This window comes from Lampetra planeri, unplaced genomic scaffold (assembly GCF_965212315.1).
Source record: "Lampetra planeri unplaced genomic scaffold, kcLamPlan1.2.h2 scaffold_320, whole genome shotgun sequence".
NCBI lineage: Eukaryota > Metazoa > Chordata > Hyperoartia > Petromyzontiformes > Petromyzontidae > Lampetra > Lampetra planeri.
The window spans coordinates 1-72,089 of NW_027615143.1; the positions used below are offsets into that span (position 1 = coordinate 1).

Sequence of the window (72,089 nt, forward strand, 5' to 3'; positions counted from 1 at the left end):
TCACTTTCAGTGTGTGAAGACCGGGAAGAGAGACAGGGTCACTGTTTAGCGGTGAGGATACTTGGCTGAGTCTCAAGTGGGTTTGATGTATTTTTCCTTCCTTTATTTTAACAACAGTAACATTGTCATTACAATTGTAATTCTGTTTTTGTTTTTTTTTCCCCCCAGAATTTTGGTCATTTGGCCAAAACCACAGAGTCAGCAGCCTTGAATCGGTCTCTATCATGGTCAAGTTGCGTGTAAGAAGAACCGCTTTGGAGCTCCTCAAAAGGAAGTCAAGTAAGTGAATATCATGTTTGTTTGTGTGTGATGTGGGGACTGTCAACATGCTCAATCTCTTGTGTGTACACAATTATTTTATTATGAAAAACACACACCAGTACGTGTTTGGTGGCCAGTCTACGTGGACGTCCTAATGCGCCCACTGTGGTGTTTGACACAGTAAATGTCATGTCTCCAAATCAGTAAAGTAAAGGAAATTTATTTAGATATAACACAAGCCACAGATGGATTTTTTTTATGTTGTAGTTTCCCCATTAATTGTGTGTGTTGGCTGTTTCATCACAGGACTCTCGCCATCTTGGGTGCAGGTCTGATGGGAGCAGGTATCGCTCAGGTAACCGTGGACAAAGGTGTGCACACCATCCTGAAGGACACCACTGAGGCTGGACTGGCCAGGGGACAGCAGCAGGTTTACAAGGGGTAGGTTCTGTGACAGCAGCACCCCATCTTTGAGGGTAAACGTGGTGCACCCAGACTTTATCTATGTCCAGGTTATGTTTCCGTTCTGTTTCCTGTCTGCCATTGATGCTAGCTTGAGCTCCTTGAAGTTTTAGGTGAGGACACAGTCAAGTGTTGATTTTAATAGGCCTTTTTAATGCCCTATTTTTTTTTTTTTTTTGAAATAAGAACATAAAGACAACATTTTAACAGTAATGCTTCTTTTATACAAGGCTCAATGACAAGACCTAAAAAGAAGAGCATCACATCATTTGAGCGCGACAGCATACTGTCCAACCTGACCGGGCAGCTGGATTACGCCGGCTTTGACAAGGCCGACATGGTTATTGAAGCCGTGTTTGAAGACATCAACATCAAGCATGCAGTCCTGAAGGAAGTGGAGGCCGTGAGTGTCACAGACTCCAAAGTATTCACTGCTGATGCCTGTTGTGACTCGTGATCTTTCATCTAACAAGCGTTTATCTGCAGGTGGTTTCTCCTCACTGCATATTTGCCAGCAACACATCCGCTCTGCCCATCAAGGATATTGCCGCTGCCAGCAAGAGACCAGACAAGGTTTGTGTTTGAAGTGTAAACGTTTGTTGTCAAATAAAAGCGAACCAAGTTGCTGAGTGTTTTTTGTGATTTTTTTTTTTTTAGGTCATTGGAATGCACTACTTCTCTCCGGTGGACAAGATGCAGCTGCTGGAGATTATAACCACTGATAAGACGTCCAAGGACACCACAGCCCTCTGCAGTGGCGGTGGGACTGAAGCAGGGCAAAGTCATCATTGTTGTTGGGGTGAGGTTCAGCACTGTGATTTTGATAAAACGTTTACAGTACAACAGACATACCACAATAAAATGTACAATGTACACTGACTTTTCTTTTCAGGATGGACCTGGGTTCTACACGACAAGGTGTTTAGCACCGATGTTGGCTGAGGCCGTTCGAGTGTTTCAGGTTTGTGGTGTTAAAAATAATATAAGAGCAGAGACATCACAAGGGGCTTGACAGACAGACAAAAATGAGATTATATCATGCAGGTATTCATAGTATTCATCTGTTCCATTGTGTCAATGCAGGAAGGCGCCGACCCCAAAAAGTTAGATGCTCTCACAACGAGCTTCGGCTTCCCCGTGGGCGCGGCCACGCTCATCGACGAAGTGGGCATTGATGTTGCTGCTCATGTGGCTGAAGACCTTGGCAAAGCTTTTGGCTCCCGCTTCGGTGGCGGAAATGTGGAGGTTCTGAAGACCATGGTGGACATGGGAATTAAAGGTACCGCTACATCGGAGAACAGTTTATGTTAATTTACACTCATTGTGTATTTGTGTTCATGTTCTGGTGTTATATTTTCCTGCTCTCAAGGCCGCAAATCAGGGAGGGGGGTGCTATGTCTACCAGCCAGGAATGAAAAACACGAGAGGGTCAACCAAGAAATTGCAGAAATCTTGGAAAAATACAAGATGACACCGAATCCCGCTGTGTGAGTTGCTGCTTGTCACTGTTATGTGAAGCTGTGTGATTTGTTTCGACAAATTGTTGCCAGTTATTACTCAAAGAATCTTACCAATTAATCACGTTTAATCACATAAAACTTGATTTCAACATGTCAAACAACTGAAACTTACTCACTCATTTTTTTGTTTTAACATTTTTCCAGATCATCAGACTCAGATGTACAATACCGACTCATCTGCCGGTTTGTCAACGAGGCTCTGCTGTGTTTGCAAGAGGGCATTCTGAGTAGTCCTTTGGAGGGAGACATCGGCGCTGTGTTCGGGCTGGGATTCCCCCCCCTGTCTTGGAGGTCAGTTCAACCCTAGTCGTAGTCATCTGACTTCATGGTGTGCATATGTTGGTGAAGAGGATCACCTCCTCTTTCTTTCTATTATCGTCACGAAGAAAAGAGCCGCATCCTAATGATCTCTTTAACACCGAAGCTAACGGATCGCTAACTGCTTCCAGGGCCTTTCCGATTCGTTGACACCTATGGTGCCGACAAGCTGGTGGAGAAGATGAGGCGATTTGAAGCCGTCTACGGAAATCACTTCACGCCATGCCAACTCCTCCTGGATCACGCAGCAGATCCAAGCAAGAAATTTCACAAGTGACCATATTTGTCAAGCGTGCCAGTAGCACTTGGAGCTCCAGTCAGTCCACTAGAATGTGCCTAATAATAATAATAAGATCATAAGTGGGGCGAAGCTGTTTAAAACTGATTGTTGTTTTTGTATTCTCACATTGACTTGATGTAAAAAATAAACTTGCGGAAACTGATTGTTTGCAGAATGTAAACACTGTACAGGCAAAAAGATTAAAATATTCTCCAGCTGGCAGATGAATTCATCTCTGAATATCGACCGGAGTGGTTCAGCAATTTTCTTTGTCTGTTTTGTACGTTGAAGTCTTCATGGCCTGGGTTAATGTAAATCTACAACCTAAATAAAATGAAACATCTTAAAGAAGTTTGGAATTGAGTGGTGTGACTTGGACTTGAGTCCCAAATTGATACAGCAACTCATGACTTGAAACTGTGTGTCTGAAACAGCAGTGCTCAGCATATTTGATACTGTCACTTGTATTTTTTGTTTTTGAGTTTTAGAACATTATGCTTGTAAATGACGCACACACACAGACATGAACAAAAGGCGCCGCTGCCTGAGGAGCACAATCACTGCTTATGTCTGTGAAGGTTCTCAGTCATCCGGGGCCATGGTATCTTGCTGGGTTAAATCGTAGACAACTGGACTTCTAGTTTACTTGAAGACGTCTTCAAGTTAATCATAAATGAATCTTAATTTAATATTCTATTCTTTACTCATCATCAAATCATCATCAAATTTGCTGCTCAAATTTTGAAATTGTACACAGAAAAATATCCATCCAGATTTTGAATTGCTTGAGACTGGCTTTGACCTGAACCAGGATTCAGGAATAAAAACTAATAAGCCAATTTTTCATTTTTAATGTGTGGCAAACAATTCTTACTCCAAATGCTATTCTTTACATATTTAATCAAATCAAATAATATTCTATTATTATATTATGTACCGTGACAGGATGTGCTGAAATGTAATTGGCTAAGCAGGTCACATGTCTGACTCCTATTGTCCGTGGAGCAGCAGGGTGTGAACCGTCGGGGGGGGGTGGTGGTGGTCCGCCCTGACTGTTTTTTCTCTCGCAGCATCTTTTACATCCTCTGACATCGGCACATCGTGAAGGAAAAGCTGCGTCAGTCGGGAGGATGTTCACGTCTCCAAGTTGCGCTCATTTGTGCGTCTGAGCGCATTTATCCAAAGTGTCGCTGCCGCTGCCGCTGCCGCACCTGGATGGAGCCGAGCTGTGGACACCGCCCGTCTTCTTTGCCGGTCAGTGCGGGGACATCTGAGCTCTGATTCCATCGGCCCAACATGTCTAGAGCCAAACACGGAGAGGCGGTGAGGGTGGTGGCCCGCTGCCGGCCGATCAGCAGGAAAGAGGAGGTTTCTGGGTGTGAAAACATCCTGGAGATTGATGCCAAACTGGGACAGATCACAGTGAGGAACCCGAAGGCGCCACCTGATGAGCCAATGAAGGTGTCACCTTTGACTCTGTTTATGGCTGGGAGTCAGTGCAAAGCGACATCTATGATGATGCCGTGAGACCTCTGGTGGATTCTGTTCTCCAGGGCTTCAACGGGACCATATTTGCTTACGGGCAAACAGGGACAGGTAAAACTTACACTATGCTGGGGGACTCAAGGGAGCCAGACAAGAAGGGCATAATACCGAATTCATTCCAGCACATTTTCACACATATATCCAGAAGTCAGAATCAGAAATACTTGGTGAGGTCGTCATATCTCGAGATCTACCAGGAGGAAATTAGAGATCTGCTGCGTAAAGACAACAACAAGAGACTGGAACTCAAAGAGAATATGGATTATGGCGTTTATGTGAAAGACTTGTCCTCAGTGGTCACAAAGAACGCCACGGAGATCGAACACGTGATGCACATGGGCGACCAGTCCAGGTCGGTTGGCTTCACCAACATGAACGAGCGCAGCTCTCGCTCCCATGCAATTTTTGTCATCACTGTGGAGTGCAGCGAGGAAGGGCCGGATGGCGAGGACCACATCCGTGTGGGCAAGCTCAACATGGTCGACCTGGCTGGCAGTGAGCGCCAGAGCAAGACGGGTGCAAAAGGGAGGCGCCTGAGGGAAGCAGCCAAGATCAACCTGTCCCTCTCGGCACTGGGGAATGTCATCTCAGCTCTGGGTGGACGGGAAGACCACCCACGTCCCGTACAGAGACTCCAAACTGACCCGCTTGCTCCAGGACTCGCTGGGCGGGAATGCAAAGACTGTCATGATAGCGACAGTGGGGCCTTCGCACAAGAACCATGATGAGACCCTGGCCACGCTCAGGTATGCCAGCAGGGCCAAGAACATCAAGAACAAACCTCGGATTAATGAAGATCCCAAAGCTGCACTGCTGAGGGAGTTCCAGGAGGAAATTGCAAGATTGAAGGCCCAGCTAGAGGAGCGAGGGATGCTGGCAAAGGAGAGGAGGAGGAGAAGGAACAGCAAGAGATTTAGCAAATGTATGGTTGGTTTTGGACGAGGAGATCTTCCAGCAGATGGTGGTTGAGGAGGAACCGGTCGTAAAAACACTATACGAAAGAGGGTGGTGACATCACCAAGATGCTGACCTGCCAGGGAAACAGCGAGAAGTTGAAGCACCTGAGTGAAAGTGTGGAGTGGGACCAAGACGCCCTGGAGAAGATCATCAAAAAGTATAAGGTTGTTACAGGACAGCGTCCGGTCAATGACTCACTGGTGGAGCAGAAGATGGGCGATACCATAAATAATCATCAATATGTTACGTGTTCTTCACAGGCTATGGAGAGCAAGTTGTTAGTGGGAGGAAAGACGATCATCGATCACACCAATGAGCAACAGAAAAATGTTGGAGCAGAAGAGACAAGAGATTGCAGAGCAGGTAATAAACAACACAAACAAACAGTAACAACGCACCGCAGGGATGTGTGACCTCTGACCTCCGCTGACGTTAATGGAGCTATTCCGATTCTTCTTCTTATTGTTATTCTGATTTGTAGATTCGGAGGGAGAGAGAGATCCAGCAGCAGGTGAATGCTGCAGGATGAGGAGACCCTTAGAGATGAGAGATACGTTCTCCTCCTGCAGCAGGAGGTGGAACTAAAGACAAAGAAACTGAAGAGGGTGAGATGACTCACTCGCCTCATGATGTTCTATCTGGGGGGTCGATTCATCAGGCCTGAATATAACATTCACCGGCTGCGGTGACAAGTGATTATCTGGCAACAAACAGATTGTCCGTCATGTGAAAGGGGATTATGGTACCGGTCTCCTGCGTCTTGAAGTATTATATTATAGTATATAATATGTTGAGCGGGGGTCGATTCAAATGATTTGTGACGTCACAAAGGGTACTCAAAGGCCCCAACTCCTAAATCTGTTTCTCACTGAGAAAGTTTGATTTGATTATCGAATGTGACAGCGCGGTGTAACCACAGTGAAACGTTCTGAATTCCGGTCAATGCTAATTACATTTTGTTCGTCCAATTGTTTGATGAAGGGCTGAAAAGCCATGGAAATTATATCACATCACATCCCTAATAATAAAAAAAATATTTATTATCCACCGTTATTATTTGCAAGAGAGAAGCGACACTAATCAATGACATCATACCTATAATCACTATTCCCATTTTCTGCACAGCTCTATGCAAAATTGCAGCTGGTGAAGGCGGAGATGAGAGACGTCATTGATGAGCATGTTGTGACCAGACAGGAGCTTGAGGAAACACAGAATGAGCTCACCAGAGAGCTCAAGTACAAGTGAGTCCAAAACACGGCAGTTCCCTGTATATACATACTATATATGTACAATATATATTTACATATATTTGTCTTATTTTGTATGTTATGCTTATTGTTACTTATTGTTGTGCTGTAGTCAACTACTCATGTGCCTTTGAATTGGTAAATAATGATTCATTTTTGGAATAATATCATTGTACATATATCTATGCATATTGGATATAACATATTTATAACTGATCATGTAACATCCATGTATTTCAGATATCTTTTGATTGAGAACTTTATACCTCCTGAGGAAAAGAACAAGATTATGAATCGGCTGCACTTTGACAGCGAGGAGGATCAGTGGAAACTGCAGCCGGTCATCCCAGAGAGGTCAGGAAACAAGAGTAACATGTAAAAATCTACATGTAAAAGTGTGTCAAGACATGGAGACTAATGCACAACGATGAAAAACAACAATGAAATATAGCAATAATAAAAACTCAAAAACATAATAAAATATGAAAACAACAAAAATACAGTGAAAGAAATGCAGGGGAAATATAGGGAGGAAATGTAGGAAAAAATATAACAATAATTTGTGAACTCAAAGTGCACTTGGAGAAAATGGAGGCTAAACTCCAGAGTCATGAGAGAAGCAGTCCAGTCTGCAGATGGGAATCAGCTGCAGTTAGCAGTTACTATGTTCTACCCTGAGGAACAAACGGACTCAAATTCTGCCTTTTCACTCAGCGATTCGAACACTTTGATTATCTGTCTCATGAGAGACAGGAAACTGATGATTGCAGTAATCAATATTTTTTGTGGCCATATGTTTGAACTGAAAACTTAGAGTCTGAATTACAAATTACATGTAGTGTGATTGAGCAAAATGTAAATGATAACTGAATTGTATTAGGTTTTGTCCTTTTTTTGGCAAACATGTATGTTAGAAGAGTGAGCCATGAGGATGAGTACGACATTTTGTTGAACAGTTTAACACCCTCTCCCCACACTAGCCTCGGAACATTCTGCTCAAAAAATCTCCCATCATTGATAAAAAACAAGCAACAATTCTTCTTTCAGCCCTCGTAGATATGATCTGCTCCAACATGGAAACTGTAGCACCCTAAAATTACTCTGATGGCAGACATGTTTCCACGGCTGTCATCCCCATGGTCTGCTTCCACCAGAGTCTTAAATATCTTACACAGGTTTTTTTTTTTATTACTGGTCAGGTGTGATGAGTCGATCAATGGCCGATATCTCAGCTGCTATAACAGATTTTAACATCCAGCTTTTTTTCTGCATCCTCATCCCAGTGCACCCACTCAGGTCAGGAGAAGGCCTCTCTCTGCTGTGGGATACAAGAGGCCGATCAGCCAGTATGCACAGATGGCTGTTGCCACGGCAACTGGGGCCCCATCAAGATATCAGGTCAGTGCTTGGATATTTGTTTGGACAGTGAAAGTACTGTAAAGTCAGAGAGGTAAAGAGTTAAAGTTTTTACATTCATGCACCCCCTCCCTCTTCCCTGTGGAGGAGTGAGGGTGGCTGTTGCTATGGAAACTATTCACAGCGTTCCATGTTGAAACAATGTAATAAATATAAGGTTACACGCATATTTATGATATTAATCTTATCTGCTTGTACAGGCTGAGAACGTCATGCTATTGGAGTTAGACATGTCTCCACCAACCATGTTCAACTTGAACCTCAATGGAGCGCATCTGGAGAGAGCTTTCTCTCCCAGGCTGATGCAGGACCTTCTGCTAGATGTTCCTCTCAGAGAGCGATCCCACTCATCTTCACGGGTCAGGAAATCACAGTCCTGGTGAGAGATTAGGAATGCATGTCTTACATGGGTAAAGATTCTCTGCAAAGGCTCGCTCTGTAAAGAACTGTGTTGATAGTTACCAATGTTCTGAAAGGGGAAACAAGGGGTACTGTGGTGTGTGTGTGTGTGTGTGTGTGTGTGTGTGTGTGTGTGTGTGTGTGTGTGTGTACTACTGGTTGGATTTAAATTCTTACATGAGGTGATTCAGACAAATATCTGGATCCTGGAAGATTCTTTCATTTTGTTTAGTCTGTAATCTTATTGAGTAAAAGAAAAAAAACGGACACCCCCACTTTCAGCAATCAATACAATGGCCAATGGTTATTGATTTATTTTGGTCGACAATGGCCTTGATTTTCAACAATTTTTAATTTCTAATATCAATGTTTATCTCATTGGCTCAAACAATACACCAAACTTTTGTCTGTTAGTCGAAACATACGTAGAAGTATAGCGCTCCCATCTGGACAGTTTTAGTCATGTCTCATGGGAGGCAATGGTGGCATCGGTTCCAGTTTTCATGATGTGGGCCAGCAAAGAATGAATGTATTTCACTTTTAATGTTGGATTTTATTTGACTCCTACAGGTATCAGGCACCACAAGCAGCATCTGTTTCATCGTCCCTGTCATCCACCACACTGACACCGGGATCCCAGAGCTTCTCTCACAGTCAGAGACAAAGGCCGTACTCTGCCGCCTTCCTTCCACTCTGTAGTGCCAGTTGAGACAAGCCCGTGAAATGCATCCTCATGGATGCAGACGAGGGCTTAAACCCCTGACCCAGGTGGCACAAAAAAAACTCTAGATGGTCACTAGGAAGAAATCCTTCCACTTCAAACCCACATCTAAAATAAGAAAAAACTACAATGAGCATTGAAGAAGCAACCAAAACAACAAATATATTAAAGAGAAATGCTTGTTAAATGAATTCAGTGGTCAATTTAACTTAAGTGATCTTACACAGTTTGCTTTTTTGTCTGCTGTTGCTTAAACCATGTAGATTCTCAACACCTCAACAAATAGCACAGCCAAAACTTCAACTTTTGGCATTTAGTATTGACAGATTTCTTTTTCCTCTGTATGCATTTCTTTTTTTCAAAGACTGGGAAGAAATGTAATTTTTCCTTAAAGAGAATAAGCAGCATGTGTTCAGTTGTCAGAACAGTGGAGGTTGATGTTGGAAAACTAGTTCATTGCTGATGTCATTGTGAGACGTGTGAAGAAAAAGCTGGCAGTGCTTATTTTTTTCATAGTTGTAAAATCATCAAACGTTCTTTTGCTTACAAATAAAGCTGTTGAACTTGCAAAAAGTCAAGGTTGTGCACTCTGATACTGATACTATCTGTTGACAGCTGTATAAATACAGAGAAACTTAGAAATGACAGATACAGTATGATGACGTCTCCTTCGGGGTCACATGACTCTTTACAGTAAGTCCAACATGGCAGACGGAGTGGGGCCCTACGCGGTAACTAAAGCAACATCCCCACTGAAACAAGCAAATTCTGCACTACTCTGCTACAAGACGTCCACAATGAGGGAGAGGCAGAAGAAAAAAGAAGGGGAGGACGTGGGCGGAAGCTGCTAAAACGGTATTAAATGCGTCTTTTCCTGCCGTTCGTTGTGCTTGTTTTCTTGAGCGTTCCCACTTGTCCAACTGTGTTTATGAGTTCATGACCTGCTGCTGAAGACGGAGCGGTGCGCACACAGCGCCAGGCCCACGTAGACGGCGGCGCATATGGAGGAGCGTCGTTTTTAGCTGTCAGAAAACTGTCACCATCCAGCACTTAACAACAGCGAAGGGGCCGTGTCGTGTGTTTGCACCCAAGCATGTGTTCGAACTCCCTCCGTGCGCCGAACCCACACGGTGTAGGTGACATGAAGGTTTAAGTTAGTGAAATCAAAAATGAAGTCATCACGTCAGGATTTAGCGCTAACTGGGCTAGCATGCAAGCTCCTGCTTAGACAACTCAGCTCGTCGATAAGTTTACCTATTGACATTTGCCAGGACAACAGCTCGAACTACATGTGTTATGCTAATATCCTCCGTGATACTGTAGTGCTGCTTTAGCTGAACAGGCTATGTTATTGCATCCCATGTTTTGACGAAGTATCCCCGTTACTAGCATTATAGCTAGCTTAGCCTGCTAATGACAACAAGACTCTGCCAATAACGGGTTCATAACCACAGCACAAGGTTTATCGCTTGTGTTGATAACTATTACTTGCCTTCACGCAATCGCCATTCACAGTGACCAATCGGCTGACATAATCGTGCATAAACAATGTCAGAACGATAGTTTCCAAACAGTATTTAAGTTTAATTCTAATGTGATCACAGCAAAGCAGAGAAAGACATGCTTCCAGTGATGACTTCAGTTTCTTTAAGGCTTCTATCCACCAAGTCCTCTTTTCTTTCTGTAATTCTATGATAACATTTATGCATGTACTTGTACCATCTACTTTTCATTTCTAATCATAAATAATGCAAATATGGTGTACACTGGGTAGAGATGGGCATCTAAATGTAAAGCTATAAAGGAACTCCGAGGATCCGGGTTTGTTGAAACATGTTAAAATGTGTTGGGATGTGACATTTCAGGCTTTGTCTGAAAGTTTGAATAACTTACAACTTGTGTCAACATGTAATTGATTTGTTTGAATTGTAGGTTTTGGAGAAATACCCCAACACACCTATGAGCCATAAAGAAATCTTGCAGGTGATCCAAAGAGAAAGGCTGAAAGAAATCAGGTAAACATCCTCCAGTCCAGAGACGCGTTCCTGAGAGCATGACAGCCGTCTGTTTTTTCATTTCCTTTTCTTATTTCCTTGGTCACGTTGTCGTGAATATTTCACTTAATTTCTAATTGTTTCATCTCTTTTTGTTTTATTGTCACTGTTTTCATCCAGAAGGTAAGAACAAGCTAGCTCCCCACCCTTAATGTAACCAACTCACTCAGTGTTTGGTTTCATTTTCTGCACGTCATTAACAATAACATGTCCTGTGTTCAAGTGCATAAAGTCACAGTGTTTGACATATGCATATAACTTACCTGTTGTATAAACACACAAGAAAGAAATCGTGGAAGATGATGAAGCTATGAGGGAAGCTATGTGTTACTTTTGTAACCTCAAAAAATGTCGTGTATTAAAAGAAGAGCAGATGAATTTTCTAAATGAATAATAGGTGGATTTTTTTAATGGATGTTTTTTCTAATGACCTATGTATTTCTCTTCAATCAGTTCTGAGTCATTACGATGCACTCCTATTAACTTGTTTATTTTGAAAATGTTCACAGATGATTTTTATGCAGTAGTCACAAGTTTAATCTCCTGCAATGATCAGTTTTGGCTTGAACCAATCCTTGCAATGGATTGCAGTCAAATCAGCAGAAAATTGCCTGTAATTGATATTAATTCTTGATGCATGATAGCAGTTTCTCCCCAGAGGTCAGCACAGCCCATTTGCTTCTTTTCCCCGCTCGCTCTGACTTATTTGGGAACAGCTTATCATTTCTGTTTTTCTCCAATGATCTAGTGGAACCTCGCCTTTGGCATGTCTGAATGCCATGCTGCACACAAACTCTCGTGGCGAGGAGGGGAATCTTCTACAAGGTTCCAGGCAGAATGGGAGTTTACACATTAAAGGTTAGTTAATGGCTTACAAAGACCAAAACTGTTAGTCTCTGATTATTGTGAGTGAATTCGATAAGTTGGGCTGTGTGTGTATTTTGTTCCTTTCCATAATTTGTCATAAAAATAGCACACTGCACATCTTCTCTATTTTATGTAGAAGGACATCTCGGATGTAGCAAAGGAGCTGTCTGAGAGGATTCTGAGGACAGCAGTGACAATCTCTCAGACTCCCAAAGCACAGAAAACAGCAGCAGTACCAACACTCGGGGGAGCAGAGAGAATAGTGTCCACTGCACAGGAAAGCATTAACAGTTTGACGTCGCTGTGTGATTTACAGTCACTTTTATGAGTTTCGCCCAGAGGATCAGTACAAGAGATTGATTTTGAGTCTCCACTTTTCAGGAGGGTTAGCACTTTATCAGCCGTTGGTATTGGAAACCAGTGGAAGTAACAGTAGATGAGAGAAGCTGAGGGAAAGTGGCTTCACTGGGAGAATAAGTTCCACCATCCCATTCAAAACTATTCAAATATGATGATAAACAAACTTGTGTTAACTAAAAGAAATGTAAGCATGTACTCACTCTCTGCATATCATCTGTTCTTTGGTCTCTTATGAGACAAACAGATGCCCAGTGGAAACATTTTCACTGTATTTTCACTGTATATTGTGTCCATGGTGAGCTTTACATACATTGAATGAAAGACAGTTATCTGCTTATGTTACTGGAGAATCTGATTTGGTTGAGCAAATAATAGTTTGCTTCAGGCAGTAGGGTTGTGTTGGATCATTGGCAGCACAGATGGCTGCACTGAGCCAGACAACAACCTGCTCCACAACACAGCTGCCACAGACTCTGATCAACAACCCACATTAGTTTTTCCTGGCTTAGTTCTCCTTCTCTAAACCGACAAGTATGAAGGTCTTGTTCTGAATATTGTAATGCCTGTCTGTAGCCTAGGCAGCACATTAAAGGTGCTATATGTAAGGTAAGTCTGTCCTGTCTGGTAATACAGCTTTTTCCTCAGCAGATTTTATCACCTGACTGAAACTGAGTGCAGGGAGTTGTTTGTCATTCGTTTATTTGCCTGCAGTCTGTTCTTTCACTAACTATCATTATTGGTCTTTGCTACTTGAATATTTTAAGTGACTGTGAAAGAGGAAGCTGTATTTTCTCACCAAGCCCTATGACCACTTCCTCATTATGCATGCAGACAAAATGCCTGGCAAATAACCTTGGTTTGCAGCTGAGTGGGAGGACTCCAGTGTTGAACCAATGAATGCAAAAAAAACACGGAATGAAATTCAAATTAAGATTGAAATGAGAAGAGGCACTGAAAGATGACTTGTTCAAAATATATACTAAAAAAGACATTGAGCCCCAAACAATCCCCCATTGAAATGTTTCGGCCCTTTCTTTGCCTTTTCCCCTAAATATAATATTTTAACAGTGAAATCAAATCTGCTTCTTTGTGCACAGCTTTGGTTTCAGTTTCATCAAAACAAAAGAACAATGCGATTAAGTGTCTGCACCTCCCTCAGGAAGTGTATTTGGTAACATCTGTGTTTTCGTATCTCACAGTTCCCTCCAAGCTGCAGTCACAGCCGTCGTCTCCACAGCCTCGCTGCTCTTCGCCTTCTGTCCCCACCAATAAGCTCATCTCTCCCTCGCAGAAACACAGCAAGAAAGCTTTGAAACAGGTACTGGTGTGTTCTGTGTTTTCTCCTTCTATACTTTGTCAGAAAATGCTGCGTTAGTAGTTAATAGCAAAGGCATGTTGTTGTCAGATGTTTCCTGGGTTCTGGTCACACCCTCGGTCTCACAAACACCCGTACAAATCTCCCACTTAGCAATACAAGCAACTTTTTTGTCCTCAGATATGCTGTAAGTTTTAATGCAGAGTTCTGCCCTTTGTTATTGCGACCACAAAAAGCTCAGCTGAATATTCTTATTCTAAACTCCAAAAGATATTTAATATATAATCAGTCTATGCAGATTTCACTACATTTATAAAACATCTATTTCTTGCTTGTTTTCTGTAAACATCATTGGTATTTTCCCTGGCTCCCGTAGCTGTCCTTTGTGTTTTTGGTCTTTTTTTTTAATATCTTGTGCTTTTTATTCAAACACAATAAGATATTCGGGAAAGTAGCTGGTTTTACTGTATTAACACTCCAATAATCCACTCTTTCAGGCGGTGTTTGTGTTCCGTTTTAATTAGATTTCACTTGATTGTAATTCCCCTCCATCTGTGCTGGCAGAGAGTTTTCTCTAATTCCAATTTGTATTCATTTATTGGGCAAGCTATACGAGTAGTGCTACTGAGGCTGTATGGTGTGGTGTGTATTCTCCTGAAACTGCCCTCATATTTTGGTCAGTAAAAAGAAAAAGGCCTTCTGGGAACTAATCTGGTAATATAATGTTGTGAGACTCTTTGCTGCTGTTATGCAACCTATGTTGTGTTTTAGCTATTATTTAGCCAGCCAGCTGACTCTGGGGGAGTAGTTACAAGAGAACAGAAAGAGATTCACACACTCTTATTTCTCATTCTGCCTGCTGTTTGTTTATTTTGTCAATTTTCAGGCGTTGAAACAGCAGCAACAGAGAAACCAGCGCAGACAAGGGGCAATGCCAACGAGCTCCAACTCTAGACTTCTTCTGAAGACCATCAAAGATATGGCTGACATCACAACCAAGACAGGTAAGTTATATATACGTTTTTATATGCACCACAATCCTGCAACCAAAATGTAGCACGTCTGAATTTTTGGAATTTTTCAGTTTCTCATTGTCCAATTTGTTGTTTCATACTGAGTCAACCAACTAATAGACCACTGACAGTCGACTTGGAACAATGTTAGGACTGACAGACATCAGATGTGTAACAGATGTGTAACCTGCAGACCTCCTTATTCAAAAGTTGAAAGTCCTAAATCTCGGAAAACAACTACAACATGTATTAAAATTTGTCAGCCACAATTTTCAGTGTCAGTTTAGATATTGTGACTTCTTCGATAGTCCAACAACAAAAGGCTGAGTATCATCATACAACCATGACTCATTTTCTAGAGCATCAGTGTGGGAACTGAAACAGAACTTTATGTGAAGATAATCATTTTATAACTGCTTCTCTTTGTTCACCAGATTTGTGCCACCCAGTCGTACCGAGAAAGGTTTCTCAGAGGTCCAGTCGTCTTAGTGCAGGTATGTCTAATATGAAGTTGTGGAAATGTACTTTGTCGATGTCGTTATCTTCCACTTATCCGGGTGACTGGATTTGAAGATGTTTTGCCCCTCATCCAAGAAGCTTCTTCAGTTGTAAGTTCAGTTGTAAGTATGATACTGTAGGTACTGTAGTGGGGAGTTCTGCTACACATCCTCAGTTGGGTGGTTTACGCCCACAAAGGGGTGTGAGGTTTGGCTCTCCTTCCATTGCTGTTGTCAGATGAGTGGCGAAATGTCTTCAAATATCAAGGCCATTGCTTACGAATTAGTCCAGGTGCTTACTATTTCTTGGATGACTGAGAACCTTCACAGGCCTTAATTATCATTAAATACAATGTTTTGTTTTTTTTCCATTTATTGAATGAATTTAGAAATAAATGTCTCTTGCCACTTATTTTATCTTTAACTGTTTGCATCTTGGGTCTTGTTTTGTTTTGCAGGACAGCTGAAACGTACCAAGTGTAACATCGATGTGGAGACACCGGATTCGATTCTGGTAAACACCAACCTGCGGGCAATCATCAATAAGCACACCTTTTCTGTCCTGCCCCCCGACTGCCAACAGAGGCTGCTCAAACTGCTGCCTGCAGTCGACCAACAGGTAGGTTCAATTCCTTCTTTGCGTTATATTGCATAAAATGTTGAATGCAATTTTATCATAATCTTTTGTGCAATCAAATTGGTTATGTTGTGATATCGGTGGTAACTTTTTTCCCTGTTACCAAACAGCTGTAAGTAAAATCACTCATTGTAAACGTTCATATGTGACAAGGATCTGTGGAGTCCATGTGTTGCAGGAGGGATGGTCAGTGTGGTGATGTTAGTCATAACGCTGCGCCTCCTCTCCTCAGGCTTGTATGGACGGTCTTCTGAAGGTCACTAGTTCTGCCTTAAACAATGAGTTCTTCACATCAGCAGCACAGTCATGGAAGGAAAGACTGGCTGAAGGTCAGTAAGGCCTCCAGCTTACATTCACAGACAGATAACAGCACCAAGGTCCACTGCATATTTACAGGTTTCGTGTGGTTTCTCTGTTCTTCCACTCACCAAGGTCCACTGCATATTTACAGGTTTTGTGTTGTTCTCTTTTCTTCCACTTATATAACATCTGTACTTGCAGGAGAATTCACTCCAGAGTTACAGCTTCGAATGCGGCAAGAAATTGAGAAAGAAAAGAAAGTTGAGCACTGGAAGGAGGCCTTCTTTGAAAGCTATTATGGTGAAAAGTACGTTGTCATCATGTTTGATTCATCAAAAATATGGTTTTGATTTACTTTATTTGGAAAACTTTGAAGGCATATCATCTCATATTTTACAAAATCTGTCTGTGCTTCCTGAATCTAATGAAACTAAACTGGCATAATACAAACATGTATACTGGCTATATCTTTGAATATTTTCTTATATTGCGTAAGAATTACTTAAAACTTGATTTATTTCTCCTAACGTAACTTGATTTGTGTATTTGTTTCCTGCCTCTCTGTGTCTCTGTAGTTCTGGGTTCAGCTATGAGGAATCCAAAGAACTGACAAAGGCTGACCTGAGTCAGGATTCGGCCAGGTCCGAGTTCCAGCCTCATCTGAAGGGACCGGCTGTTCAAGCTTTGAATCAGATCAAGGACACACAGGACAACGGACAGACGGATGCTGTTGCACTTGCAGTCAAATACGTAAAGCCAACGCAGTCTCCATCAGTGGAGGTTTTGAAACCTGCTCTGAAAGAGTCTCTCTCCAGCACAGAGCCGATGAAAACTCGGCGCTCACAGTACGCGGAGGAGCGTAAGTTAAACGCAGCAGCTCAGCCTGGGCCAGTTCCTGTGGTAACAGAGCCAGAGGCTGACAAACAGAGGAACCTGGGAACAAAAAGCCAGCTGCCTGAAACTGAACATAAGAAGGACATGATGGAAGAGAAAACTGAGCTCCCGCAGTTGGCTGTCAAGAAAAGCCGTCCACCAAAGACTGAGTTAAAAGAGGATCAGCCGCTGTCTCTGGTTAAGCCTGCTGAGGAGAAAGAGGAGGTCAGGCCTGAGCACAGTGGCTCCTCAGAAGCACTTAAAAGAAAGTCTGCTTGTGAGATAGAGGGTGAATTAACACCAGAGAAAAGACCCCGCATGTCCTCGGTTTCCTCCGTATCTTCAGTCTCCTCAGTCTCTCCTCCAGCATCGTCCACACCTAGCCCTGCTACACCAAATCAGAGAGTTCCTCCACTCAAGGTAGGAACATGTTTTAGTCAAACTCTGTCGTTAATATAATAATCTGTGATAAATTTGATTTCTAGTGTTACATAACAGGGTATTATATTTTTTACAAGGATTATCTTTATTTTTAGTCAATAAAATCTGATCTAATGGTCATCTGCACCAATAAAAAGATAAGTCAGTAGAATATGATTTGTAGTTCAGGACATCTCTGTAACATGACCATTTCAATCTTGCAAGAGGCTGTATTGTCATCTCAATTAACAGTAAAAAGTCATTCACATCCTAAAAGTCACTCCCCATTTCAATTTGCCCTTTTTCAATCCGTTCCTGTAATGTAATCCACTTGTCCTCCTTTAATCTCAATGGTCACAGCACCAGTACGCCAAAAACGTTGCTTGTTTTAGGAGGCAAAATGTAAGAATTCCCAAAGATTAAATTTGGGTTTTGGTTCTTTTTGCAGATCCCAGTGTCAAGAATACTTCCAGTTCCTGTGTCACCAAGTCAAGTCTCCCCTCGGACACCTCACTCCACCCCACTCAGCAGCCCTGGCCGTACCGGCGCTCGCACTTTGGCCGACATCAAAGCCAAAGCTCAGCTTGCCCGAGCACAGCGAGCAGCAGCTGCAGCAGTATCATCTGCTTCAAAGGGTGCGGTTCCAGGACCGGGGCCAGGTGGCGGCAGTGTGGAGCAGCCCTCCCCAAGCCCCAGCCCAACAGCCCCACAGGCATCAGCTAAGCTACTAGTCAGTCCCAGCAGCCGCACCCATATACCACCTTCTCGCCTACTGGACTCCATTGGTCGTCTGAGTCCAAATCAATCCCAAACCTTTTACTCAAACACAAGTGAAAATAAATCTTTTACCACTAGTGCAGGGTCTGACACCGTTCACATGCATCCAGACTCATCATCACAACCCATTCCTTCTGATGCGCATTCTTTGCAGGCTCAGGAAATCCAATCCCCTGCTGGATTATCCAACAGGACCAGCTCCTGTATCCCCGCAAACAACCCGCTGGTCACGCAGCTGCTGCAGGGAAAAGAGGTTCCCTTAGAGCAGATTCTGCCAAAGCCTTTAGCAAAGGTGGAGGCAAAGAACACACCTTTGGGTAATAAAGGTAAATCACCACATTCAAACCCTGGTGGTGCTGCTGAGCACAGGACTGATAAGCAGATGCCGCCCCAGTTCAGTACAACTGGACGGATTTTGTCGGAATTCACGAAGCATCACAGGGAACTTCCTGACAAGGAAACTCAAGAGCAGATATTACAGGCACTGATGCAGAGAAATGTCCAGCACAGCCAGGTGTTTAGAGGTTTGGGGTCTCCACCACTTCACTACGAATCCCATCATATGGTGCATGCAGAAGAGCACCAAGAACGACCCCGAATTGCTGTAGGCTTTTCCGGTCGTAAGAGAAGGCCCAGGCCTGCCATGACGGGACATTATCTTCTCAACCTGTCCACATACGGCCGAGGACCAGAGAGCAAGAAACACCACCAGTCTGTCATTCCAAACGTGTCCAGTTTAAAAAGGGAAAGTGCAGACGGAGAAGAGGTCTCTGGGGTTAAAGTGGAGCAGCAAGGATTCTCTATAACTAAGTTCAATGACACGGGGAACATTGAGCAGCACTCCAAAATCAAAACAGAACCTGGACTGGAGGAGAGTGCTGCTGGTACCGGTCACAACAGCATGAATGCACCGGCCAAAGATGCCAGCCCCTTTTTACAACATAAACAACTCCAACTCTACAATCAAGGAAATTCCGAGCCATACTTAACCCAAAAGGACCCGGGTCACCAGCAGCTGTCTGCCCAGAAAACACACGATAATCAGGAATCTATGGTAACGTCATGCTACGGTGGCACGATCAGCATGTCTGTACCTCACACTCTGAACCGCAGCTCTGCACGCACCACCTCCTCAACTGCTTCATCCGAGGCTGACGGTGTCCACAGCAGCGTCATGTCTTTCTCAGTGACTGTCACCACCATACCTTCCAGTAACTCCTTAGACAACACAAACCAGAACAAGCCCTCCCCCGAACAGTCCTACTTAGAGGGTACCAATATAGAGGACGTTCAGTCCAAATGCTACTGCCGATTAAAGGCGATGATCATGTGCAAAGGCTGTGGAGCCTTTTGCCATGACGACTGCATTGGCCCTTCAAAGCTGTGCGTCTCATGCTTAGTGGTACGATGACATCAAATCAGAAATCATGTAAAAGTTCATTTTGTGCTCAGTTGAGGCACAGATTAGGTCATTTACAATCTATTACACAATCATTTCTGGGTTGAAACACATTAGCCACACACACACACACACACACACACACCACAAAGCCACCAGAATGTGGTCGCTGTTGGAAAGATTTACACTGGATGGTTTTTAAATCCACCAACATAACGTGCAATCATTTTTGTAGAAAGATCAATCCGTTTTAAATCAGATCAGTCGTCTGTCGAATGGGTATAAAATCTGACTGTTTGCACTTGGCTAGGGTTAATATGATATATTTTTTTAAATATATTTGTGTAGTTTAAAAAAATGGAGGGAAAAATGAATGTTGCTATTTTTGTAGAACATAATGACTGTTATGTTTTAGACTGACACTTTTATTATTGGGCCTATTTAGTTTTGGTTTAAAGGCGAAAAAGGGTGCTAATGATAATCGTCGGTTGTAGAGTACCTCCTATTTGGCATTTATGCACACATGGCAGGGAAGTGCTTACAACAACTTACAGTAACTATTTTATATACCACTGTACATTTACTCAACACTCAAGATTTAATATCACTCAAGATTTAAGATCATGTATAGTTTTAGAAATAAAATACAAAATGAATTTTGAATGATACTTCATAAAATTGAACTCCTGAGGATTGCACATAAGAATTTTTTGACTAACAGTCACAGGGTGAAGCACTTGAAAAGCCCCAGATGAAAGATAGTAAGTGTGTACTTAAAGCACTTAAAAATCAAAGGAATAAAGATAATCATATAGATTTTTTTAAAATCTCCTAAATGCTTAAAAAACCTGGGGGAAAACCATATATATAACAAAAGTTTTATGTTCCTTTGTTGTTGTTTTTTTGCAACAGCAGTTAAGCAAGGTCTTTTCCCACTGCAGGTTAAGATCTAGATTCACTTCCTACTGTGTGAACGTGCATTTTCTCCCCAGAAAATTGATGTTGTCACCCTTAAAATGGGTTTTTTCATGCTTGTAGGAATGTATAAGCTGAGTAGACAACATCAGCTAGCAGTGGGGAAAAAAACACTTGAGGGTAGAAAATGAAAAGAATTGTTTCACTGTACATATTTGTTCATTCATGTTATATGCCTAGATGTAGAAATTTATTTTAGTCATACAACAAAAGACAACTTGCTAATGCCTAACCAGAGGTTTATTACAAAATATTTTAGAATGTGGAAAGAAAAGAAAAAGTTAAAATGCTAGATGGTTTAGCATACAGCATGCTATTGTTGAATTCAGTTATTTGGAGGTGCAATTGAATACGCTGATGAAGACTACCGCAATACTTCATTGTGAAACGGCCTTTTTGAAGTGTCAAAAATTTCATTAAAATGTGACATTAAGTATTTAAAATACAACAATACAGGTACAATTTGGGCGATCTGCGCAAACAGTGCACACTCCAAATCAATAGGGGGCAGCATATAAACAGAACATTTTGTGTCCCTCCCTGTTTTAAGACATGCGAACTTCCTTTGCGTGAAAAACCTACCAGTCGATTTACATTCCAAGTAAAGCCTCACTTATGGAATGATCACAGATACAAAGAGGAAATACATAATGTATCTCCAAGTTCTGTGATAAATCTGTGGTATTGGCTACCATATTCAGGCTCTTACAGGTGATTTCTTTAATAATACTGTTTGTCTAATCCATCAGATAAACAAGCTCTGTTGTGAGGTACAATGATATAACTGTAGCATTATTTCATGACACTAATAAAGTATTAATGCTTACAGTGCTACATGCTAACATACAAAAAAGGCAAATGTGAAGCATTACCTCAGGAGGCTTTTTCCAGAGTTCATGGTTTTAGAAAAGTAGTTATATTTTTTTCCTCAAAATGCAAATAGGCCTGTATACAAGAGCAATTATTTCCAAGGTAACATGCCAAAGTCACCTTAAGAAAAAAAATCTGATCTTGTTTTTAATGTTTGACTGATTAATCAAAGTAATATATTTTAATTAATATATTTTAATATTGAAACATCTATTTGCTAATTGTTTGAAAAAAAATCAACAGGGTATTTACTCTATAATAATATATTGGCTGTCTGTGTTCCTGTGATTTTATTTAGACTGGGCAAACCACCGTACATGTCTTTTATAGTTCAAATTGACCAGGTATATGATGTTCTATAAGGCCCAGGTTTTCCAGTGGATTCATGGGTCTGTATTTTTCCATAGAGATGTTCTGTGTGTGTAGCTGTCTACATTTGTACACATTCACAGGGTACCAACATTACGTCCACGCCTTTTTCATTGTTGTTAGATAGGGGAGGTGTGTTGAGTGGGAGTCTCACATCATTGCATTTGAATCTTTTGACACAAATTGTACAACCCCACACAAATGTTTTTTAAATACACCTTCTCAGTGGAATGTGATGCTAGATGCAGATTTATGTAGACAAGAGAAACCCCAAAGGCAGCTGAAATGTTAGCTAGTAAGATTGAAATATGAGTGAGACCCTCCCCCTATCGACATAACCTGTTGTGTGTCCATTTCAAAGAGCTGTTCGTATAAAACTGTCCTGAGCAATCAGTTTTGGAAAGTTTGTCACCAAGTGAATTTGTTTCAAATGTCTGTCATTATGTCTCCATTTAAACTCCAGGTGAATGTAATATGATAACCAGCACTTGTAAACAAAGTGTATTTTATCAAAAGTTATAGATTATTATAAATAAAGAGAGAAACAATATGTATATATAGTAAGCCTCGTGTTTTTATCCCAGCTTTCAATGGGTGAATGGTGGGGTACACTCTGGACAAGTCGCCACCTTATCAACATAACATAACATGGAAAGACAGACAAACTTTCACACTCACACTTCACACCTACAGGTAATTTAATGTAACAGGTTATCCTGGCATGCTTTTGGGGGTGGCGGGAGAGTGAGTATCTGGAGTACCTGGAAAGAACAAACACAAGATCCCCAGCCCCATAATCGAACCAGGGGCTCTTTGCTGTGACGTACTTGCTAACGACTGTTCCACTGTGCTGTCCGATCCAAATGTTTTTCAAAGAAATGTTCAAAAGTTTGGGGTCACCCCGACAATTTCAGTTATGTAGCTTCTTTAACAGTTTTCAGCTGAGCAAACACAATTGCACAAGGAGTGTCTAGCCTTTCTTAGCCTTTGAACACAATTGTCTTAAACATCAGAACACAGGAGTGATGGTTGCTAAATTAAAATAAGCTGTTTCCACCTACAATAGCCAACAATTTACCACATTAACAACATCAATGATTAACCCTTTAAACACAGTAGGTGGTATCCCTGGCGCTACTTTCACACTAGCATACTTTGGAGAGCCGTAACACCATGACGATTTGTACCATCAGAAAACGTCTAGCAGTTATTGAAGGTTGCAATCAGTTCTCCTACCTGGTGTGAAAAATTACATAGGAGAACGAGAAAATGTCGGTTCCTGAAAGCTGAGAACAGCCATGTTGCTGTCACCAGGTGATCCCATTAACTCTTTTTCTGGAAGCTGTTGAGTCAACTTTTCAACTTTCAGGGTTTGATAAACATTTTTTTCACCTGGTTTCATCTTCACACCTAGTAGAGGAACCGAGTGTAACTTAACAGCTTTCAGTAACTTCGACGTTTTCTGGTAGCACAGCAACAGTCACGTGATTGCGGTACTCCAAAGTATGCTAACGCGAATGTATTAATGGCAATACAGTCCATGTTAAAAAGTTAAAGGTGAACTGTGTGAACTTGGCAGAATACTGACATCCAGTCTTTGGCATTGGCATTGCAACACACACAAAAAATAAAGCATCTTTCAGCATCACTAGGAATGTCAACTAATCGATACATTTAAAACAGTATTTAACATTAGCTCTGCTATCCATTATCAATTAGAGGCATATCTATAACAGCCACCTATCGCTAGCCTGCTAGCATGCATTCTTTTCATCTTGCCTGCTAAGAATTCCTTCTGATTTGCGTAATACCGTAATTTGACAAACAGCCGACGGAACTTCATAGTATGTTCATGGTCGTCTTGAGACCAGTGTGAATACAAATAGCTAGAATATACAGCCACTCACCGCAGTGGTGAAAGTGAACCGGGCAGGAAGGGCCTCCTCCATTTCCTCCATTTACTTGGTGTGGAGGTGGATGGTTCACGACCAGTAACGTCATATCTAGGGTCAACGTCATATAATGAAACAAGTAACGTTGTTGAAGAGGGATTTGGCCGACAAGTAACATTAGCTAAGTTAGCTAGCGAGTTAGCTTCCTACCGATCATGGAGAAGAGTCGCCATTTCCGGTGCGTTTGATGCCAAGGAAATCCTTTCTATGAGTCTATCTAGCATATACTTCGCCAATATTTACTGTTTTTTTGCTCTAATTCTGGTCATTCGCCTCTGGGATTCAGACAGCCGGGGCTCTGAAGCTGCTGGAGGACTTACACAGACTCCACTTTCTGTGACTAGCATAGAGATGGCATCTGGCACCTCTCAGTGCCCCTGTCGCTATTGGCTTGACATGTAAACATGACGGACCCGTCAAAAATATCAAATTAATTACTAATTAAAAATAATTCACACTACATGTTTTTTTTTCAGGAAAAACTACACTTTTATTCTGTGCCCCTCTAAACGCAAAAAGATTTTAAAAATACTTTTATAAAAATAATACTGTTAACCTTAAATTCCGTGTTATCTGTATTGAAAAATACCTTGCCTTTCGTTCAAAAATAAGGACATTTCCAAATTTTCAACAGCAGTTAATATCGTGAACATAGAATAGTAGAACTGTTTTTTTTGTGTGTCCTTAGCTGCCCCCTTTTCTTCTTTCGTGTCTTGTGTAAGGTGTGAACCCTTCAGGCTGCGTGTCACGTGGTATCTCTTATCTGAGCATCAGCATTCAGCAGCAGTACTCGTGCGCCTTTAACCCGCGTGCGTGCGCACATGCGTACAGTGGAGTAGCTGCTCGCGCATGGCATCTGCGCGCCCGCTCGCGCGCTGGCGTCCTCTGGCGCTGGTCGGTGACGGTGAAACGGAGCGGAGCGAGCGACGGCTCCTGCGTCTCTGTATGCGCTTCAACCGCAGCTCCCAAGACTGAAGTCGAGTGAACCGGACCTGGGGGGGTCGGTGGGGAGGAGAGGAGGGGAGAGCGTGAAATGGGATGATGGACTGTCCGAGCCGGTTCTCATTTCTGGGGCTGTTGTAACGTCGGCGCGTGATTCGTCAAAGGTGAGTAATCAACGGAGGATATATCCTCGTCATCAGCCGACGGTGATGCTGATGATGCTCGAAGTTAAACGCAGGTTGTTTTTTTTTCGCCTCCGGTGAAGGCCAGCTCCGCGCTGTGCCTCTCATCCGACTCTTACGAGGAAAGATGCAGGGTTGCCATTGTTCTTTAACAAAAAAAAAAATTGGCATCACGACACACTGTCCCCACTGCGGAAATAAGGAAATAAGCAGTTAAGCAGTTACATCTGCAATATGGCTGCGCGTGTCCTCACAAGTGGATTGGAAGTGTTGCGTTCATAGCTGGCGGAGTGAATGAGCTGAGCGGAGGAGAGATGCTGCAGTCAGAGGATGCTGTCATTACCTCCTGACCAAGTGCGGTTACAGTGAAATGCACCTTTACGGGCCTCTAATGACTGTTAACACTCAGACGAACACACTGAGGCTTCACAGATGATATAAATGTAATGTATGCAGGAAGCTGTGAACACACTTTCTGCTCGGTGGATTCATGAATTATTGAGAACTTCGCCTCCTTTCATTTATATTAACAATCAAGTTAAACTGTCATCTGCCCTGTTTCTGCACATCTCCTGCCAACGTGAATTCCTCCACAGGAAGAATATTTGCAGTGTTGTTTTTTTTTTTGTTTTTTTTTTTTCATTTTGCTGACGTGCTGGATCTCTCACCAGACAGAGCAGATGTTTTCCACCCTTGTCCCAAAGAGCAGCTCTGCTATTCTGTATCTGGAAAAAAGAAACACACACATACACACACACACACACACACACAGTTGTTTGCCCATTTAAAACAAATTGAATATGTAATTGGGTTCCAAGTGCATTAAGTGAACACTTAATCCTGCAGTCAATTGCACATTGATCCTATAAATAATAGAAAAGTCCAAAAGTCCAAAATGTATTATTTTTACAGCCTCATGTTCTCACCTTTCAGCACACAATAAAGCTAGAATAAATAAATGTAGTGATGGAGTATGGAAATATAAAAGAAGTTTCTTACTCCTGATATTTATTATGGTGTCATTGCAGATTTGCTGAATGTTTGCTGCTCATTTTTATTAGTTTTTTTGTTTATGACGATTAGACGCCTACCTTTTGCAGACATGTTTGGTTGCCCTGTCCTCTGGTCCACCCTCCCTGGCCACCCGTAATGTGCTCTATGTCCCTCATCATGAAGTCGTTACTCTGCAGCACAGTCATTAGGCCACAAGATGCATTCAGTGGCGAGCAGGATGTCACAGAGAATATCATTTGCGCAGACCGCTGGAGTGTTCGCTCCTTAGCCTCTGTGCTGAAAGAGAGAGAGGTCGCTAACAAAAGTAGAAATTGAGAGTGAATTAAGTCCTTGAGGGAGGGACAGAGACAAGGTCTTAATTATTTAACAGTGAAATACCTTTTTGTCTGCGAGGAATAGCCTATCGCTCTCAGTAATGGTGATATTAGTGGAAGGACACCCTCAATAACGCTCTCAATGTGGCTTTCTCACAGACTCGACGTTTAGTGCTTCACTGTGTCTGACATTCAGCAAGCATCAGGTAAATACTTCACATCGGATACACAATGCTGATGTCGTGTCTTCTGCACAGAATTAATCATGGAGATTGTGTGGTGAATGGGATAATATGTCAGACCTGCTCTGAGAAGGATGCTAGAGTATGTTACTAATTGTACCAGATGTTTCTCACAATTTATTGACACAATTTTCTTTATTCACACAAACATGTTAACATTATGACGGAAAATCTCCACTGATAATAAAGGAAGTCATGAATTAGTTCAGTCTAACCTGACAGGGTGAGTGTCACTGATCTCGGACCTTCAGAACAAATTGAATTTTGACTCACATCTGTTTGACAAAGCAGAAAGAGTGTGGAGTGCAAATTAAGTTTTCAGGAAATTCTTGTGTTCAAGTATTAGAACTGAGCTAAACAGGATTCAAGTCAACATGCAGCAGTAAGAAGAGAACTTTACCAAAGTTGATTTGACGTATTAGGGAAAGATACTTTGTGGAGAAAATGCAAAAACGCTCTTCATATGTTTGCATTGCTTCCTTTTGCATAATTGATATTCTATAAAAAGGTTGCCTTTTGGAATATTGGATTTAGGATTGTTGAGAAAGAAGAGTGAGCCCATGCATCTGCTGCAAACAGAGAAGCTAACTCCACTGGCCTGTTGACAGACGGGCACTCGGAGACAGAGATCTATATAAACTGCTGATTTTTTGGTTTCAAATCGTTTGTATGCAGTCCTGATGCCACAAAAACATAGAAGCCTTGGCGGAGATAATTCAAACATGCACATTTAAGGAACAGTTCTTTTTTTCTCTCTCTTTTCCTTCATCTGCATACATATTAATAATGTATATGTGTGAAATCAAACTCGTTCTGCATCTGACTGATTTTGAACAATACACACCTCTGCGTTGCCTTTATTAACACGCTGCTGCATGTTCTATGCTCTTCTGTTTGATGTGCCACAGGATGATCGAGGAAGGCAGTAAACGAGGCAAGGCCATGGTGGAGAAGAGACAGCTCTTCATGGAAATGAGTGAGTGGAGTCGACTGCTCACTATTCATAGTCAGCACATACTTGTGTCATTCTTCACTCGGCATCATCTCCTAATTCCTCCCACACAGAGACAGTGGTCATGTTTTAATGTGTCTTGTGCATTCATGACGGTAGGAAGGTCATTCATTTGGATTCTGTAATGTTTTTCAGGAGCTCAGAACTTTGACGTCATCAGACTGTCGACTTACAGAACCGCCTGCAAACTGCGATTTGTGCAGAAGAGATGCAACCGTAAGATTTGACAGTGTAACCAACAGAGACGTTTGTTCCAACATGCGTGTGCTCTTAATCGACCGCCGTCTGCCTGTTCGGCCCTCTCACAGTTCATCTGGTGGATGTGTGGAACATGATCGAAGCCTTTCGCGACAATGGGCTCAACACGTTGGACCACAACGCCGAGATCAATGTGTCACGGCTGGAGACCATCTTGTCTTCCATCTACTACCAGCTCAACAAGCGGCTGCCCACCACCCACCAGATCAATGTGGAACAGTCCATCGGGCTGCTGCTCAACTTCATGGTGGCCACATACGACAGGTACGGCCATTCTTTCACAGAGAGGATCCCTCTGATGACACCCCTGCATGGGGTATATACTTTTACGTGGAACACATGCGTCAGAAATAACTCCACTCTATAGTGAACTAACAGCCAAACAATATCAATTGTTGGCTTACAGAGATGTGTACATGAACATCACAGTGTGTTTCTCCAAAGAAAGCTTAAATCTATGATTGTTCAGGCTGAACTATTATCAATGAAAATAAAAATAGAAACCTTCCTTGGACCTTTTCATTCCTCTACATTTTCTCTAGCTTGTATTAAAACTCAAGCACATTCATCTACTGTACCCTACTAGTCATGTTAGGAAAAGTAATAGAAAGCATCATAATTGTATTTCCAAACTAACCTCTAACTGTTTTGAAAATAATCCAACAAGGCCTCAGACCGATGCAATACGACACAGAGTGTGTAGTGTGAAAAAGCAAATCAGCTCAAGTCACCTTGGTAATGTTTTACCATATAGTCGTCCTCTTAATGCCTCCTCCGTGCTCAAGGCCCCTGATGCCGTGCATCACGGAGCACAGAGGTTTACTATTGACCATAAAGCTCTCTGTCATTATTGTACCGTAAGCGCTCCCATTGATCGTCTGCTTGGCCCCGTCTATTCATTGTATATGTGAAAGGCCTTTCCTGTGCCGCTTTGTTATTATTCATGCTGCCGCATCTGTGGAAAACTTTGTAGAAATGACTGTCTGTGCAATCACAGGAAGCGGTCTCTATCTGTCCCTGAGGTCCAAACTGAATTAGGCAGACGAGCTTTCATGTACTGTGTTATCTCTGCTCGGAAAGCCCAAGCTAAATGGATCTGAAATGAAAGAGCTGAAGTCTCCTGGCAATTAAAACATTTGGAGGAGTCTTGAGGCTTGAACTTAATACTGACCTGTTGGCGTTAAAGGGTTAATTCATCATTTCTGAATCGTTTGTTATTTGTGGATTTGAGTGGTTGTATATTTCGCCCAGATAATTCGGCGTCTAACCACATAAGGTCTTACTAGCTGGACATGGCCGGCAGGAGGCCCCTGAAATCACCTCAGCTGACTTCTTTGACTGGAACGAGGAGTGGATCCTTCTGAATGTTTGAGCTGAGTCCCCTGAGCTGAGAAAGAAGCAATTTAGCAATTTAGAGCTAGTCGACCTGTCAGAGGTCACAGTAGAACACAGGCCGCAAAACATCATCTGCAAGGAGCAGAGAACCAATCCAGTGTCCCCTAAACTGGAAGCTCTCAGGTCCACAGATGTCTGCACCTTCAGACAAAGAGATAACAAGGAGGAAGAGCTCAGACGAAGGCCCTCTGTGTCTGACCTTCTACCAGGAATAAGGACTTAGCTACCTTGTTGGTTCTACAGCCACAGTACTCCCACAGGACAGGGGGTGTTTGCATACTCCATAAAACTAATGTTTACTGAATAGACCAACTCATATGATCCCCCCTAGAACCCATGGGATGGTTAAAAACGTGCTCAGTGTGTCAACATTTTCTGAACAGCAGCCAACTGTGGAATAATATCAAATGTATTTTGGACAGTGGCCCGAAAAAATCTGTATTACCAGAACATGTGTTTTAATATTTATTTAAAAGAGTCATCGACATAAAACCAGCATTCCCCGATTCCAATCCCTTTCCAATCTTGAATTGTAGTCCGGGCTCAGGTTGTGTCAATTCTCTACTTAAAAGTCACATCATTGTTCCACGTGCTGATGACACCTCGTCTCTCCTTGCTTGCAGTGAAAGCCACGGGAAGCTGACGGTTTTCTCAATGAAAGCCATGCTCTCAACAATGTGTGGAGGGAAGATTGTGGACAAACTACGATGTAAGTACCTGTTAATGTACATTTCACCCTCCTCACTGCACATCTCATGTAGTTGCACATGTTCAACACTTAGTGGTGCTGTTGGAACACATGCAAGCTTGCCAGCATCGTGATCAATAGATTCCATTCACAATAATGTCACAATTGTGTTCCACAGATGTGGTGTTTTCTGTCCCTCAGATATTTTCTCTCAGATCTCTGACTCGAATGGAGTCATGGTGTTTGCCAAGTTTGACCAGTTTCTTCGGGAAGTGCTGAAACTTCCCACTGCTGTGTTCGAGGGCCCCTCGTTTGGTTACACGGAGCATTCTGTGCGGACGTGTTTCCCTCAGCAGGTATGAGGATGTCTGATCACATAGTGTAATCACTAATACTGACGATACCTCAGTAACTGCATGTGTGTTTGCTTCCAGAAGAAGATCATACTGAACACATTTTTGGATGTGTTGATGGCAGATCCTCCACCTCAATGCCTTGTGTGGCTTCCGCTCATGCACCGACTCGCTAATGTTGAAAATGGTAATTGAGACACTCGAGAACTTATGAACTTTCATCTTTTTCATGTATTTTTTTTTCTTTTTTTAAAATGTATCTGAATTGGCAATTTCTTGAAAAAAAATCTTCAACCAAATCCACACACAGCATTAAGCATCATAAGTGTGGCGCAGTGATTGCAGTTTTGCGCCACCGATGAAGTTGGAACCACCAAAACATAGGTGTCCCATCTTTGTCCCAGCGAAAATTAGCCATTGATTTGTTTCAGGTATCTTGGTTGTCCACCAGATCTGGGCCACTTGTGGACTGTAATTCTCTCCCTAATCAGCTGACAGACAGATGGTTCTTTGGCTTAATTTTCCTGCTCTCAGAGAAAACCCTGTCTTTGTTGCTTTTTACATCACAGTCTTCCATCCGGTGGAATGTTCATATTGCCGGAGTGAAAGCATGATGGGTTTCCGGTATCGGTGCCAGCAGTGCCATGGCTACCAGCTCTGTCAGAGCTGCTTCTGGCGTGGCCATGCCAATGGCCCCCATAGCAATCAGCACCAGATGAAGGAGCACTCATCCTGGGTAAGATCTGATCACTTTTACTTCTTGTATTTTCTATACAATTCAATCGATCTGAGCATGTGCCACCAGTCCTACACCTTTTCTAGTGACTGAACAGAACGTGTTGCAGCATTTCTCCAAAGCTTGATCATTACTTTTACTAAAAATCATTCAGTTATAGTCATAGGAAATTGACCACCGACGAATTCACATCGCAGTGGGCAGCAAATGACACCACGTCTGATAATTCAACTACTTATATCACTAATATCAGGACAATAGTTTTTTTTCATTTATTACACTTTTCTGCTTTTCTCTCAAATTGATTCACATATTTGATGTTTACCCCGTTCTGATTATTAGCATTACTTTTTGATTGTGATGTAGAATGGATTAGAAAACATGCAAACTGATAATAAGTGCGGTAATCTGAAAACACACAGATCTAAGTTAAACAGAGATTTAACGTGTTGATGTGTAGTAATTTAAACCACAACGATCAGTCAGTTTTGAGTTTTGATTATTATGATATAATAATCAATTATCAATTAAATCAATTAAAAATCTTTTGATTATTATGATATAATAATCAATTATCAATTAAATCAATTAAAAATCCTTACCTCACCTCTCATCTACACAGATTATCCAGGAATGCGGTGCCGGTTATTATGAACCAATGATCTTTCAATGCAGGTCATCAGGGTCTGGCCCCAAATACACATGTGACATACACCTGTACCTTAACAGCTACTGAAAATGCATTATTTTTTATGGATTTGTTTTGCAATATTTTTCATGGCATCCATCTACGTTTATGTGTGTCAAAGTAGCAACACTGCAGTTTTCAGGCAGAAGGGCAGTTTGTGTAACAGCACCAAAACTGCAGCAGTGCTATGGCTCACTGATCCGCACATTTGATCATGTAAATACACTGCTGAGCCAGTTACGTAAACGACTTCTGAGGCAGCTTCAAACTACTTTACCGACACAACGTGGACAGGACGCACAGTTGACACAGTCTCTCCTTGTCCTCTTTGCAGAAGTCTCCAGCCAAGAAGCTGAGCCACGCAATCAGTAAATCTTGAAGGCTGCGTCCCCATCGGAGACCCACCACAACCTGTGTTCCCCGAGCAGGCTGAGAGGCCGCAGGAACTCACCCATACAGTGTAAGAGCCCGTCCTCACAACGTTTGTTACCGCTGTTTGTGTCATAAATAAAGCAAACCCAAGCTGGCCGTGTTCATGATCAGTATGTTCCAGTCCTGTAACTGCCTCCATCTTTCCATCCGCCATCGCCACATGACTGATAGCGAGTCGTCTTGCCGAGATGTGAAGCGTCTGATTAGTCGCTAACAGAAATGTTGATATACTACACAGGTTCAGCGCAGTCATCCTCATCAATCAACTGGCAATGAAACGGGGACGATGGTGTAAATCTCACATGCTTTCAGCCTCCAGGAAGTCATTATTGAAAAAATGCATTATATTCTTCTGCTGTCTTAAAACCCTGCACACTCATCTACATTTCAGCTGAACAATTTCCATATTCAATTCCACCCCTGGGATCTATCCATCGCTAAGGTCATGTCATTTCCTTCTCATCATTGTTGCTCTGGAACGGCCTGGTTTGGCCTCCGCCAAGACAAAATCTAATAACAGATTGAAAGTGATTTATGATTCTGTGTGTTCAAAGTGTTCACAAGAGCAGAGGAAATCACTCAACTTTTCTCATTTGCGCTTTCAACATTCCTCATGGCATCATTTCATAACAAAATCCTCCTTCGTATTTCTGTCACGAACATTAGTCTGAGCTGTCTGTGTCCGCTGCTGGCAAGTGTCAGTGAGTAATTGATAGTGGAGCTACATCATCGGGGGAGAAAAGTAGACACGGTGTAAAGACGTCAACGTGATTTCCTGTTCTGATAGAAACCATCATCATTGAATCACTTCTCACTCTCGGGTTCTTTCACAGGCACGACTTTTATTTTGTTGTTTTATTTTTTTCTGGTCCACACTGTTCCCAAACTCATGCATTTAAGATGAAGCTTAAGTTTGCAGAAATCCACAATTCATCACGTTGCGAGTCAGCTCTCGACCCGGATGTTTTCCTGCAGCCGAGCAATGATGCGGTTGATTAGCGTGCACGCTATAAGAGTAGCATGAAATTACATCACACAAGCAAATTGATATTGATTAAGAAGTCCGATTTTTGAGTCAAACTACTTTGTTGACATGTCAGTTTGTAAGCGGTGATCCATTTTTCTTTATGATGTCGATTAGCTTTGACAAGGGAGAGGCTGAGAATAAGAGTCCTGTCCTGCACGAATCCGTTGGTTATATTTGATGTTTACTGTGTAAAACTCTGTTATACTTTTCATTGTGTGTGTGAGTGTTTGTGTCTGTCCGTCTGTCTTTGATCATAGAAGATTTTCTAACTTTGGTTCTTCAGGTAGTTGAATGCGTTAATGTGCTTGTGTTTTTTTAACTGTTAACTGCAAATCATTTTGAAACACTTAAAGAGAATATACAGGGTGTGATGATTTCGTCGTTAGAATCATGCCCATTTGCCACATAGTCATGGTTTACATGTAAAGATCAACATATGTAAAGATGAGAAACAGTAGGTGACCTTTCGATGGGTTGTCTAAAAATTACAGGTGAATAGAAATGTTTAAAGGATGAATGAAAATGTCTCCTTTTCACTCCGCTAACAAGAGAAGTCATTAGCAGTAGGTGGCAATCAATATATTTTTTCTTTCCATTGACTTCCAGTGTGAAAGAATACGTTCATAAATCAGTGGATATCTCATAATTAGTTTAGAATTTATTTTATTATGTCTTTAACATTGTAAAAAGCGTTTGTCACATGTCGATGCATGTGAATGATAAATGGAAATGATAATCTGCTGAGTTAGCAAGCGGTGATAAAGCAGATATTTACAGAAAGTTGAACTTTTCTGTAGAAGTCTGAACTTGAAACTCCTCGTGGGCAAACTAGTCATTAGCCATAAGGGAGAACTGGCACTAATGGAGTATTTCCCATTTGTTAATGGTCGATTTCAGAGAAATTGTGGGTGAATGCAGTAATTATCTGCCAACAATTCCCATGCTGATTTCCTGGGCAGGCTACTGAAATCCTGCCTCACAGGAAAAGTGCCAAGGCTCCAGTTTTATTCTGCACAGGCTCCAGTTTTTGATGAGACATAACAGAAGGACACACAGTATATACTGCTGGTCGTAGAAACCCTGAGCAGTGAGCTGTCGACCCTGATGAATGATGTCTGCGGAGAGATGTTATTTCATGTTGTAAATCAGGAGAAATCCATCAACATCCACAGGTGTGTGTGAACGCCTGTGAGTGACTAATAATAGCAGAATCGGGTTAGAGAGTTTGATCCAAAGTCCCAAATCGGATGGACGTGAGTCTCCCAGTTGTCCAACCTGTCACATCGTCCTCGACAACAACTGTAGCTATTCTGATCCTGTTTTTGAAATATTTACTGGCATCCGAGAGCAAAGACGAACAGAGCAAGCTGAGCTGTGAATTTCTGCCTCCGCTCGAACTGGAGGGAAGAGATTCTTGGGGATTTGTGTTGCGAAGAGAAGTTGCAGCTTTGGTTCACCGTCTGTCTCAGGAACTTTTCATCAAGGATACCATACCGCTTCACACCTTCAGCCCAAAGAGACACAGTTAATGTGGAGAACACGCTGGAGCATCAGATTTGTCAGTTAAATCCTTTTCGTTCGACAACCTTCCATTCTCTCCTGGCCGATTCATACAGTATTTATCACATTTAAATTCATGGAACAAGCATGTCAGTCTGTGTGTCGGTTTGTACGGTCAAAGAAGTGACAGCTGTACGGGGAAACAGGCGCATTCTGTTGCCAGCAGGGAGGATGCTTCATGTTTGGGTCTTATTTTTAGCCGAGTGGGTATGATTGAAGGCACCCTTGCTTGTCAGAAATAATGTGAATGTGAGCACTTCATTTTCCCTCGTACCCCTGACCGCTGCCAAGCACTCAAAAAAGAGAGGGGGGGTGAAGTGTGTGTGTGTGTGTGTGTGTGGGGGGGTGAATTATCATTCGCTGCACGCAGGTAGCACGAGGCTCGGCGCATTGCAGACTTTGATCTCATTGTGCCTAAATGTTGCGCCAGCCCATTTGACCTCTGAGACGGCGGGCAACTGACTGGACTGTGTATCCTTCAGCAGCCATCAGGAGCTGGTGTGCACGTGTTAGCGTGCCTGGGTGAATTTAGTCAATAAATGCTGACGTGTTTTATCATGTTATATTGTCCTTAGAACTAAGTGATGATGATTTATAGAAGCGGAGCAGCTGGCTGACTGTATGTGTAACCATCCACAGCTGTGTTTTTATTCCCCACTTGAGATGGAGTCATTTCCTACATTTTCCATCAGTGTCTTCATGCCTCACAGAGGTGAAAAGATGGAGTCAGAGCTGAGAGCGTCAGAGAGAGACGGCGAGGGGAGAGAGAGTGCATGAGAGCCAGAGAGAGAGAGAGAGAGAGAGAATGTCGTCACGAAGTCATGTGACGGTCGAGTTTCCTTGGAGACAGCAGCAGTGTAGTACATTGAGATGCTCGCCTGCTCAGTTGAGGGCAGATTAGGCATCTGGCAACAGCAGCACTTGGATGTATTTCGCCAGCCAGGCAGGTGCGTTCTCTCCACGCAGAGGTAAGAAGTCTGTCTGGATGCTTCATCTTACTGAGCATCAGACTTACATTTTACCTTGCTGTTGTTTTTCTTTTTACTATCCTTTCTTATGACATGAAAACTACTCATTTGCCTTGTCCGCTGTGTGAATATGTGAAGAAGCTGATGCATCATCACTCACGTTGGACAGTGGTTTTGAATCTGCTCCTGGGAGGAATTCAGATGTGTCAACCAACAGACAATTGCAGCGTGTCTTGAACAAGAATCTACATGTTTGTTGTTTGTTTCAGAGCAACTAATGAACGTAATTGAAATAATATCTCTTCTTTTGCTCTGATTTCTGTGTTTAGTGGAACACGATTTCTGGGTTCCTGTGCACAGAATAAATCTCATACAAAAATGACTTTCAGTGCCTCTGTATTCTCTCTGAAAATCTGGATATTAATAGTCTTTCTCGGTTTGGAAATGCTGATTGGACAAATAGACCTGATAGGACACAGTGTTATGCCTTTTATGTGATAATGTGTTCTTAAAATAAATCAGGGCTGATCACTACAGAGATAGTAGGCGCTGGGTTTGAAGAGATGCAAAGATGGAAAGCGGCTGCCTGTGTTGTCTGCCAGGTGAAGTGTGAAGCTGGGAACACCTGAGCGATCCGCTAATGAGACCCGTGTCATCAGGGGAGTGGGTTCTGATGAGCGGGGTTGGGGCCACGGAGTCCACGGCCAAATGGACCCCATCGTTTTGTTTGCCTGCACACATTCCCACCCGCAGTGTCAAATTTTTCATATTTCTTCCAGTTAGATTTAAGTACGTTGTTGCTCAATTTCTGCAACACGTTAGTAGATGATCATGTTCCTGCCTCCCCTCATGTCGTCCTCTGAACAGTTGGATTCAACTGAAGTTGCTGATTCATGACTATTAATGTCCTCTACTCCATTCCCTGGTGACAAGCGCCACAGGCCCCTGCAGCGTAGCATTAAAGACCTCTGATCTTGTCTTTTAGTCAGCCGAAACCAGTGGCCAACAACATGAACGACACAATGCTTATGTCTGGGGCTCCTACTCCTACCAAAAGGTAAGCTGAGGCTCTTTTGTGCGGTGAAAGCTCACGTTTGTGAATATGTATTTACACAAAATGTCTTGTCCACTCCCTCCTGTGCTTAGAAAAGACAGATTCCTTTCATCAGTGGGAATAATGGCGCAGCAATTACTTGTTATTTGTCCCCTCACTCACATTTCGCACACCCTTGTGAGTGTATATGTGTTGCAGTGAAATGAAGAGCGTGCAAGCACTCCGACTTGAAGGGTGATTTGACAAATAGATAAAGATAGAATTGGAGCTTCAGTGAGTAAACAGCAGCCTAATTGTCTTCTGATTGTGAACCCTCTCAGTTAAAGGCTGTCTGTTATTGTTGATTCACTGTGGGAATGATGTGATAAAGGAGATCACTCAGAAAGAGCAGTCCTGTATCTGCACTCCGTGCTGCAGGTCTGTGCAGTTGCAGTATATCTCTTATCACATCAGTGCATTAGTTTGTACATACAGCTCAGGGCTTCTCATTGAGTATTAGCTGGGCTCAGTGTTAGAGAAGAATAGCACTGTGCATGTACCTGTTCTGGATTATGACTGAAATCCACAGAGACGGATCTAGACAGTCCAGGCAGCTAGAAAGGCACTGATAGAAATGTCTATACCAAAACCTAGACATGTTATTGACAAGGTAAACACACCCGAGCATTAAATGTGACAAACGCACAACTGCATGTAATTAAAATGAACTCTCAGGTGTATTCATGGCATTAGACAAAAGGGCAAACGATTCCTCTTTTTAGAGGAAAAAGATCCAGCGAATCAGCGATGGTTTGAATTTCATGCTGAGATGATGATGTGAGACGTCTCAGAGGACGGACGGACAGTATCGAAGGGATGTGACGGGGGTGGGGACACCCAAGGTGCTGAAAGCATTCCAGACCTGTGGAGGTCAGTGGAGGAGCTCACGACGCTGTAGCGTGTACAGATGGAAAGTGATGCTCTCTGGGGTTTGCTGCACTGTGGCAGGAATGAAATAGGCTGATAACCTTTGTTTTGACATTTGGCTCCGTGAGTCACAGCTGCTTTGGGGTGGAACGTTGTGAACGGGAGGATTATGTCTCCTTTGGGAGACATAACAACCACAAAGCTGCCATGTTTTGCACAGAAATGCATTCAAGCCACCGATAAGATCAGTTGTTGAGTGTCTGTGTGGCTGTTGCTCATCACTTCGGTTTGGTTGCATACACATCCGTTCAGTGTATGTAACTGTCTGATAAAATTGTTTTCGATGTGCGCAGATCGTCCGTCTCCTGTCTGTTGCTGTCTGCTCTGCTGACATGGCGTCTGCTCCCTCCCACCTGCTCTCGCAGACATGACGAAGACAATTTACTACCTGTTTAGTGTTGAACTCCAGCAGTAGGAGAACCATTGTTCTCCTACTGCTTGTCCAGTTTTGAGAACCATTGTGTTGTGCTTGCTGAATTTTAATGCCAGTAAACATTAAAACTCAATAGAAGCAAAAGAGACTCGGCCACATCTCTGCTGTGACCTTTTCATAAGCTCACTCAAATATATCATCTGTTTGCAAAATAACCCCATTGGTGGTGGATATTGTGTGTTTGGAGTAACTGAGAGAGATGCCGGTTGAGGACAGCTTGAAGGCAGCTTACAAATCTGCATCCAAAAACCTGTTACGGAACATCTTCCGGTGCCAGGAAACTCACAGATGAAACATTCGCAAGAGCTCGTAGACGCAAAGACAGAGGAAAAAAGATCGAAGAATCCAATTGGGTCTGCACTCGACTTTTTGTGCCAACCTCAGCATCCTCTGAATGTGTATTAATGTATTTTGTTTAATCCGTCAAAAGAGCTCTGGCTCCGTCTGTAGTAAATTATTAAGAGCGATTCATCCAACAACACGTCAAGAAAGAAAATTCACCCCTGTGTGCTTTGACATGTTGGTATTTTCTGGTGCAGATCAATTAATATTTAAAAATATAAGACATGTCGCAGCCAAAGATGCCAAAGTTATTCAAATTAGCAGCTGTTTTTGGTGTTTTTTGCCTCTTTGAGCGTTTATCAGCGGTTTGCAGTGATGCAGTGGGTCTGAAGCTTGACTGGTCACTCACATCAGACTTGGATGGTCGTGGCGTTGGAAGGCTGAAAGCTCTGTCCCATTCCAGCTCTCCTTCACTCCTCGCTGCAAGCCGCCTGTCGAGAAAGGACAGCATATGTCCTGTCATCTGTCCACACCATATGCCGACACCCATGATCATTTAAAGTTTCATGCCTGCTTGACATTTCCAGTCAGTAATGAAATGGCCTCAATGGGCACTGGCACAGTCACAAAGTCATTGTTAGGACCAATTATCTCAGACTGCACGTCAGCACTGGAGCCAAGTGTCGCATATTAAGGTCACATCAGTTTTTATGTCATGCAAATCCTTTTACATAATCATGTGGGTAAAATGATGTAAGAGTCAGTGCCATTGTATCGTTCATGATGACTCTCTCTCCGCCTTTGATTATGTGCAGTGTCTTGGAGAGTCCCAGTCGGCTGGATGAAGAGCACCGTCTCATCGCTCGCTACGCCGCCCGCTTGGCAGCCGAGGCAGGGAACTCCACAGTGAGTGGCTCTCAGGTCGCCATGTCTTTGCACTCAGTTAACGTCCATTTCTAACTTACAATGACATAAAATCACCTCAAATCAAACTACATGTTAATGTTTAACGACACCACGTTTATATCTTGTCCTTTAAATACTTGGAGTAAGATGTACTTATTCTTGCCTCGAGTTCGATAAGAGGATTCAAATGCTCTCAATCAATAGAAAGCAACAGTTAGCATCTGGTTAGCTTAGCGTAGCATTAAGAGAAAGGCAATTGCTAGCATGTCTGCCTCTCCTTCGCAACAGGCATATAATAAACTTAGCTTCTTAACCTCTTAACTTAACGAAACATAACTTCTTCATGAGCTTTAGAGATAATGATTGGCAGATTTTAAGATTACTTTTATGAGGAGACAGTCATTCCGGTTCCATCTAGTCTTTGACGAAAACCAGCCTAGCTGTCTGCTGGTGGAGGTATCAGATTCTTAGGGTTTGTGAGCAACTGTAGCTAGCCAGACGGGTACTGTGTGCTGCAAAGCATTACTAACATTTGGAGAAACAGATCAGCACCGACACTTTGTGTGAACTCCAGTGAACTCCTGAGCTGATCTTAATATGTGCACTGTCACCGACTCTTGGCGATCAATGCGTCCCACGTCATCAGACAAATTTTCAGGACATTCACGAGACGTATTGGTCTGTTTGCTGGTTGTAGTTACTTTCTTCAATGTGAGATCCAGTGATCCATGTGAATGCATTGACGCTGCGGTTGTAAGGGGTCTGTCATCTACAAATCTTGCTCAAATATAATTGGTCAATACTACATACAAGCCTGATTGCGACTGGCGTTTAAGGAAATGAAGAAGCTTGATGTGATGTGATGAAATCTGCTGCGTCAAAATGACTTCCTGTTTGTCAAAAGCAGCGTGATCAGAAGGTCCATCTTGTTAATGCCAATCTATTAACCTTTTGTTTTTCAGCAACAATGTCCTCCAACAGATTTGAGTTTCAACTTTGATGCCAATAAGCAACAGAGGCAGCTGATTGCCGAGCTGGAGAACAAAAACAGGTACAAAGATTAGAGGAGAGAATTACAAACAAATCATCGAGTTAACTGAAATAATATAAATGTATATAATTTAGATACTAATTCAGATTTATCAAAGACAATCGTCATAAACCATTGACATTCACCTGCACACGTCTTGACTAGATTGTGTTTTTTCTCCCTTCACTTCCTGAATCTCTGTTCTGTCTCTGGGATGAACTGACCTCCTCAGAGAGATCCTCCAGGAGATCCAAAGGCTGCGTTTGGAGCATGAACAGGCCTCTCAGCCAACACCAGAAAAGGCCCAGCAGAACCCCACGCTCCTGACTGAGCTGCGCCTTCTCAGGTATCCGCTCCAGTAAAGGCCATTAAAAAAACGGCATCCCACCCTATGAGGAGGAACAGCACCTGTCAAGTGTGAATAATGATCATTCTGGATTTTTCTACTTTGTTAATGTTTTCAGATGTGTGTTTGTTATGTACGATTTGCATCACATAAAGTGTGAAAGATGAAAAAATTACATAATTCTGTCACGACCCACACAGTACTTACATGTACAAACAGCAGCATGAATTGGTTTATGTCACTGGATCATAACATGCTCTCCAGCTGCTATTTCCTTTGTTGTAATTTGAATGATTTTAGATGCTTCATCTAGCTTGCTGAATAATGTGATTCACACTTCCCACCAGGATGGTACTGAGTGGTTTTGTCACAGCTGTTACGCTTAGATATTTTTATCCAGCTTAGGTATTAAAGCAGAGCAGAGATGTTTTTTGATGAGATTTGTTCCAGGATTTTTGCTTTTAGGCATTTTTATATTGTGCACACATGAAACCACAATAGTCATACATTTTGTCTCGTCACTTGTGTGTAATTATAGTGAAATAAATTCCCTTTTTCCTGGAACCCCTCAACAGATGTCTGGTGGGTTCCTGGATTCCACTAAGGGAACCACTGCAATGAGTGATTGCAGCAGTTGTTTGTAAATGCAATACACCCTCAGAACATGAGGGGGCGATGAAAGGCCTCAGTGAAAACATGGCGACTTACAGGGTTTTTATTGGGTGTATTTTTGGGGTGGGTGTTCATTGCACGTTGATGTCATTGTCATGTTTGCAAGACTGCATTTTTAACTTGCAATAAAATAAAGGAGAAATCATCCACCATCTATAGGAACCTTGAGACAAATCAGTGACCATATATGAATTAAAACATTTAGTAGTTTCTATTTTGACTTTCCTTCTGAGAGTCTAGATGCATTTGCAGCTAATGTGTGAGCATACAAAACGTGTTTAAAAAAACACAGTTAGCCTGGTGATAGAATGGTTTGTCTCTTCTTTCGCAGACACAGGAAGGACGAGCTGGAGAGACGCATGTCAGCGCTGCAGGAGAGCAGACGGGAGCTGATGGTGCAGTTGGAGGGACTCATGAGGCTGCTGAAGGTAGAATGATCTTCCTGGACAGACAGACCTGGATATGTATAAATCAATGTACCCTGGCCTACCAGGACTGTTGTTTACAACATCCTAATTTGCTCCAGATTTATATTACAGTATTAAATGAAATGTGGCATGAGATTTCAGCGTGTGTGAATATAGGATGCAATTTTCTTTTCTTTTTTTCTCTCTCTTTCTTGCTTACTGCTTACCTTTGCTGGTGTGTAGGATGAGGAGCAGAAGCAGGCTGTAAGTTTCCCTTAATTTTGGTTCATATAATATCTGTCTCAATTCTTGAAGCACACAGATGTATTTATAATTGATTTTAAGGTGGATGTTAGGAAAAAGGATAAGATCCAATCCAGGCTGCACCAGCAGATCTTTGCTGCCACCATTAGAGTGCTCCAATCACAGACTGTGACACCATCTTTACAAGCAGGTTGCACAGGTTCAAACGAGTTGACAGAACTGTGTTTTTCTCAGCCCAAATGTCAGGGACCTGTTCCTTTCATCACTGCTAACAACCTCCCTTCTAATGTGGCTGCAGTCTGGCTGGCCATCTGCTGCCTGGCTCCAAGCCACCGTCCCGGGCCTGCAGCGGTCCCAGGGACACACAGTGATCCTTTCTCAGTGAGACATAGCCCCCAACTCAGCACAGGTCCGGGCTGTTCACCCACACATGGTTTCAATTACCCCCTCGGTGCAGAAAAGGTGCAGTAAAGGTGCAGTATATAAACTGAAGGCAGCCAGTATAGATCACAAGGTTTCCTTGATATGGAATTGTTGTTTGTGTTTCTTCTCCATTTACGGATCTCGTTCTTTCTGACACATCTGTGTCTGTGACTGCTAATAAAAGTCACCTTTACAACTAAAAGCTTCATGTCATCTTAAATTAGCAATCTGTGACTGCAGTTCGGCCATCTCCTCCCTAAGTGTCCGTGTTGATGTAAAGATTAACTGGAGTTCTCTGCGTCTGAAGTCCAAATTCTATGTTTGGTGAAGAAAAATTAACAAATACACCATGTTAGTCACTTTGGCCTCTTTGTCACAGTTTCACATCTGTAGATGAGAAATGTGGCTCATTATTCTGCTTCATGCTTATGAAAACACATTTCCTGATTAATGTTTCAAAAACTGGTAAAAAAAGGGTCACACTCATTAAAATGACTGAGCCGAGCTGTAAACCTGCACCAAGGCAGTGTAGATATGTAAAATGTGTTGCATGGATGACACCACATATAGGAGATGTAATTCCTTTTCACATGTCTACATTTCTAAACCTGCATGTTGACAGACTGTCACAGTTAGATCATTTGCTGATGACACAGTAATTGCTGTATGTTGCAGTCCCAGTCTGGAGGCTCCCCCCATTCTTCCCCCAGTCACGGTGCCGGTTGCTCCATGCCCATGCCCATACGCTCCACCTCAGCTGGGTCCACCCCAACGCACACACCGCAAGACTGTCTGGCAGGGGTTGGAGGGGATGTGCTGGAGGCCTTCGCTCAGGGTGAGTCTACGACCAACAGCAGTCATTCTACACAGTGTGAGTTCTCTACCATTGCCGTACCTACTGGATGATGTGTTTCTGAACCCCCCTCAGGTGTACCTAGGAACCTTCGGAATGATCTTTTAGTTGCTGCTGATTCAATCACAAACACCATGTCATCGCTGGTGAAAGAGCTCCACTCAGGTTAGTTCATGAGAAAAGAGGCATGGTTTGTTCCGTATGTCAGTTTGTCATTTTCGCTGATGACCTTGAGCTCCCTCGCTGACATACTGGGTTCTATTTTACAGTAGATGACAGAGGAGAGGACGACGACACTAACATGAGGAATGGCGGTGACAGAGGTGAGTCTAAGCGGACCGGTTGTTAACAGCATGCTGACACTAAGCCAGTATGACTATACACGTTATAGTCATGCCACATATTTTTGCCGTTCAAACACAGATGTTGCTTTTCTTCATCATAAAGATATGATTTTTCTTTTTCTTTTTTCAGCTGAAGCAGAATGAACTGCAAAAAGTAGGAATAATAATTAATCTGATATTATTCATAAATAAGCTGTTATGGAAGCCAACAGGGGTTGTGGTTTGGATGATTTTAGTTAAATACATTCATAAATAAATATTAATTATTATATCAGTAATTTTTCCAACAAAATGTGTTAATTATCTTGTTACCTGAAGAAAATGTGACTAATTTATGATTGTGTGTACAATTCTCTCAAAACCCGTTAACGTGAAATTAGATAAACTAATAAACTGTAACCACAGCCACTCCTATCTTCCCAATGAACTTGTGAAAACAAGGGCATTGTTATTATTGTTGTTGTTGTTGTTCATGATTTTTAATTACATTTTGCATGCATGGCCTCTTTGGTTATTTGTTTTTTTTTCAAAGAACCAGTGCAAATTTTCATGCACTAATAAAGGCAAAGCCATTATTTATTTATGTATTTTTAACAAATTCATACAACCAGATCTTTCAGGTGTTCTAAGTCTGCTTTTATGTGTTTATTCAGGCACAATAAGAGTTCAGAAGCACTGAGGGGAAGAGAACACCTGAACATCCTTCAGGACAAAACAGTCATCAACTGGGAACAATCAGTAACAACAACAACAACCCCCCGGCATTAGCACGTAGAGTAATGCATGCTGTAATCTAACAGGATTTCACTATGTGAAAAAAATGTTTCTTGACACCTTGCAGGTAGCAAGAAGTGTCCAATTAGCGAGTGTGTATGTTGTCCTGTAAAGAAAAAGTGCTGTAATTACCCGATAATTTCCCCCATGACTGCTGAGAATGGCTTGCTGCGCTATCGCCCCCAGCTGCTCCACTGCAGCAGATCGTTCTGTATATAAACTACTGTAAACACATGACCATGGGAACACCCCGACCTCTTGTCACATGTTCCCTGTCATTGCTTTTGTATGATTGATTTTTTTTTATTTAATTTTTTGCATGAAATTGCACTCAGGCCCGGTTTTCGGTACTGTACCCAACAACGTCGTCCCTTTGTGGGTTGCTGCTGACAGCCAGTGTTGATATCCCGCCTCAGAGTGTGTTTACTCACACATCCATATTCTGATGTGTGTGAAACAAGGATATGTTACTGTGTCAGTTCAAGAAATAGTTTATCATTTTGGAAATATAGATTTATTACTCTATTCATCCGGTTCCGACAACAGTGCTCGCTGAATGTTGCTGTGTTGGAAATCGCACACTATGCACTACACACTCAAAACGTAAACAACCGTTCAGCAGATTTTTATGTAAATACGTAGTAGTGGGTGTCTTTCAACTTCATTTTGCCTCCAGAGAGCCTCCTTGCTGGTTGGAGGCAGGTAACCATAGGAACCAAATACAGTAAAAAATGATGCAACGTGATTAAAATGATGACAACAAGCAGGGTGAAATTAAGACGTAAACATTACTGATGTTACATCAGTGCTGCTCTCATCCGGCATTCTCTGTCACAGTGTTGACGCTCTAATGCATTGGATTATGGGATATTTGTGGCTACATAATGTAATAATTATCATAAATAATTCCACAGAAATAGGGGAAATAGATCAGGATGCAACGCTGGCATGATAATCCATGACATTAGCATCAATTACTCTAAGCAAGTAAGCTAATAGGTATATCCCACAATTTCGGTTTCGATGGCGATGTGTGTGTCTGTCCCACATTCAGTTGTGACACTGACTGTATGTTTTCAGATATAATGTGTATGTAGACACACTAACTGAGTCACACACTCTACTGCTGCTACTGGGTGCTCGGCAAACCACCCTCGCAAATCAGAGCACTGAGTTTTTATTGGACGTTCTTTTGTTTTTCCTTCCAAATGAAAATTGAACAGCGTCGTAAAGGCTGTGTAGCACTCACTGCAGCTGGCTGTCAGCCCCCAATCTATTGTTTAGCATGGGGAAGCACATCAGGGGCCGGTTCCAGAAAGCAGGTTTAATGAAAATCCTGTGTTTGTTGATTCTGACATGAGGAAAATGCTGCAGATTTCTCCTCATTTCAGGCAGAATTCAAATATGAAACTTTAAAGACGTTTACCTGAAAATAGAATTATACACTCTATATTATACACAATTATACACAATAAACTTTCTGGTATGTTCGGCTGTGAGCGCTGATGCGATGATACGAGGTGATAGTGTGTGAATAGGAAATACTCAAATTAAATAGAATTATTTAATGAATGATGTTATTTAGAAAATGTTTATGTGCAATGTAGGGAGGTGCTCAGGGACTGCAAAGCTAATCTAGATCAAATGTGGCAGAGAGGTTAAAGGTTACTGATAAATAAGGGTTTTACTTTATTTTTTTGAAACATGTTTACTCTCATTTCAGGAATATGAATTGATTTCATTTTGGGGAAAAACGTTGAAAAGCTTCTGGTGATTAAAAGTTGAGTGTAGAATGTGGATGATATTTGGTGAAGCATGTTGAATATAGTTTGTCTTTGTGTGTTTTGTGTTTTGTTGTGTTTTTGCCTTTTTCCAAGAGAGGATTTTAGTTGCCGGCCAGGCAGGAGTTTTATTTTCAATGAGACTTCTGTCAGACTTCATCTGGTTCAGTGTCCTTCAGGGCAAATGTCGGTGAGTGTTTTCACATTTCCTACTGTCAGTTTTATCCCGTAAGCCAGTGGTTCTCAAGCGGCTCTTTGAGGGATTCCAGGGCTTTTTTCACTATAGCCTCACAACATGTATGAATATATCACTCACCAGTTTCATACATTGCAAGCAAAAATATGGCACCTGTCAGTCACAAAACAGGTGTCCACGATCTAATTTGTGTCACTTTTTTTCATTGATGTGAAATATGTTACGGTTTCAAGAATATGTTACAGTGTGTCAAGAAAAAAAGGACTTCCGTCTGTTGTTCTGTATGTTGTTCTCGTCTGTCACGTCACGATTGTTCTTAATTATTCTCGTTTACGATGTTAATGGATGAAATCATTGTCATGAGTTGTCATGAAAAAAGAAGATTCACTTGCACTCTTGAACAAATATTTGACAAATAGCAACAGGTATGAAAATATGTGAACTACTGTCATCACAATTCAGTCTGGAAGGAAAGAAGGATACTTATTGAAATGTTTGGGTAAAAATGTAAAGAGTTACAGACGTCCCCTTTATTGTGGCGATGTAGGAATGCAGCGTCTCAACTTCCTTTCTCTTCTTTCAGTTTGTGCCTGTAGCTGTTTTGTAAAGTGCTGTACAAAGTGATCATTCAGCGGTAAAGATTATCGATCAACGCCTTTTTGTCGGAGTTGTAGTCTGTGACTGTGTAGACATTTGATTTATTTCTTGTATTCTGGGGAAACGTACGCTCAGCCTTTACATTTGTGCCAAACTGTTTGCAGATATGTGTCAAACGAATTACAGGCGTGAGTCAAAGTAGATCTGCGTTAATATGTCGTTGTCGTTCATCGTTTATTCACTGAATGCCTGAAGATATTCACAAGATAGTAAAAACATTCCAGATCTACAGATAGTCAGTCACTGATGTCGTTTTAGTTCCGTCGCGCAGGTGATTCTACCTGATCCCACCAAACTCGGGAGTCATGCAGTTGAAACACAGCAGGTCACTGGGCTGCACACTCAGTGGTCCGTTGGTCTGCAGACGATGCGCAAAGAGGACGTCCATCGCCCACCATGTTATTTATCAATGTACGTGTTCTGTATGCTTGTGGTACACATTCGTTTCTCATTTAAAAACAAACAAACATAGTTTTCTGTCACAAAGCCACTGTCTTTTGTAAATAAAAATCTAATGTGAGATATATTAAAAAGATTTAAAATATTGCTTCATGATTTCAGGATTTTTATTATCACTCGTCAAGCTTTAGTAGGTGATGTCTGCTGCATTTGTGTCTTAAGTTCTGTATGCAAATATATTTATATATTCAGCGTTTAACCAGGAAAATGGAAATACAGCAATTTTACTTTACTGCAATGAGAAATTAGTATTACAACTTCATTTAATGTTAAAAATGTGCACATTGAAATGGTTGTTCTATGTTTCACATTGTTTCTGGCCAGTTTGGACAAGACGAAAAACGACAGTACCGCCTGAAATGTACACATGTGTATTAGTACACATACACATTCTGCTTCAAATATAAGTACTTCACTCGTGTGTACTCACAACTTCCCCGTTTATTGTCTTCTTCAAGCTGTGTGCAACACTTCCTCAGGAACTGCCGTACACTGCCCTTTCCTGCTTCTTGGGCAAATCTGAATCAACAACAAACCAGCGTTGTCCACGCTGACGGATGGGATCAGTCACAATTACAATGTGTACTGTAATGTCAGGGGTGCGCTGTGAGTGAGCATTGTGTTTTCATCTTGACCCCAGTTGGTGTAACATCTGCAAAAGAACATTCTTCTTCATGTGCACCCGTCGTTAAGATGTGTACAGAATTAAGTGTATAATTTAATGCCAAATGCTACACACTGATTTATACATACATAGTCTCTGGGGCCGTTCAGGCCCCTTAAAGTTGATTTAATTTTCCACGTTTCACTTCTTTCCTTATTGTTATAGCCTCTGCTGATGTAGACTGTGTAATGATGACTTCATGTCAACACTATAAAATGTCAACATCCTCCTCTGTGGGTTTCTGAGAAGAAATGTTTCCTCAAACCGGCAGCAGGCTGCTCTCTCCTGCAAGTCATGTGGCATCTGCCCGCTGCCTCGGCTGCTGTCCTCAGATGAACCAGCGCCAATGACTCTGAGAGGAGACAGCGGTGCTTCCACATCAGTAAACCACATCCGACTGAGTCGCATACGTTCCCTCTGCCCTCTCTTTCCCCTGGAGCCGCCAGTCCACCCACAGAGGGACATGTATCCCTGTGTATGTGTCTGGTGGGATGCTGCTGTTGGGTTAATGTAAGCAATGTGATAAAAGATTCCACATTTCATTCCTACTGCACTCTAGGAAATGAAAATCCATATGGTGGTTGATGGAGAAATCTGAGATTCATACTGAGATTCATACTCCCACATTCATCTGGGTATGTAAGGAGTACAGTGCACTCAGCAGTTGCAAGATTATTTCTGTTATTCCTTCCCTGTTACCAGATGGAATTAGAGTATCTAAGTACAAAATAGCATTCTTACCATTCTGATTTACGTTCAATTTCCTCCTTATCTCACTTTTTATACCAGAAAAAATGACTAGTGATTGGGAGCTGCGTCAACTAGCTCCGGGGGCTTTCTCTGGACCTCTGACCAGGAAATGTACTGAAGAAAGTGTAAAAGTGAAGGATGAGTTATAGGAAAACTGTGTGTCAAGGTGTCCTTGAGTAAGACTCTCTCTCTCACACACACACACACACACACACACACACACACACACGTTTGAATGAATTTTGTGAAAATGGCATATGTCCTAAACTGTCAAGAAACCCTATATGACAGCTTCATTAGCTTGTCACAACAAATTTGAAATTAAAAACGCTCTCTATGGTTTGAAATTTGTATTTTCCAAGAAGATGAAAGAATGAATGAAATAGTATGCTCCTTCCTGTATCTGAAATATTTGTGACTTGATTTTTGCACATAGAGAGGAAGTGGACGTGTGAGCCAGATCAACAGTCCACAAGCCTGTGCTCCATACTATGAGCGGGCGGGCTTTAGGACCCGGTGGCGGCCGGCGCGCAGCCCGCAGGCCCCTGCAGTGAGAGCGGCGCATCTGGAGGAGCTGTGACCGGCCGGGGAGGTGGAGGACGGGGAGAGAAGAGGAAGGAGGCTCCGGGAGCTCGATACGGAAAGGGTCAGGCCTGGGACTTGGCAGAAGCGGGTAATGAACACACAGCGGCGATTCGCGCGTTTGAGTCCGTTGAATGTGCAGCAGAAGCGGTAACCTTGATGGGAACAAAACGGAGGGAGAGCGGAAGGCGGTCGGTGGAGACGGTGCTGGGGAGGGAGGGAGGGGGTGACGGGGGTGGTGGTGGTTGTGGTGGTGTGGGGTTGTCGCTCTTTGCAGATGTGCTGATTGGACATCGTGATGTGCACTTGAACTTGAACCGATTATAGAGCAGACAACCAGGATCGGGACTCTTTAAAAAAAAGCAGCGGCCTCGTTAAAAACTAATAAACGCTGGTGGCTGTGGCCTGTAAAAGAGTCTCAGCCCCCCGGGTCACTTCCCCTGCTGCAAAAAAACCCTGCAAAACTATTTTACAGCTGCACTAATGACTCATGAAACAGCCTATCACGGTCATTTATTGCACTTTCATGCATTTCAAATCAGATGACACCGATAACAATATTAAAACATCATCCCCTGCTGATGTGTGAATGATGTGGAGAACATCCTGTTAACTATGAGAGTGACTTTACCACTGATAATGGTCTGAATGTTGGAGTGTAGTGTAAAAAAAGACCAGGCCCTATAGCAGCCATACAGGATCCTTACAGCCTCCTATATGTGACGACACTCAACAAAGAGCAAGCTGATACTCAGAATGTTCTGGTAATGACAGAAAAGAAGGAAACGCCACTATCAGCAATGCAGCATGAAACACACTCTGCACGTATTCATCGTGTTTGCTCTTTTGTAGGAGAACGAAGAGAAGAGAAGAGAAGAGGGCTCATCTTATTTTTGTTATTTTTTTTTCCACATTCCCTTGTGTTGCATTTGAAACTCATCCACGTCACCTCGTCATCAGACCAACTCTACGCTCAATGATGCCGTCCAACACTGTCACCAACACCGCTGCATTCAAAGGTGCCGACTACGCCGATTCACCTGCCAACAGAGTGGTAAGACTCACCTGGGAAACCCTGTTTGTAACTTTATTTTACTTCACAGACGTTGTTTCTTAGTCTCCGCCTCAGAATTGTATTCTAAGGATGCGTAATAAGAAAAATAAGGCTCGGCATAAGGTTTCCCTTCAGATGGTCTAAGGGGAAACGCTTTGATGCCCTGAACTACTTAAGTATTCCCTTATGTGTCACTTGAAGGTCCTTAGAAACAATTTTCCTCAGATAATTTGAAGGGGTCCGGACCTGTCTCTTGAAATTGAAATAATTTGTGGACCTAATGATGATGATGATAGTGATGGAAGACAGATTGAGACACATTTTTTTGTGACATGATACTTTAAAGTCTTGAAACATCCAATTAGGAGGAAGCCCCAGCATGCAGTTTATCATTCTAATGATCCATTTAGTCATATTTCTTCATACAGAGTTTATTTCTCAGCAAACGTCCTCACATTGATTTGACTGTGTGGATTCAATTTACTTTGAATTATTCGCTGTCCACATCTGTTAGGGCGTTCTCTTTGTCTGTCACTCATCCTTTCCAAGAAGCTGATTGACAATAACGGTGCTGGATGATGATCTGAAAGTGAAGAGCTGGTGTATTTGGACGGTATCTGCTGTGCAGTCTTAAGAAAGGGAACAGTGTGAGAGGCTCGTCAATGCAGCCTCAGCTGAGGGAAAATATTTAGCCTGAGGTCATTTGTGCTGCAGAACATGCCAGGAATATATACAGCTGATGTGTATATACAGCTTTTTTGTGTGAAGAAAGAATATTTCCTATGCATAAAACCTTGAAATAAGATAAATGCTGCATTCAAAGCCAGATACCAAGGTTCTGTTGTGTGAACAGAGTGAATCAAACAGTCAAGCTAATGATAATTCATGTCTGTAATCCACCCAGGAAATTTTAATTCCTGCAGAAGACTCCTGACTACACGTGGAGGGGCCGTGTCACCTTTGGTGATGCAGACAGGCTCATTATGACAGACTGCGTGCCGCCGCAGCATCACTGATGCCATAGACAGGGAACGGCTTCCGGACGCCGCTGCAGCTGTGCCATGTGATATGTGCCGTTGTAATGGTGGTTGGTGACGTGGGCGTTGGCTGGCGGGTGGTTGAGCTGGAGCTGGAATGGCTCTTTTACTGGGGAGGGGGGGGAATATGTCCTCTTCCTCTATGTTCCCTTCACACAGTGCTGCCCTTAGTCTTGTTGCCTGGCAACAGGCTTTGCCTTAAATAACCGGCTACTCAGACAAAAATAGTGCAGAGGTATTGACAGTGGTATAGGGTTCACTCCAGGCAACAAGAAAGCTTTTTTTTTTTTTTGCCTTCCAAAAAATGGTAAGGTGTGTGAAAACGTGTTATCTTCGTTCTGTGCATCGGCGCTGTCGGCCGGGAGTGGGATGAGCGTTGTCGGCTGTTCATGCAGAGATAGCCAGGCACCGGCGAATGTGAGTCATCCATGTAAGTGGCTCCCAAATGAGGCTGCACACCAGGCTGCACTCCAAACGTGCGATTACCTATGCAAATTCTGCTGCCCCTGCTGAAGAGAAAAGGAAGCACCAGCCGCTCCATTAGTGATCACAATGGAATCTGCAAAACACGACATCTAATTGAATTAAAAATAACCTTTTATTAGGTTATAGGTCAGCTCTAATGAGGTTTATTACAGGATGTCTCTACATTTCACACCTTCTTGTCTGTTAATTTTAATCAGTATCAACACAGGGCGCTAATACTTCTTTGTCAGTCTGAAACATCAGCCTGTATTTACTGAGGTACTCAGTAATTATTGGTTATTGGAACAAATCTGCATCACGCTGAGCCATTTTTTGTTTTGGGTGAAGAAGAAAATGTCACACTTGCAGGACATGAAACTCATTTATTGCAGAAATTACTTGTGTCAATCTGCTCCTAACCACGACTGGACAACCATGCACGCTTATTTTGTTGTGTTTAAACATAGAAAAAGCACAGAAACAAAGAGAATGAGGTTACTGTGTGATTCAACCGCCTGTTGACTAGTTTGTTCACATTTGTCACAACTCCTGAAATTCTTACGATGCCGCTAAACTGGAGACAACCAAGCCGCCCCTGAAACCCACAAACCCAATTTGTCCCTGAGCGACTTTCATCATGGTCGTTTTTCCTGTGTTTGATGGTAAACCTGTTCCCTCATCTGCCGACGTTTAAAATGAGTAAAAGAACTTAACAGAGGCGTCAGCAGAGGCGTTTGGTTGCAGAATGGCCCCCAGTGCCATTTATCTCTGAGGGAATCTCACGTTCAATACTGAGGGAATTCAATCACGGCGCCCCATCGCAGCAGCTGTCAGGATCCGGCCCTGCAGTCTCACTCATTCACCCTGGTGCTGGTGGCTCTATTCAGCCATGATAGCGACTCAGAGCATCTACATTAGGATCATCTTTTTCCCATCAGCTCCAGGGGCACTCGGAGGCTTTGTTCATCAGTTTTTATTAATCAAAGGGCTTTCGGAGGAAGGTGGGGGCCACTCCACATCTTTGTAATGATGTCAAGAGGGGATTGTCTGTGGAGGGTCAGCGGCGTGTCCGCAGAGCTTTCACTTCAGTCTAGGTCAAAGGAACCTGTCTCTGAGTTTGTGCCTGTTTCCGTCTCAGTCAGACACTGGAGGATCTGCTGTCAGAGGAAATATTTCAGTGTTTTGATGTGGTTTGAGTGTAAAGATGTGCCGTCTACAATTGTCCCTGTCCACTCACAACATTCTCATTTGACTTTGTACAACTTGAACACTGTGTTGTTTTTTTCAGGGTGAGCGCACAATACTGGACATGGACCTGATGACTGAGGAGATGGCGGCGAAAAGTAGTGCCTCTTTTAAAGTTGGCAAGCTGGGACGAAAGCGCAAGCAGTTTCCAGTGAGTATGGATTAATATAATGTAATATTATATAATTTTATATCACATGTAGTTTTAAAAAATGTATTTTTTTAAATACTGTAGTTGAAAACCACTTGTTTTCTGTAGTTAACTGTAGCTTAAGAGACCTCATTTAATAAAACGCATCTATTTGTTTATTTTATTTCCTCCTGAGAGGTTTATCATTTGCGTAAATCTTCTGAAAATTATGTTAATTTATTCTCACGGTGTGATTCAGCACAACAAAACAGAAATGTTGATGGGTAGTGTGGAGGATGAATACATCAAAGTGTGTTGGGAGACGATGACTAATCGTACTATTACTTAAGCACTGTAATTTATGACCTGATTCTCAACATGTGTATTTTCTATTACATATACAAAGAAACTAAGGATGGAAAGATACAGGCAGCAAATTGTATGTGGTCATCAGTGAGTTTGACCTCGGTACGCCTGCCTGCACCTCCTGGTTCTCTGACTGTGACCTTTGACCTCTGGCCAGGGGCCATCTGGAGTTCACTGGGGCACTAATCTGTTGTGTGATTCTTTTCAACACACACACACACACACACACACACACACACCCTGCAACCTTTCATGTTATGAATGGACTTTACTATGGGTTTGTTGTTTTCCCCCGTTGCGTCAAACACATTTAACAGCTTTTCGTAGGAGATGAGAACATTTGTTACAGCAGTAACAAGTCGTTTTGTGGTTTGTGAGAACGTCTAGAATGACGACACAAGTTGACTTTCACCGATTGACTGCATTCAGCCACTTAAGTGTTGGGCTTTTTAACAACAACTATCATTGTGGTGTAGTCGAACTACTACCTGGATAAATAATGAACCGTTTAATCATGTAGGAGTAGTTTTGGTCAGTTGGCTTTGAATGGAAATCATGCTATCCTTGCTAACCAGCTAATCCTGCATCTTCTCACATCCTAACACCATTTTGTACCTGAGAGACGACAGGGAGCCACACGAGCATGAAGGAGCTCCGGGCAGCAGCGCTGAAAACGGGACGACACATGATCCACATTGCAGCTGCAGTGAATTGTTTTCCATTATGTAGCAATGGGACGGCTGAGCCTTTTTCTCTGAACATTCGATTGACACAGGTGCCATAGTGATACAGCGGTTCGCACTGAGAAGTTCTGTGGTTGGATTCCTGCGGCATTTTGCATGATTTCTTTGTGCATGATTTCTTTCCTCCAAAAGCATGCCAGGTTAATTAGTTACTCTAGATTGCTTGATTGTGTGTCTTACCTGCGATGAAGTGGCCGTTCACCCATTGACAGCTTGGATCGGCTCCAGCATCACAGAGACGTATTGATTAATTGCTTACCGACCATGTTTCCAGTGCCCAGGCCAACTTACTTTTACAGCATTCATGTTTTACACACCTCATAGAGTGTTTTTTAGTTTTCAAGAATCTTTGACCTTTCCGCTTCCAGCACAGGATTCTGTCAGCCGCTTGGAATGCACAATGCAGAACGTCGGTGTTCAGGAGATAAAAACTTGAGTGCTGCTGTCGTCAGTGTTGACAGACTGATCTCACAAGACCTGCTCCACATTCTGCACCCGGTGACCCAGTAATGGGATGTCTGAGATAGTATGTTTTCATGGTTATTTATAGGCAGCAGCAGAGACTCACACCGCCCCGCTCGCCTTTTCTTAAATGATTCCTTTCTCAGTCTCTAAATATCAGCGGTGCTCTTTTTTTAGGTAAAACGGTGTAAGAAGCGAGAGTCCGTGGATATTTTATATAGGTCAGCTCTGACTGAATTCACTGGAGTGACTCCTCCACAAAGAATGAAATAGTTTCACTGGGTGTTTCATTCTGGACGAAGTGAAAAGCACCTCTGTTGCCAAACAGCCAACATTCTTCACATATTTCCGTTCTGCTGTAATGACAAATTCACAACTGCAGGAAACTCCATTGTGCACCTGATGAACTCTGATGCTTTTTACAGCTGTAGTTTAACAGAGCCGGATTGCAGCAGCCGTAACTCACTGACTCATACGTGTAGAAGCCAAGCTGCTTTCTGCTGCGGAGACTCAAAGGATGAAAATAAGCTTATCTAATATGAACTGGATGAATGGATGATTCGAGTCACAGCTGCTCTGAAAGGAGCCAAAGAAAGGCTGCCGGGTGCTCCGTCTCTTTGTGATCGCTCCAAGTGTTTTATTGCTGCACACTCGGATGACCTTTTTTCAAGGGTACTACAATCAGTTTCTGAAAGGTTTCCAACAACAGTGATACGTCGCACACAACACGGGCACGTAAAGCTGTGACAAAGAAAGCTGAGGCATTGTCAGGATGTTCAGATTTCCACGTCCTCTTGCCCTCCCGCAGGTCGAGAGCTGCGGCACTTTCAAAGACGTTGTGGGCGTGGCCAACCACAGCTACACTGGGGTAGGAAAGCCGTCCGTGGCACAAGTCCACAATGGAGACGTGGGCGGGCACAGAGACAGGACATCCGATGGCTGCTTCCCCAAACAAGAGAAGAGAGAATTGGAGAACAGGATCCTCAGAGACCCTTCCTCCTGCCACGCAGAGGACAGCTCCCAGGGTCAGAGCCTGAGCCCCTCCCAGGAGAACAGATTCCTGCCCGGACGGGTCGACCCAGACTCAGAGAAAGACGGGGATGACAGCCTGACGGCGCCGTGCAAGAAGCGAGGGAGGCGGAAACTGGAGCGCCCGACAAAATGTGAGTTCTGGCTTGTGCCTGTTCAGCTTTGCCATGTTTTGATGTGTTCTCAGAGGATCCAGCAGGGAAAGTCGTGTGCGTGTGACGAGTACAAGATGTTGAGTAATGAACTGTAAATGGATGTCATGGAGAGCCGCTCCGTGCAGCTCCACTGTGCAGCGTGGCACAGCCAGGATTCTTAACACAGAGGCTTTTGTGTTGGTGCTGCTGCGAAGAAAAGGGACAAGTAAATAAATCAGCCATACTTCCAATGTTTATCAAATCCTAGAGAACATATGGAACGTTCAGTTTGCTGTCCGTCAGTTTGGTGTGTTTTACTTCACACTGTGTGACCAAGGTAACACGCTGAAGGAGGCAGCGGTGGTGCAGCCGGAGCAGCCAAAGTTTGCAGCAGTTTAAGGCTCCGTACAGATGTGGCATTGATATATTTCGTGAGTGACCACGGTTGTGTGTGTGTGTGTGTGTGTGTGTGTGTGTGTGTCACTTCACACATATTCAAATGCAAAAAAACGCTGTTTCTGTTTTGTAAAAGACATTTAGAACTGCCCTCGACCGCTCCCATGTTAGTGTCAACTTGTAATGCTTTAGATCTTGGAATACAATCCGTTCCAAACCCGATTTAATTCTGGTTGGATCAATAAATATTGTCCGTTGGACGATTGAATGCACTGAGACAGAGAGATCTGCTCGATGAGCTGGACTGAGAGAGAGAGAGAGAGAGAGAGAGAGAGAGCAGCCGTCTGTGCTTTGTTCGTAGGCTTATTTAACAGGAAACCAGCTGCAGCGTTACCATTCTCTACTTGGTTGGTCGATAAATGCAAGAAGTACAGACTGCGTGACGCAACATTCTCTCGGCCACATGTGGAACCCTCTGAATGTGGTCCACTCAGATTGGCTCTGGGCTAAAAGCTGCTGCCTGAAGGTGAGTGGATGTTGACATGAACCAGGCCGTCGTTGTGAAGACGTTTGAGTCCCTGAAAGTTTGCATGTCAAATCCATTAAAACTTTTCAGTCGGTCATTTGAAATATTCATTGTCATAGCAAATAATAAACCATGTAGTGAAATGAAATGTGGGCCCCAGCACTGGACGTGCAGCGGGCACAGATCAGCTCTGAATGTTTAAAGATGATATCAATCAGATATGTTGAGACAGAGCGGCGCTGACAGGTAGTTTGAAGTCGGAGATGGAGATTACCCCCAGCGCCTCGCCTCCCCTCCCCACCTGCTTTTCAGCTTTAAATTTCTCTCTGGGAGCCACGTGTCTCTCTCCCCCTCTCAGACGTAGCTTTGACCTTGATGAAGAGTGCAATAAATAAAGCAGGGGAGGGGGAGGAGCCATTGGTCTCCTGGCAACCAGGCTCTGTTGGGAGATGGGCCCTGCCAGGTGAATGGCGTCGTGCCCACAACTCTTTCCAGACTGGGTTTGTGTTCTGTACCCACCGGATTTGTGCTTCTAGGTTTTGTTACTTCACTGTGCATAAATTTCCAGTTGTAACCTGGTTTGATTCGGGTGTCAGCTGCAATGAAAAGCAGGTTTCTGCTCCCGAATGTGTGTCCGGGGTGGGTTCAAAGCTTCTTGTGTAATGAAGAGAGGAGGATTATAGTGGATTACATGAGAGCACAGTTCTAAAATGATGATGATGCATTCAGTTTTAGTGACAAATATTTGTATGACAGAGATGCTCAGAATTGACTAAGCATGTGAGCAGTTACTTATTGCACATATTTGAAGAGGTTAATGGTGGAAGGCATGATGCAGCACAATTTCTTTCACTGTGTGATGTTTCTGGGTTTTATGGGATGGATCTGAGGTGAAACATGCTGACAGCTGTCAATCAAACACAGACACACCCCCTGAGACAAATGAGCCTGACAGTTCCCCCAAATATGTTATCTTTCCTATGAATAGTACAAAACAAAATGACTTTTTTGTGGATGATAAAAAACACTGTCAGTAAAAAACTGACACTCAAGAATTTGATGTAAAAAAATGTATTTTTTACTGTGTTGCTAGAAATGTAACAAGACTGAAACTGTGTTCTGCCGAGCACAGAACTGACCTAATTTGCATAAAGTGGCTGACATGATGTAATTTCCGTCACAGCCAGCTGTCAGCCCGACGTGCCGTCGTCAGGGCCACAGAAATAGTAACTGTATGCGTGAAAACTTCATCCACAAAGTCAACAGAAGAGACGTTCCCATCCTGAAATTCAGATTAGCGGTCCACTCAGGCCCTCTAATCCCAGCAGAACTGCAGCAGATGCATGTGACACTGCTGGCGTGCTCCAGTGGACAGTGACGAAGTCTGGCAAACTGTCCCTTCATAAGTGATGTTTCATGTCTGCGACGTCCGTCGTGTAGACTGAGGTTGAGTGACTGCAGGGGATCCTGAGCACAGGCATTCCAGGTGTAAAAAAAACCAAAACTAAACTGCAGGAGACAACTCACACTTTAAGGCCATGTCCACACAAACCAACTATTCTTTTCCTCCCTCGTTCTTGGCACCATATCATGCATATTTGCATCCAAATGCATCCATTGTAAACGACTTGACAGGCTGTAGTTCGTATTCCAGGCCTATAGGTTTCACTTCAAATTCACCAAAAATGGAGAAGTAGAGACAATGGAGCGGCAGTTCCCTATCTGAAACAGACAAAATGCAATTTTGACTGGAAAAAAGCGGAAAATGATGACGATCTTCCCGGACTTACTGGGGTATCAAGATCCACTCACTTTCAGTTGCTGTTGATTGAAGTAAACAAAGAAAAAAACTGAAAACCGGAAAAAAAACAAAGCAGGGCGGCAAGATTTGTCATGCAATGCCGCAGACAGACAAGTTCAGGGCTCACTAGCGTCTAGTCCCACGTTGTTGTTGTTGTTGTTATAAGACGTCGGGGGGGGCGAAGGCTGGAGGTCAAGGAGTGGGGCAATGTCAAGTCGATACGGAAAGGATGGGGTTTGCGAATGAATTGAATTTTCACCCTTTGACCAGGTTTCAAAAAAGTGTGTTTACAGGATCCAACCAATCCAAACGATGCAAAACGTCTCCGTGTGGACAACATGGCCTAAATTTAGGTTTGAAGTCAATAACTCCTCCCTGGGAAACCCATTACACCCTGCTGCATCTGTATCATGTTGAGATTTACCTCGAACAGACGGGCACTGCAGAGCGATATGAAGTTATAAGAGAACGAGTGTTCATCTGAGAGAGCAGAGAACTTGGTGGGGGGTGGGGGAGCGGCGGCAGTGCAGAAGATCGATAGCAAGCTAAACAGGGTTTCTGTTCTCCATCTGGAGAGCACATGAAGGATTTGAGCCCCGGTTGGAGAGGAACTGAGCTGCAGCAATACGAGGGGCTGGACGCCAGTCAAACTGGCAGAGTCTAGTCTCTGTGGGCAACCGGAGCCAGCTCCCCTCACAAACCCACTGACCTTGGCTGCTCATGCCGCCAGACCGATTAGTTATATAGTCACTTATTCCCGATGAGGAAGAGGAGACCAGGAGAGAGGTACTGAAAATAGGGCAGGGAGTGGTGTGTGTGTGTGTGTGTGTGATGGTGGGGGGGTGTGCTCAGCCACACATGGAAACAACTTGAAGAGGCTGCTAAGAGAGTGGACCATTGTTTGGACAGGCTACTTCACCGACAAGCTGTTTGCGGTGCAGAAAATACACCGTCGAACATTGTTCTCAGCCTCTCGGGCTTCAAGTGTTATGATAACGTCTGGGCTGCGACTCAGCAGATAGAGACGCCATCATGTTCATTTCACTGCCTGATGATGTGTACGCTCTCCTTGTGTGGTACCGGCGAGCCTTCTGTAACACTTGCGTTCAACTCAAACGTTGTGACTGTAACACCAGAGGTCTGAGGAGCTGTAATGAAGCTGATCTTGGCTTCCTTAGTTTTTTTTCCCATTGCTGCTGCTGAGGGTGAAAAAGCTTTTAATGTATCATGAATCCTGACGCCTGACTTAGTGTTTCAGTTGGGTGGCGTCCACGCTCCCTGGCTCACCTTTCTCTGCTCTGCTGAATGAATAACACGCTGTCGTTGTCCAAGTCGTAAATCTTGGTGGGGAATCCCAACTTCAGCTTTGATTGAATTTGAGACAGTTTTATTTGAAATAGGTTTCTCTTCTTTCATGTTTTGATGGTCTCTACCCTGTTGCCTTTACCTCCTCTTGCTTTTTTATGCATCGACTTTACTGTGCGAAGTGTTTGTCTTGCTAATAAAAGGGACGTGAACACTTATCATCCAGCACAGCACTGTTCCTCTGACGGTAGATGACCTTTCAATCACTCTTTGCTATCTGAAAAACACAGATATATTTTAAATGGTGGGATAGAAACAAAGAAAAGGGTTGACATTGGCGGTGTGATATGATTGGATAGTCTGAAGTACAGTTAGTGACTGATCTAATTATTCCTGGCATTACTGATGACATCCGAATGACTGAAGAACGTAGGGTAATCATACTGATGTGTGGAGCGTCATGTGTGGGTCATCACTGCAGATTAGTAATTGTTTTATCTATTTATTCGAAATCTTGGAAACAGTAATTCATAATCAGGCACAATGATGTGACATTTCCCATTCCATGCTCGATAAAGGGGAATGAAGAATATAATGTTAAAACATTCTCTAAACTAAAGCAATAGAAATGTCAGACAGTCAGTTAAAGTCAGAGCAGTCAGTCAGAAGTCGGTTGTTTTACCTGGCAATTTCACATTTGTCTCATTTAGCCTCAATTATAATATGACACCACTCTTTGTTTCAAAGTAGTTTGTGCGTATGGATGTTTAAATCAATGTTGAATGATTGTTCTCTGAACCAAAACCTAAATACGTTTTTCTGTGTTCTGGCAATGTTCTACATTTTGACAAATATTGAGCCTTGTGCGATATGAATATTGCAGCAGGCCAAATGATAAATTATGTTTTGATGAAAGCTCTGCAGGGAGCTCCATATGCATTCATCATAAGTAGTTTAATATTGTTCTGTGCTTGTACGATTCACTTCACCTAATGATCCAGACATTAGTTAGTCTTCTAGCGGCAGAACATGGACCAATTTAACTGATAACTGAGTCATTTTGTAAACTATTTTTAAGGGAAATGCTCATAAATCCATTGCACAACTTCTTCAATATGTTATTTTGTAATATACTGTATCTGTGGATTGTTGGACTGGTGAAACAGATCCAATCGTAAGGTGTCATGTGTGATTTATTGCTTTATGAATCACTCACTCGGGCTCGAGGAGCAGTCTGCTGACCTGTGTGAAAGGTTTTCGATAGGTAAACCAGATGATGCTGCTTTTTCTGTCATTAATCATCTGCCAAAGGTAAATCATATTCTGTCATTTTCTGAGTCCACATATGCACATATGTCAGCGTCTGTGTCGCCAAACTCTCCCTCGATGTACCTGCAGCTAGTGGAGACTCGTGTCTCCGTCCTGTGGAGGCTTCAGAGATCGTCAGAGAGATTATATACGGCCCCAGAGACACAGAAGTGAAGCCGTAAGTTGCTGCCTTTATAGCTCGATGTCCGCAGCGTTGGATGGGCTGTGCTAAAAGCAACCGGCTGTGACTCTCGTGAAGGAATGAGGGGCAGAAGTCTAATATTTGCCCAAATAAACCTGGCTCCTCTCCACACTCATCATATTGTGGGCAGCCACTCGGCGCCCTCCAGGTCACATCAAACCCTCGTATCTGAGCATACAAGGCGCCATAATCCAACATGAGTTTGAACTACGAGCACTATTAATGGGATGATGTTAAGTGGGGCGCTAACAAAGCTAATAGATGTGACATATGGTTTATTACCGGCCACTTTAGACACAGATACCGGGACGTAGCCATTTCAGCCACCCTGATCAATGATTCAGGCCTTCCATTGTGTCGCTGTCTTCTCTCTAGATGTGGAGCACAAGGAGGAGGACGAGAGTGATGCTTTCAAGACCGAGGTAAGATTCCTGCTCCGTTGTCTTGTTGTCATTTGGCAAACGTCTGTCTTCATGTCTCTGATTTGTTTTGGGATGAATTATGTATGTCATAATGCATCTGGCAGTTTTTTTTCGTGATCAGACACTCTCAATTGTAAGACAGATTTATGAGATTCAGGTGTGTGGGTTTTTTTTTTGCATGATTGTAGCTTTGCAGCTGCTAGCCTCAATTTGAAGCTGGAAGTTAGCTTAGCATAGCATAACATAACAACTGGAAGCGGTACTAGCCAGCGGTACTACTCTGTCCAAAGCTAATCCTCTGATATTCACTTAAAAATCTTTCACTTCCACTGGAAGCTAATAGTTAGTTTAGCCTAGCCCAAACTAGCTAATTATAGGCAGGTGGTCATACGTATAATTCTAATACAAGATCACCAATTTTAATATCTCATTTAGCCTAGCTTAGCTTTTCACAAGGCCTGGAGTTGGTAGAATTGATAGCCTCGCTCTATCCAAAGCTAATCGTAATATGGAGAAAAGTGCTTATTTGTCTGAATCAATTGACTTATCAGTTTTGTGTGTGATTTTTTTAAATTTCTTGAAGCCTGTGACAAAGCGAAAAGAGTCGAAGAAGAGAAAATCAGGTAGTTTTCTTGCCTTTGAAAGAAATGGTACCTCATGGTGTATGAATTTGAAATGTCAAATACACTTGGGAGCTTGTCGGATCAGTTGCTGCTGCTGACCTTGAGACTGTTGCCAGGAAGTCGTGATTAGACACTGAGGCATCACTTTTGCCCACCGACTAATCACAAGCTCACACCGTACAACAGACCAGCATGTGAATCATCATCTTTTTTTTTCTTTTTTTTTTTTTTTAATTGGACAATCCCATCGCCTCCATGATAAATTACTTATTTGTTAACTGGAGTCTGTCTCACAGGGCTCCTGACACATTGGATGCACAGATTTACAACAAAATCTGGCTGCTTCCATGAAAGAGAAAGAGAGAGAAAAACGAGTAACTTCTTTTTTTAACACCTTAAACAGGGAGGTCGAGGGAGGCTGCGAGGGGGAGTTGGTGGGGAGATCAGCCTTCGTCAGAGGCCCATGCCCAGAATAACCTTCCAGGCTGGTGACCCTTATTACATTAGCAAGCGGACCAGAGAGGAGTGGCTGGCCAAGTGGAAGATGGAGGTGAGTACACCAGCTCAGTCCCAGCCACTGTCTCAGGGGCCACAATAGACAGCAGAGTGAGCGACAGGCGTCGTACGGCCGCTAGGCTTCTAGATAGAGCTTGTGGTGTCTTCACGGCCAAGTGTATTTGATGGGTCATTTGATATCTCATAAAGGTACCATTTATTTCAGGGGATTTGCAGGGCTCCTGCAGTTCCTGCCTGTGGTATTTTGTGAGGAGAATCACATGCAGCTGTGCTGATCACATCTGGTCAATGCCTCCACATGGGTCGTGTTTGTCGAATGACAGTGTTGCTGTAATTCTGGATTTGCTTCAGTCTTGCCGCTTTTGATGTTGTGTTGTTGAAGAAACATAATTGCGTTTCATGTGGTCTGTTGCTCAGACAATGGAGAGGGGATGATGGGAGCCATGCAAGCTGTGCCCTCCCCCACACCACCACCACCACACCAAGAACAAAATAAATACGAAGCACATTGTGACAGACAACCTTGCACAACTTTTTAAAGTAATTATTAGATTGTGTAGACATAATTTTAATCATTCCAAATCATGTACACATTGCTGACATGAGCAGCAGTCTCCTGTAAGTTTGGCCATACAGTCAGCAGTCATGGAAGTTTATAGGTAAAAGATATCACCCCACACCATCTTGTATCCTAATATGGCTTCATACATACAGAATGGATGTTTGAACTGTCGTCAGGACTGCTGCCAAGACTCACAAGCGTTCTCTCTACTAATAGTGTGTTCCGGAATTGGAGTTGTTTTCCGAGCCTGTGACAGGAAGCTGCTGAGTGTACCATTTTCTCAGTGTTGTAGGTCAGTCTCGGACTTCGGCCCAACACAGAGGACCCAAAATTCTGAATCCAAGATATCAGCGCGCTGTATTAGCTGATAAAAAGCTCTCTTTTAATGTTTTTTAAGTTTGCGTAATATTTGCTCTCAAGATTGACCGTAGTGATGGTAAAAATGTACAACTGAAAGTTTTGGGTCCATGTTGTTTATATGTACCTGATGTGGCTGATTTTTATTTTACCACATCTCCTTCTCACCAAAACTTTTACAACACAACCTTAACGTAGAGGAGTTCATTCTCAAACGTATGATGTTCATGTTATATGAGGTTCTATGTCCGCACATGACCATTTTCAGGATTATATATATGAGTCGTTGTAGTGACATGATGCAGTGCAACTTTACATTACATAATGAGGAGTCTCCGTAGTAACAGCCTGGGGTATTTTCCATTTCTTTTGCCTCCCCGCCCCCTTCCACTCTACTCTGGAGAAGGCTCAGGGAGCGGCCATAAAAATGTCTCCAGAGAGGAAATATTGCCAAATTAGCAGGATATAGTGGGGGTCCCACATGTGAGATGTCGTAAAGTATGAGAGAAGTTAGATTTTCCAAACTGAGATGGCTTTTCCTGAACCAGTGTCTCTACACAGCTGAGATTTAAGTGGATTTGCGAAGATGCAAATTGGGGCTGTACCTGCTTTGTGTTCATTTTTCTCATCTGGCATTTTGCAAGCTTGATCTGCACCAATGTGCCTGAGTAGCTGTTGCTATGAGCTCCGGCTGGTCGCTATGAGCTTTCAGCTGCCAAGTGTTTGAGCGAGCTGCTGCAGGAAGGACATGGCGGCTGAAAGGGTTACTGCCGTCTTACACTTTCCGCAGGCATGGACTCCCTTTTTTCTCTCTTACGTGCCTTGTGTTACAGTGAACCTCTTCGTCTCTCTCTCTCTCTTTCTCTGTATCCCTCCCCCATTCTTCTCCTGACCCCTCCCCCAGCCGTGGAAATGACTCCGTGCTATGGATATGAGGGTGAAGATGAGGTTTGCAGCAAATTTCAGACCTTGCTTGCAAGACAGCCTCCTGGCTCAGTGCCAACATTTTGCAAGTCCTCTCTAGCCAACCAGAATTCCTGTCGGCAACCACCTGACCCTGAATTCCCAGACAAAGAAATGTTCATGCTTTCTTTTTATAAGCGATCTCTTCTACCCCGAGAGTGGGGGTGAAAAAAACTCAAGCCCCACACTGGATTATGAGGGTTGCGCACTGGCGTGTATGGGTATGTGCACTGCATTGTTTGTTTGATAACATGGGCACATGTGCGATAAGTCTGCTTTCAGCGACCGGGAAAATGCTGACTTCAGGTATTTCCACAAGAGTTGTTGTGGACCATCTACGGTGTCTTCTCTCCTTTTCTTCCTTTTTTTTCAATTTTTTTTAAAAGGAAGAGTGATCTGGCAGTAGCCATGTTTGGGAAAGAGTTGCTTGTGAGAGAAAAAAAAAAAGTTTTTCCCGTGGGGTGAATACGTGCTGAAACCATTTCCTGCTTCATAGCAGAAATGTCACAGGCTTTTTTTTAAGTCCAGTATATTCATCTAAACGCTCCACATGAATGTATCTGATGTGAAATGTGACAGAGAAAAAGTGTTGTACTGCACTTTGATTTCACTTTGATAGATTTAGTTCAGGAACTATAAATAGATTTTTAAAAGGATTTTCAAGACCCCCAGGGAGTTTTTTTTTAAGCAGTTCCACTCATGATTTAACGCTGTTTATGTATTCATGTCTGCTTCTGTGATATTGCAAATTGTCTCTTAAAAGGATGCTGTAGAGTGAGAACCAGATGGCCTCTTTTGGTGTGACCCCCCCCTCAAAGGGCGCTCATGAAATAGACAGTTGCTGTTGAGATCTGAGCTCAAATCTCATGAATACAGACTGTACTCCCACCGAAAAAGGTGCATGAATGGCACTTTTGATCTGTGCATCTCGAGTGAGCTTCACCTGTCGTCAATTAAGGAGGATTTTATTACTTGTCTTGGAAGTGTACGTCTTTGCTCTGAAGACATTCTGCATAATCCATCCAACAATTAGACAAAACAGCCCCCGCTGTGTCTCAACTGCCTGTTGCGCATGAGAGACTACTGCATTCAAAGGTCAAGCTCTTTTGTGTTGCTTCAAAGGCTTACTGTCACGTCGCGTGAGGAAGTAATGCTCAGCGACAGTTTATTTCATCTAACTTTTATCTTCAGTCAGAGTTTGCGGCGTGCTGCTTGTGATCAGTGACACCCCCCTCCTGCCACTTTCACCAAAGAAACTTTAGAGTTTGCAGAACTTGTGCACACTTTCGCAAACCTTCTCTGTAAGGTAACACAATTATCTTGAAACAGAGCACTGTACAATTAAAGTCCATAGCTGAGGCTGGATGAGACGGGATCATTTGCAAAGACCGACATCGCTTCTCTTTTTTTTTCCCCCCTCGGTGTACTCTGTCACCCCTTGAGCCCTCAGGGTATCATGCTGTATGGACCTCTAAGTCAGATTATCCCTCATTGTGCACCCAACATGTCTCTACACTCTGCTAGAGGCCTAAAGGGCTTTTGTCTTTGGCAGGATGAAACCCACAAATACAGAATACAGTAACTCTGGTTTGGAATTTTGTTTTCCACCTGCAAGAAAAGGTATTTCTTTCCTTTCATGCACTGGCTTCCCGGTCTATTACGTACGCCTTTAAAAATATAGAACAATCTTGCATGAAGCTTGTTGAATGATGAGTTTGCAGTGAATCTGTTGACGGTCATATCGTCATATAGGCTGTAAATTCCTCGCCTCTGTTGCTAAGACTACTAGAATAATCAGTTTGCCGAACGTCGTGAGATAACTGTTGTGAATTGGCGATATAAAAATAATATCTGACTTGACTAAATTGTGGCAGTTGAACAGGATGGATTGAATATTCTACTCATGTAAATGCAGGGTGGCACTCACACTATAACACTAGATTTACCGTGGATGTAATACTGTACCCAAGTTGTAATTAGGCAGTTAGCAGATGAATGTGTATTTGCTTTGTGGTCATTTGTCTGTGTTGTGTCATGTAACTGATGAGTGTGTCGTTATTTTCCTCAGGAAATGTCCCATTGATCTTTATGACGTGAATCAGGGCTGTTGATGGCGCTGATATTTGTCAGTGTGTGGGATGCAGTGTGGATCCTGATATGAGCCTGGATTGGCTTTCAGCCTTCGTTCTCTGTGCCCTTCAGGTCGTCCCTCAGCGCGGCGGGACAGCAGATATAAGTGGTGGTATTTTTTGAGCTGTCAGTGACGGGCAGGCGTGTGTAAATGATAAAGGCAGCATTGTGTCTCTACTCGCTCCTTTGCTACTTTCCCCTTTTAGACTCTGAGGGCCTGTCTCGCTGGTGGAGTTGCACACACACGGTGAGGCCCCCAAAAGGGGGCATTTACAACTGGGAAAAAAGTCCAGAGACAAATATCTGCCTCGTATAGCCACTGTACTTTCTCTCCTTCCCCCACTGGCATTTTGAGCGTCACTGTCTGTTTGGCTCTTACCAGTATGAACGCAGCGTCTCAGACTTTATATTCACATTGACGTCAGTGTGTCAGAGTGTAGCAGCAGCCCATAGAAACTCACCTCAGGATTAAGTCACACATTCTCCATTACTTTTACTGTTACTTGCCATCTACACCAGCTCCTCCGCGTCTCCTTGTGTGTTTACACATCGTTTCCCTTCATGCACGTAACATATTCAGCAATTTAATTGACGTTCTGTTAGTTTTTTGCAGTTTCCCATCTGGAACCACACACACATCCAAGCAAGCTGCCGAACACTAGTGTGCTTGTGCTGCATCCAAGAGGTCCTAACACATGTGGCCGAGGCTTTGAACCCTCTACCCAGCACTATTGTATAGATATTTATAACCACAGCGGAGCCTCTTGATGGAGGAGCACATGTTTCTACTCCTCTGCACAGACACCCCTCCCCACGCGGTGCAGGCAACACCTCCCCTTAAAGGAGCTATTGTTGATCGGGACGGAGGATTGTGCCACTTTTTTTTCCCTCTCGTCTTCCCACACGTCCAGTTACACTGTGGACGTTTTGCCGTATCCGTGAGACCTGAGAACCTGAGAATGACTTGAGCAAAGTAAGCACAGCTGTGCAAGGCTCTCACGTGGCGCCTATAGTATGACTAGCACGTGTCTGCATATAGGGCTGCAGTTATGTACTGCGTGTGTGCGTGTGCGTGCTTGTCTTTGTGTGTGTGTATGTGTATGTGGGTGGGTGGGTGGGTGGGTGGGTGTGTGAATGCGTATGTGTGTTTAAAAGAAAAGAGAAGAAACCTAGCGTTCTGTGTGTTTAAGGGGCTTCAGTATGGGTGCAGCTGTTGGGGATTTAGTGTGTGCGGCTCATGTCGCGGCTGTGTTTCATCCTCTCTGATCGACCTAGCGGTTCAGTGTCAGGTACCATAAACCCAGTGAACTCTCCACTGCCGCTGTGGACACTATAGCTATTGTACATGCTGCTGATGAAGGAGACATACAGTCTTGACTGACACCGCAGAAAACCCACTTTTAGAGCAAACGGGTCAGTCCGTCTATGTTTATACCTGTTTATAGCAGAATTCTACTGATAGTGTGATTGTGCCACTTTCAACCACTTTCTTGTCCCAAAGGAAATATATGTTGCCATAGGCAACACACATTTAAGCACATGCATCATAATATAAAAACCATCGGGAAGCATAAACAGAAGTACATTCACAAGCTTGTGACATTAAAAGCAAAGTTAAGATAATTATAAATAAAAATGCAAGTGCAAATCACTTATCATGTATTCCCCACATTTTCACTTCAAGTTGCACTTATTAGGAGAAGACAAGACAGTCCTCAGTCTTAAATTTACACAGCAGCAAGTTGTAGCAGAAAAATTGAATGATTATGATTGAGCAGGCAACACTAACAGTAGTTACAGCAGTAAAACCATATGTAAACATGTAAACACTACATACAAGACATAAAAGCCTTATCTACTTAGAAATAGTGAGTTAGCATTGATGTTAAACTGCAGCAATGGTGAAGTCATACAACCGAGGAAGATGGTATTATCGCAAAATGTTATAATTCAATGAGTGATGTGTTGACCTGATTCATAATATAACAGAGGGCTAAAGCACATCATGTAACATGAGGGCACCATTACAGATATTTATGACTGAATAAAACTGCACATACACATGATGAAGGCAGTCTGCTGCAGGCTGTAAACAGTCGAAATGCAAAATATATTGTTGATTGTTATTGAAGTGACTGTGAGTCATTCCTGAATGCTGCGTTGTCCCTGTCCTCATCTTTGCTGGCGCTGTGTTTCAGGCAGAGAAAAAGGCTAAACTGATGTCAGCGATGAATGCAATAAAGGACCACAAGGAGAGGGAGCCTGAGACCCAGAGGAAAGAGGTCTCAATAATCAAGCACCCACCGCCTTCAAACCAGCAGCAGCCTCAGCCGCAGTCGCACACCCAGCCTCAGTTAAAGCCTCTGTATCAACAGCAATCACAGCCGTTGCCGCCGCTGCCACCACCGCCGCCACCGCCGCAGCAGCAGCAGCAGCAGCAGCCTACTGACCCCGCCTCCCCCACTGTGGCCACAACCCCTGAGCCTGTCGCCATCGCAGGTGGAGACAAGACATCCCCCAAGTCTGCAGACACTGAACCTGAGTATGAGGTATATGAGGTAACCAGAGTGTTTATACGAATCCTAAGAAGTTACTACAGCTGGTCTGAGACACAAAGTATTTGAAACACAGTTCCACCCTGACGGTGTCACTGAGTGGAGGATTTGTTGGGATGTGGCTGCAGGATGATCGAGGGTTTGGCATCGGTGAGCTGGTTTGGGGGAAGCTGCGAGGGTTCTCGTGGTGGCCTGGACGCATCGTATCCTGGTGGATGACGGGACGCAGCAGAGCCGCTGAGGGAACCAGATGGGTCATGTGGTTTGGCGATGGAAAGTTCTCAGTGGTAAGTTGTTGTTGGGGATATGACATGAACCAACATTAAGCAGGCTAATTCTTTTACCAATGCTTCTTTCTGGGTATTTATGTGTATTACAGGTCTGTGTAGAGAAACTTTTGCCTTTAAGTTCCTTCAACAATGCCTTTCACCAACCAACTTACAACAAGCAGCCCATGTACAAAAAAGCCATCTTTGAGGTGCTACAGGTGAGTTTGAGAGCATTTTACTCATGAAAATGGGTAAATGTAGTCCCACTGTCAGCAAATACTGCAGGTAGTTAGTTAGAGTATTCATAAAAAGTGCTGTCAACTCATCATCATCCCCTCGAGTGCAACACTGGATGGTGTTTATTTTACAATGTATTTATTTAAGATGATTGTGTTCATAGGTGGCAAGTAGCCGGGCAGGCAAAGCGTTCGTGGCGTGTCCTGACAGTGATGAGATGGAAACCTCCAAATCAGTGGAAATGCTGAACAAGCAGATGATTGACTGGGCAATGACTGGATTTCAGCCCACGGGTCCCAAAGGTTTGGAGCCGCCAGAGGGTAAGGAGAACCCAAAATGGAGCTCGGATATCTGACTGTGTCTCCGTTCTTAGCTGGCAGCTCTGAACCATAAATTGTCCATTAATCTTATGTCAGATTACCTATATTTTTCATGTAATTATCTGATTTTTCTGTGGACTCCAGAGGAGCGAAACCCATACAAAGAGGTCTACCCTGAGATGTGGGTGGAGCCAGAAGCAGCAGCCTACACACCTCCTCCAGCGAAAAAGCCGCGCAAAAGCACAGCAGAGAAACCCAAGGTCAAGGACATCATTGATGAAAGGACCCGAGGTAAAGCTGCCTCCTTTCTTATTGTCAAATACTCCAAATACATTCTTCTCATGAAGCTGAAAGGGGCAGTAAAAAAAAAAGCTTGGACATGTGATCAATTAAAGTACAGCATCCAGAATTAGTAGACCTGCAGGATGTACCAGGAGGATTATTGGGGGGTTTCCCCTTAAAAAAGGTGAAATTGTCAGGATTCCTTTCGATATGTGTATCAAGTTTGTCACAGGCATGCAGATCATATTTTTTTTATTTTGTTGTCTTTGTATCTTGCTGGGTTGAATCGTAGGCAACTGGACTTCTAGTTTACTTGAAGACATTTCGCCACTCATCCGTTCACCAATAAACAGAACACGAAGAAAGTCTGTTTATATTTGTTTTAAAAGTGAAAACAGTTAACTGAAGCAACATTCTTCACTTTTGACCTACGAAATGACCTGTTGTGTGAGTGGCTTTGTTTCTCATCATCCTCTGTTGTTATTTTTCAGAGCGGCTTGTTTATGAAGTGAGACAAAAGTGCCGGAGCATCGAGGGTAAGTGCTGTGTCCTTAGCGTGGAGCAGCTCCCTCTCAGGAGATGAACTCCTTGACAACTGACACTCGTTGTCAAAACAGCAGAAGTACAAAGCACTTACACCTGTGTTGGGAACAGGATAGAAGAGTTGTTTTCGTTGCCTTTCTGTCCTTCTGGCTGTGTGTTCTTATCAAACACACCAGCTAAGCTCATTACATGGAGACATGCAGCACAGCTGTTCAAATAATTTCACTGAGCTGTGAAGTTCGGGGCGTCATAGCAGAGCTTTCACACATCTCTGACCTGTAAAAGGAAACACTGACATGCTGCACTTGTTTCTCTACAGACATCTGCATCTCTTGTGGAGGTCTGAATGTTAGCATTGAGCACCCGCTGTTTGCTGGGGGAATGTGCCAGAGCTGTAAGGTAAGCTGTGATAGAGGTCATTAAAACAAAGAGACGCAACTCCGACTGCTGAGTCATAAACTATCTCAACTTCTGTCCAAGCGTTGCGGTCCGATCTGAATCTTTGAATTCTGTCACATTTCTCACAGAACTGCTTCCTAGAGTGCGCGTATCAGTATGACGACGACGGCTACCAGTCGTACTGCACCATCTGCTGCGGAGGACGCGAGGTGCTCATGTGTGGAAACAACAACTGCTGTCGGTGAGG

At 43.0% G+C, this 72,089-nt stretch overlaps 5 protein-coding genes across 5 annotated transcripts in view; all 5 read left to right on the plus strand.

Moving 5' to 3' along the window:
* Positions 1-56: 56 nt before the first annotated feature.
* LOC144740859 (trifunctional enzyme subunit alpha, mitochondrial-like) lies at positions 57-2,838 on the plus strand (the record flags this gene model as incomplete). Its single annotated transcript, XM_078623570.1, is given in 17 exon segments — positions 57-76; positions 169-210; positions 212-279; positions 568-702; positions 954-969; positions 971-1,126; positions 1,210-1,296; positions 1,381-1,470; positions 1,472-1,522; positions 1,616-1,684; positions 1,807-2,002; positions 2,093-2,109; positions 2,111-2,137; positions 2,140-2,210; positions 2,388-2,517; positions 2,519-2,534; positions 2,693-2,838. Coding segments are annotated over 17 exon segments (1,337 nt in total), but the record flags the coding sequence as incomplete, so codon positions are not given.
* A 1,299-nt stretch (positions 2,839-4,137) lies between these two features.
* Positions 4,138-9,117, plus strand: LOC144740861 (kinesin-like protein KIF3B). Its single transcript, XM_078623572.1, is given in 12 exon segments — positions 4,138-4,303; positions 4,306-4,982; positions 4,984-5,313; positions 5,391-5,666; positions 5,668-5,706; positions 5,825-5,857; positions 5,859-5,948; positions 6,469-6,587; positions 6,834-6,968; positions 7,877-7,991; positions 8,210-8,388; positions 8,979-9,117. Coding segments are annotated over 12 exon segments (2,298 nt in total).
* An 809-nt stretch (positions 9,118-9,926) lies between these two features.
* Positions 9,927-19,653, plus strand: LOC144740862 (putative Polycomb group protein ASXL2). The gene is given in 17 exon segments (XM_078623574.1): positions 9,927-9,944; positions 9,946-9,984; positions 11,062-11,144; positions 11,932-11,992; positions 11,994-12,041; positions 12,187-12,219; positions 12,222-12,312; positions 13,610-13,728; positions 14,612-14,729; positions 15,106-15,124; positions 15,126-15,232; positions 15,694-15,854; positions 16,105-16,201; positions 16,374-16,479; positions 16,748-17,465; positions 17,914-18,195; positions 18,397-19,653. Coding segments are annotated over 17 exon segments (3,357 nt in total).
* Positions 19,654-22,733: 3,080 nt separating this feature from the next.
* LOC144740860 (dystrobrevin beta-like) lies at positions 22,734-43,424 on the plus strand. Its single transcript, XM_078623571.1, is given in 18 exon segments — positions 22,734-22,750; positions 27,410-27,477; positions 27,649-27,729; positions 27,822-28,035; positions 29,790-29,875; positions 30,056-30,210; positions 30,289-30,394; positions 30,777-30,943; positions 31,966-32,007; positions 32,009-32,091; positions 36,604-36,675; positions 39,169-39,259; positions 40,222-40,310; positions 40,522-40,635; positions 41,639-41,735; positions 41,958-41,978; positions 43,077-43,236; positions 43,330-43,424. Coding segments are annotated over 18 exon segments (1,758 nt in total).
* A 12,500-nt stretch (positions 43,425-55,924) lies between these two features.
* Positions 55,925-72,089, plus strand: part of LOC144740858 (DNA (cytosine-5)-methyltransferase 3A-like) — a 19,597-nt gene continuing 3,432 nt past the window's right edge. The window contains 11 exon segments of the mRNA XM_078623569.1: positions 55,925-56,126; positions 62,040-62,086; positions 63,113-63,259; positions 69,436-69,786; positions 69,921-70,079; positions 70,172-70,279; positions 70,462-70,618; positions 70,763-70,909; positions 71,392-71,436; positions 71,763-71,842; positions 71,971-72,083. Of these exon segments, the coding sequence (XP_078479695.1) occupies positions 63,173-63,259; positions 69,436-69,786; positions 69,921-70,079; positions 70,172-70,279; positions 70,462-70,618; positions 70,763-70,909; positions 71,392-71,436; positions 71,763-71,842; positions 71,971-72,083 (1,247 nt within the window). The 5' untranslated portion in view covers positions 55,925-56,126; positions 62,040-62,086; positions 63,113-63,172.